Below are 72,089 nucleotides of genomic sequence, written 5' to 3'. Positions count from 1 at the left end.
ATTATCGTCATAAGCCAGCACTGTATATGACGCAGTCGTGTTTAAAATGCTGCCATTTCAAATGTTTCATGCAATCAGAACAGATCTTCCGACGATTGCATGACGCGTTGCCTGCAGTGTAATATTTCAGCCCTGGTACTTAGTGGTCTAGATATCGCATGCTGCATGGCGTTATTAGCACAGATTAATGAGGCTGACAATTTGTCAGAGCGAGTAGCCCTCCGCGCTACTTTTCTCGCATTTAAAATCGGTGAATGTTTAACAAATACCTACTGCGTTGGTGTGCTACATCTCGATGAAAAAAAAAAACTTCCAGCCCAGACATCAGCATACGTGTTCATCCATACACGTAGATTACACACGTAGGTTTGTCCTGCAGCCCTCATCTTCAGTATGTTAGTCAGCACCTATACTCACTGTCGTTTGTTTCAAATAATTCGCCGACAGGCGACAAGAATGTCCAAAACAAATTGCATACCTACATGTACCGTCGACTGTCGAGATCTCCCACGCCGTTCAAACTTTCTCCAGCAATATTTGGCCTGCGGCTGAAAGTATTTCATTCCCATTCCATATTTAAAATTCACCAGCCTCTTTGGTGTCAATCACTCTAACTTGTGCAATTAAACTACCTATTCTGACTCGGGGGGGGGGGGATTGCAGTTTCCAGAAGAAAAAAAAAACACAAACACAAAACATATGATGCAAAGACTGCCCAGGTTCCATGCGCAAAGCCCTTCACTGAATTCAATTACATTATTACTGTATGGGGTAGCGAGAAATGGTACAAATTATTGCCCAATGTGACGTCACTGTCACCAAGATTGAATACCGAAATATACTTTGTTGCCCTAAGCGTAGCCGAGGGCAATAATGCTTGTCGGGGGCTATACAGTATACAAGTGGCGTCACAAAGGACAATGCTTTTTCTTATTGCCCCTTAGCCATACAGTATGCATTTTATTGTTTAGCCCACCCCAATTCGCTATAAATGTCGCTAAACATGTTGCCGCTCTGACCGGCAAGATCACTGGCCTGACACTTGTGTCAAGCTATGTGTCACCCAGCGTGTCAACGTCTGACACCTGTTTGCCATGTATTACTGACACCTGTATCACTTCCTGTGCCACTGACATTTGTGTCACTCTGTGTCATTTTCAGTGTCACTGACACCTATATCGCCCTCTACCCCTCCAGGCAGACCAGCTGCGGAGACTGAACGGCGACAGCGACACCATGGAGTCGCTGGCCTACTCCAAGGTCAACGCCTGCGTCTGAGGCCACCTAAGAGGTCAACGCGTGCCTCTGAGGTCGCCTTCAAGGTCAACGCGTGCACCTGAGCCCTGAGGTCACCTTCAAGGTCAACGCGTGCCTCTGAGGTCACCTTCAAGGTCAACGCGTGCACCTGAGGTCACCTTCAAGGTCAACGCGTGCACCTAATATCGCGCTCAGGGACCAGACTCTAAACATGCCGGGGAGGGTGCCGGAAGAAACGACTGGGACACAGGCCGGGACACTGCTCTAGTTTGTTATATGTTAGACGTGATGACTGATAGGCTCTCACGCCTAAGTTGGAGCGAAATTGAGATCTGATCAGATCTAGATAAGATCAGAATGATCAGATCAGATGCGGCAATGGCACTCAGGCTAAGCACATGGTTGATTTGATGGCCCGTTCATGTCTGACTCATATCGCCTGGCATTATGTTGTCTGATTGACAGCATGCGGGCGAATGACCACACATTGACGCTCATATTTGTGTGTACCCCACCGACTGTGTGTATGTAAGTACTCGCAATGTGTGTGTAAGCCAAGATTTCGCTCTGACATTGACCATGTTGTATATGTATGTGTGTAGAGATGTTTTATTTGTGTTCCATGTTGCAATCGGGAGGTTGCAGACTCAATGTATCAATGTACAAATACCTACAGCTTTTCGTGATAGAGAAAAGAGAGAAGCAAAAAAAAAAAGACTTGGAGATGGTGAAGGGAGGGATAAGCGAGCAACGAACGGAAAGAGTAGGAGAGTTTTGGAGGATGAGGAAGAGCAGAGAAGGGGATGGAAGGAGAGAACAAGCGAACGACAGAGACAGGCGGAAGAGAGAAAGAGAGGGAGAGGAGAGGGAGAGAGGGAGGGAGGGAGGTGAGGGAAGAGAGAGACAGAGAGAGACGGAAGAGGGGGAGAGAGAGAGAGAGAGAGAGAGAGAGAGGAGAGAGAGAGAGAGAGAGAGAGAGAGAGAGATGAGAGAGAGAGAGAGAGAGAGAGAGGAGAGAGAGAGAGAGAGAGAGAGAGAGAGAGAGAGAGAGAGAGAGAGAGAGAGAGAGAGAGAGAGAGTGAAGACGAAAAAGCAGGAAGAGCAGCAACATCACCACTCGCTTCCACTCATGTCGAGGCGTCGCATTACTAAGCGACTAACGCATCGTTCCCTCGTCGTGTCGGCGGCGGACTCGCCGCGACCCGACGTTCAGCGATGGGGGCGCACAGGTGCGTTCGCTCGGCTGCCAGAGGTGCTGAACGGTGAGCTGATGGCCGTGGAGGGGAGGGGAGGACCACGCGCACAGTCAGCGCTGACTCAGCCCCTGAAGAGCCTGTCGACGGTCAGCGCTGACATGGTCAGAGCCCGGGTGGGGGGGGGGAGGATGGGCTGAGCTGAGTGGAATAGTTAGAGCAGAAATCGAAACAGGAAGTGAAGAAAAAGGAAGTGAAGAAAAACAGAACTTCATTTATTCACTTCCGGCTTCAAAGTTTTACATATAAGTATATAACTATTTAGTAAGAATGCAGCGCCACGACCTAAATTCAGTCAATATCAAACACCAGACGTTAAACTACATCATTCAGTTTGAAAGGTCACACGAAAGACCAGTCTAACAGTCAAACATTATTCCTGGGAAGGATTTTTTAACGGAACGAATTGCAAAGATACCTATGACATGCGCCAGTTGAATTGCGCCAGTTCCATGACGTGTTGACTGTTGATAAAGTCATGGGATGTCAAAGCTAAGTTTGGCTACGACTTTGTTAAATCATCCATAGTAGTTGCCTCTACAGTTTCGGCTATTTTTCACACATGTCTCACATGTCAAGTTTCTCTCGTTCTGTTGTTCGACCACATGAATCTGCTGATCTGTCCAACAATACAAGTGGCATTTAGTTTTCCTGACTTCGTCTGTATTGTTTGGCACTATGATCGCTCGGACTAGTGAAATCTTCTCTTCAAAGCCCAGCGAGTCATCCTCGCAGTTCATATAAGCGCCAAACCTCGTGCTATCCTCTGTGCGTCAGCCTCTCACCACACACTCGGCCCCACATCCGCAATTTGCCAGTCATTTTACCCTTTGCGTCGCCGCGCGCCGCCTCGCAGTCCGGTGCCAGTTCAAAGACCACAGGCTCATCAGCGGCTCCAGAATCTGGACCAGTGCCGGGTGCGGGGATAATTTTACCGGCCCGCTTGTCGGCAGAGATGGAGGACATTTGTGTGCCGTCTGGCGCGCACATTCAGCTGTCGGGCCCAGAGAGTGTTGTTCCCGGGACCGGCCAGCCGAGCGCCGGAACTGAATGAGCCAGCGCTGCCGGGAACGAAAATATAGCCACATAGCGTCAGGAAGTCACCGAACCACCCAGCTGGAATGCATATAGCATTTCTCGTGAGCTTCGCAGAGGACAGTGGACGAAAGAGTTGACTGTTCACTTCTTGGAAACCTGTTTATAGACATTCTTCGCGTGCTCAAAGACGACGGGTTAGTGACATCCAAAGCAATGTTGGCTGAAGCTACAGTGTCTAGAAGTCTGCAGATGCATTTATTCGTGGAAGACAACTTACATGTGTCCGTCCAGCTCAAAGATCCGTCACGAAGCCTACTCAGACTCCCGCTGTTACTAGCTTATGTGCTAATCAGCAGTTCCACAAATCTCACACAAAAATAACGTTTCATACCCTTGCCCTTTGACAAAGGAAACAGCTAGACCAGACGATGGGTAGGTATATCTCCGTATCTCTAAGCCTGTGATAAAGCAGCACTTTACGACACATGGCCTTTGCTTCCTGTGAAAGCAGTCACTTTGCCGGTTAATTTAATGGTTAAGTTAAATCACACGGGTCATTGCGTTTCAAGACGGCTGATGGCACCAACTTTATTGCTGGTGACCTTAGATTTAAGTCACCAACTCTCCGCTCTGAAAATTATATCGATCATCAACCATCTTACGGGGATTGGTGAAGGTCAGTGGAGTACGTACCTAGTTGTCTCTTAAACCTCGCAGCCGCTCTCATCGTTCAGAGTGTCACCATAAATGAGAATGTCAAGTTTTGTTTTTGGAGTTATTTCATTCAACTCAACACCTTCTTGATGAGAAAGAAGTTGAAACAGCTCAAACAATAGACCTCTGTACACGGTGCACATACATTGAAACAGACTCAGACATTGTGACAGAGATGCTTGATTCTATTGCAGCTGCAGCCCTCACTCATGAACACCAAACATTGCTACTGATCATTCGTTATTCAACGGATAGTGGATACCTCGCTGCAAATAACCCGATAGTCCCAAAAGAGACTCATTCATAACATGTCACCTGCGAAAAGGAGCTCACAACCCGCAATATCACGACGTGCAATGCCTCTCGTTTCCCACAAATAGGCACCCGCAAATGGCACCGTGCAAATTTTCCCCAGGAGACTCTCCATTTATACGAAATGTCTACCAGCCGCTATAACCACGCAGACCGGCGGTCGTTCCCTTATCTGGGCGCGGAGGTCGGCCCCGTCAGGTCATCTCAGCATCATTTCCGCCAGCCGGGCTGGCGCTGCCACCGCCGGGCGGTTCATTTTCTGACTGAACTACAGCGGCGGCTGAGCTACAGCAGCTGAGCTACAGCAGTACAGCCCGCGGCAGGGCCGTCCGTCCCGGCCCGTGTTCCCGTGACAGGCGGCAGCGCCCGCCCCCCGGCAGCCGTGCCAGCTGTGGACTGTGCCTAGGGTTCGGTCGTTGGGTGGTCCTTCCCCGGGCCGCCGGATGTGAAGGAATCCAAACTGACTCATTGGGTACGCTGAAGTCTGAAGTGAAATGACAGTTATAACGGAACAATAACATGAACGTCGATGTTATTTTATGTAAAGTATGTTTGTATTTAATGGAATGACCTTCTGTTCAAAATTCTAAAAATTGCCAAAAGTTACAAAAAAGTATGTTTATGAGTAAAGTATGTTTGTGCTTAATACCTTTTAAGGGAATCGGCATTCATATTCAAGGTATCTTTGTACGAGTATGCTCCTATAAATGGTTATGCACAACACTTCAATGAAATGACATCAATATGAATTGAAAGCTCGTCCCAACTTCCCCTCCACATATTGCCGGTATGGATTGGCTATTCATCATCAAAACATCGGCTCACAGGTCAACGCACCGCCTACCGAGCAGCGTACCGTGCGTGCATGGCTCGGTGGCAACTGAGCTCCATCTCGTGACTGGCACACATTCAGCACAGCTCTGACGCACAACACATTTGTGCTATCTCACAGCTGCGTGTGACATCGTAAAGCAGTGACATGGCCCAGTGTAACTAGACAGCCCATTCAATGTGATCGGGATGGCTTTTGCGGTCGGTGGTTCAGAAGCAACGACCCCTATTCATTCACATCGTCCTCTCGTCAACATATTCACGTCAACTGCGGCAAATTAAGGTTGGTATGACAGCGTCACTTTTATGTTTTGGCTCTCTCTCTCTCTCTCTCTCTCTCTCTCTCTCTCTCTCTCTCTCTCTCTCTCTCTCTCTCTCTCTCCTCTCACTCTTTCTCTCCAGGTACCGGTCTTCCGCTCTCCACCTGTTTCTTTCTCTTGCCAGCTCCTCAATCTCCGCCCACGCCACATTCCGCTCTCCACCTGCTTCTTTCTCTTGCCCCCCCCCCCTCCGTCTTCGCCCACGCTGCCGGCGTGACGCACCTCTCGCTCCCCCGTGGGCCATCCATTGGCGTCGGTCCGTTTTTAGCACAGCCACTCCCACCCGACACCGACCCTGTCGTGTTGTATGCGGTGATTATTGACCGAGAGTCAATTAGCCGTGTCCACGCACCGAGAGGCCGACACCGGTTCGCACTCCGAGCTCAACACGGCATAGTTTCTTGTCCAGAACAGTCTGAGGGGCTTGTGTAGTAAGTCGTGTATAAGTGGCATAGACGTTCCCAAGGTGAATGTGTTGTGGCTATTTTCGGGAGAATATACAGTAGGAATGGATGGCGCATGTTTTTGACACATATGCGTCACTATAAAAATGCTCAGTACTGCTCCGCACTCGCTAGTTTCTTGCCCAAAGCACCCTGAGAGCTTAGTCTCGTAAGTCGTGTATGTAAGCGGCATAGACGCTCCCAAAGTGAATGTAATGTGATTGTGAGTTAATTTCCGAGAGAAAATAGAGAACGAAACGGCTGGAGACGGGAGTGTGTTTTCGACTAAGATGCGTCAGCGTCACTGTAAAAATGTTCAAGACCCAGCCATCAGTCATTTAGTGACTAAGGCGCTTCATGGATTACAGCGTAAAGCACTCCGGCGCGTCTTAGTAAAACAAAGTCAAGTGCTGAGCCTGAGTTCAGCCGACATCCTTGGCAAGGCTAGGTATCTTTAAACAAAGCTGATGGAGAAATCGCATTATGAGTACACTGCACCAGGCGGCACTTTTCACATGAGCTTGACACCCTGACACCTGTGCACAACAGGGGCGCTGTATCAAACACAGATTTACTGTGTCATGCTCATGACAAGCTGCCGGCGATCACGACATCCTTCATCATAGACAGCCACCCTCAGGCGTGCCCGTGGTTATATGGCTTTAGACGTGCCGCACTATCGTCCCCATTCCATCAGCCCGCCGATCTGACGCACAGACACCTGTCTGTCGTCGCCACAGGTGTTCCGTCGAGCCCTGCCTTAGGCTGAGCGCTCAATGCCTGTGTGTCTGTCTGTCTGTCTGTCTGTGTGTATGTGTCTGTATGTATCTCTGTATCTCTCTCTCTCTCTCTCTCTCTCTCTCTCTCTCTCTCTCTCTCTCTCTCTCTCTCTCTCTCTCCTCTCTCCTCTTTCTAATCCTAATGTAATGTAGGTAATCCTATGTAACTTTCACATAAATTGCCTCATACGTATTTCAGTATCACCTATAATGCCTAATTCACTGATGGTCTGGTTCATACGTTTGCCTCACCAGTATTTCAAATCACCTTTAATAATTCACTGATGGTCTGGTTCATTATGCGTAAGTTTGTACACATATGCATACCCACGGAGGATGCTGGCTTTTCTGTCTTAAACCGCTTAGCCATGAACTACGCCGTGCATCTATAGCGCTGACACTGAGACTTTGGTGCTGTTCTGGGTCAGGCCTCTGGCTCTGACTCTGACTCACACGATAGCCAGAATAATCTCGTAGCCTATGTCAACATGGGGCTGGGCTGACATGGTTGATCACAGATCAGTGATACCGACCATTCAACAGATAACAATGGCACATTAAGGATATCACAGGAGTGATATGAAGGTGTGATATATGGAGTGATATGAAGGAATTGATAATTAAAGGTAACAAATGTAACATCAGTTCGAAACATCACTTCGATCAGCTGGCGCAGTTACCTATTTCCATTTTCCCATAACCCGGCAGTTGCTGGGGTATTCCGCCACCCGCCGTTTGCTGGGGGGGGGGGGGGGGGCGTTAAACGCCCCCAGCCGATAACTCGAGAACCAATAGGCGCAGCGAAACGCACGAGGCGGCAAACGAAAGAACGCGACGAGACGCTTCAGATGAGTACTTTAAAGTTGAATTTTGAGGTCACAGGTCGGGTCAAGGTCAGGTCAAACACCTGAAATCGGGCTTTCAGTAGCATTGACTTCAGGACTTCGCAATGGGCGCCTCTCGTCATTAACTCTGTCAAAACGGTGCACAATCCATCATATAAGGTCTACAAGAGTGTCAGCTCCATGTAGGGGTCAGTCAAGCATAGGTCAGGTCAAGGTCAGGTCAACCGGGTAGGCACATATCCCTGAAAATCAAAACTGATATTTGCAGCCTGTGACACATGTTTAATGGGTATTTTGGGGCGTAGAACACGATGGTGACATTCATTTTATCATATGTGTACGTGTTTGGCTCAAAAAGTTAAAATTTAAGAAATGCATGTATCATGGCCGTGAAGTAGTCACGAGAAATTGTCAAGATTCAGTTCAAGATGTTGGAAAATGCGGAACGCTAATCAATAATCGAAGATAGCCATTTGATTGTTCATGGTATTGGCAGTCTAATGGCGTTTACGGCATGTCTGTATGTCTATTCTGTGATTTTATATGATTTTTTGAACATATGCCGTTTTTGGTCGAAAACTCAGAAATCATGACGTCACTAAAACCTCGATATCTCAAAAATTTTCCGACCGATTTTTTTGAAACTTTGTCACAATAACCTTCAATTAATTCCCTACAGGTACCCAAAATTTGGCGCGCCGTTTTTATGCTATGGCCCGGCGAAAAAAGTGGGGGCGTTTAACGCCCCCCCCCCCAGCAACTCGCGGGATAACTTTTGATACGACGCAGAAGGAAAGCACAATTCATACACATCACAAGTTGAAAGTTCATGAGTAGTTAGTTTTCAACAAGGCGAATAAGCTCCAGTCGGCCTGACGCAATGAAGCGGCTCCGGTTCTAACAAGCTCATACTCTGTTAGCAAGACAAACATTTTGTTAGACGTAATAAACTGCAGAGTGAGGACCGTGGGATCTTGCCATGTGAGGCTAAACACCTGACCTGTCACGGGTAACTAACGATGTCCATTCAAGGAACAACGATCCAGCAGGTAGGCGCCCTCAGCATGGACCTCATGTTCAAGGGGTCATTTGAGACGGAAGCTGACTTTAGCAGCCTTAACGCGACAAAGCCAGCGCCAATTCGGCTTTTGATTCATGCGTTCATAATTCACATTTCCTGTTTTAACTGATCATGCTACCATATCTAATTGGGATTCGAACCAATTCAGCTGTCTGGCTACAATTCGGGAATTGAAAATCGAAGTAGGGCCTGAGGAGCCATGCTTTATTGAGCAATGAACCGCTCTGACTGAAAAAGCGTATGGTTTTCTGATAAGCAGCGCAGCGAAAATGAGATTCACAACTAACTTCTACGACTGAATAGGACCTAGATTTCCAAATTAGTCCTCGCCTGGAGCACTCGCTACCCATGGCTACTGTGAGCATGTCGAAGTTCGATGATGAATAGCTCACCCATACCGGCAACATGTTGAGGTGACTTGGGATGGACAAAGCTAAACGCGCGGTAGAAGATTATCTAGCATGAGGCATGACGGTGACGGTAAATGAACTATAGTGGGCGATCATGTGAGCGTGGATGAGTCACAGTCATATGGTGTGACTGCAGAGTGAATATCATCAGTGGATGACTGAAGGGGCTGCCCGAGGCATTGTGCGAGTACCGGGAAGAATGATGTGTGGGTAACCAGTACCTAACCAATGAGATGAATGATTGTTGACGTGATGCTCTTGTATAAATGTTCAGTGCGTCTGTGTGTCGGAGGATCGCCATGGACCGCTATTTGGTGAATAGTCTGCAAGTGCTGCCAGGATTTTTCTACTACGAGTAGCACCCAATCAAACACAATCATAACCTTACACAGCAATTTTGAAGAAGGCCCTACCGCTGTGTATTGACCTGATCCAGGGGAGGGGGAGGGGAGGGGGAGGCCAGTGTTTAACTATCACCCATGTATTTACCAGCGGTGCTATTACAAAGTATGTACAGCCCTCTGCAAACTGCGTGGCAGGTGTTCTTTTTTCGACAAAACTGAGAATAACGCGGATACTATGCTATTCATGATATTCATGACACGGTCACTCGGAAATCGTAACAGCAAGACTCGGGAGACTCCGCACCTTGGATTGGCATTACCATCGTACTCATTTTCCATCCAGTTTGGCAACAAAATCCAAGAGTTTATATTTCCCCCAAAAACAAACTTTTGCATTTTATTGCCACACAAGGCATCTACTCTGTTTAGTGATAGACCCAATCGAAGGAGTGGAGCATGGCGCCTCTACTTGCAGTGAGTTCCTACTGACTGATAACATAATATTTGAGTTATTACCGGTTTTGTCGAAAAAAAGAATACCTACCACGCAGTCTGCTGAGGGCTGTACAATCTGAGTTAAACACATGTGAAGCTAACATGAGCTAGCGCTGATGCGGTAGCTTCGTATTCATGGGCTGCAGCTGAAACTTATAACTTTCAGCAACACAGCGACCAATGAGTTCCCTAACTAGGCCAGTAAAACTGCGTCGTGAACCCTTTCATCCTAGACTCATCCATCCCCAATGGCGCCGTTGACCCTTCATGACCCACACCCTGTCGCCTGCTATGTTGGGACGGCCCAGGACACCTTACAACCCAGATCTCACGCGACGGCACGCGACTTGTCCGCCGGAAGTGGGTTTCTGGTGACGCGGCCGACACCAACTCTGGTGACCCCGGGGTCGGAAAACTGTTTGGGTTGGCCCCACGCCCCCAGATCCGGCCCGACGACGCCACTGATGGTCCCGCGGTCACCTGATCGACGATAACGACGACGTAGAACGCCACCAATCCCATGAAAGCTCTGGAATGGTGTTTGTGTTACCTCCCTTCTCGATAATGAAGACATATATCGGAACTGGGAAATTAAGCGTAATGGGTGGATAGATTTTTTTATAGTTATGAAAGCATCAATATACACCCAATGTCTGGTTATGCATTATGTAAGACGAAAATACGCCGTCGACGAGATCACGGACCAAAGGCTATATCGCACATTTATCATTTGCACGTCATGTAACTTTTACGAATATTTCCAGAGAAACGGTGTATGGCTAGGCGCACTGACCCATCTCCAGCATGTGCGGCTAATTTTGCCCACATTGACTCGTACCAAACTTTTCACATTGATGCTTTTGATTAGGATAGCCAAAGTAAAGCCATATTAGCAAAGTTTGACTTGAAGCTGCGGATCACGCATGCTAAAAATAGCTCTCTCCGAGGCTCTTGCTGGCTATCTTATACATCCAGAGCGACAGGGTATCTCAAGAATTTGTCGCCCGCTACTATTCTTGGCTGCTATGGAGTTACGGGAGCCTATTTATAATTTGATCGCGGACATAAAGCCAAGTAGTGCAGGCAGTTTTATGAGCGATTCCTATGACCCCCTCCCCTCCCGCATTTCACCTTCGTTGGGTGCTCCAAGTCTCATGTAAACTGTACAAAATCGTGCAATATTAATGGAATATGCAAGTGCCACGCTTCTCGTAATGACCACGATCACTCTTTCGCGTAACCTCCAACAAAGAACACAAGCGTAGCACATATGACACATTACAACACTCAACAATCAGCATAACTCTGCAAATAATCCATGCAGGTTATTCATTCACTACCATTTTGAGGTCAAGCTATGCAAGGCTCACAGTACACGCGTATGACGTGATTTAAACGCCGATTAACTGGCAAACGCCTCTACCATCCCTTTTCAACTCTGTAGTGGGAATACAACTACCAGGTGAGCCGCTAACCATAATAACAGCTTGGTCGATCATATAAATCAAAACAATCCTAGTTTCTACCTGTCATGGGGAGGGCTTAGCGTTGTGGAAGGCGCACTGCCACTCACAAAGGTAGACGCCAATAACAGAGCACTGATTACGTCAAAGTGTGAATAATTGACTTTCTTAGCGATTGCTGCCGGCCAAAGTCCAGTAAGGCACAAGTTGCAAAGTATGGCAGCCGAAAGCTTGTGTATCTTATTCATAACGTCCGCTGTTTCTGTAATAATTTAGTGGCTTTTCAAAGTACTCCCCACCTACTTTCCTCAAGCAGAATCGATTTTACCCAGGGACACTGGGAACATCACATATGCGTTTGGATAGTGTTCAGCAAATCATAAGATACACCAAGTTCGATGCATGTCGGGTGGCTCAGGGTTCAGTCCGTCCAAAATAAGATAATTCATTGTAACTTCTGTATAGGATATCAGCTGGAGGAGAAACATTACCACAATGTCTTCGCTCGTCGGGTTTTACTTTCGCGCTCATGCTGTATCAATATGTACACTGTACCAATGTCCATTGTCCAATAAAATTACCAATATCCGCATTAACTAAATCTTTATCGTAAAGATTAAACGAGACACTTTGAAGCTTATTTTACGGATTATTGCCGGATGTTACTCAAAGAGTAACATCCGCCTGGTTACTCGGAAATCAATTTCACTTCTTGCTACAGTGATGTTTTGCCGTACAAAACTACGAGCTGGTACGAGCGTGATTACGGACACTCGTACAAGTGATCTTATAAAATCACCGGAGGATACACCACTGAACCAAATCTCAAAAGCAGCATATGGTAATTATTGAAATAAATACATATTTCCATAACAATACTCCTGCTATCAAAGAGCTGACAATGCAAATGAATACGTGCAGTCACATACCAGAGGCGCGGTTGCCCTATTACACGCATACATACTCACATAGTGCATAAACGCCTTATTACAGAAACGATATGCGGTAATGGTATATGTCAACCTATCACGCAGAAAGCGGCACTGATAACAAAGTAATCACTTGTAAACGGTAACAATAACTAATGCCTTTCGCTATGAAACAAGGATGATTTTTCCTTACTGTACCAACATAAATGACATAGTTTACAAATGGAATACAGCCGTCATATACAGCGGTGCAGGAAGCAAAGCAGCTGACATTCTTTATAAAAACAGTCACTTCTAACCACAAACACCAGGGCAGCGCTGGTGGGTTAAAAGCTATCAGGGGCAGGACACCTTGCGAGAGGTCGAGGCAGCCATCAAGCTACCAAGGTACGAATCAAGGTTCATTGCAACAATCTCACATCACTTGGAACTTTGGAAGGGAATTCACATTTCTTCATACGAAGTCACATCAGCAGTCCCCAGAATCGCCGCCGGATGAAGCACAATGGAGGCACCGGTCAGCATAACAACGCTTGTCCCCTCAGCCCCGGGTGTAAAACGTATCACCAAACACGAGTTCTGGATCAAGTGGCGAGGAGGGTTGGGGAATGGGGAGGGGAGAGGGGGTTGGAGATTACTGCGCATTGGGCAACTGTCTCCTGAAGAGCCGCTGCCGGGTGCCCACGCGCTCCTCTTTCATCACGTGATCGCACAACAAGACGCAGAACAGACCCGCGCGGACACACACGAATCATTTCTCCCATCGGCAGCGCCAGACCTCCAGACGCAATCACCGTGGGTGCGTGCGGCGGAAAGGTCAAAGTGCAGCTGGAAGAGACACGGACCGGGAAGGACTGCGGAGTGTGGTTGCTGGAAAATAAAAAAATAAACGTAAAACGATGCATACGATTGAACCATACTATCGATACCAGTCGCCACGAGGTCAACACTTAATTATCACCGAAATGCAACATGGGTCCCTGCTCCTTTAACAAAGACGCCCTGTCCCATCTTCACAGAAGGGTGTTATTTCCACGAACGTCACTTCACATTTCTTGGAGCGCTCAGTTCCGTTCTAGAGAATAGTCTCGTCGGAACCGCACGGAACGAGCCGCTGTCCCGATAATCAATCATTCATCACACTGCTGGGACCCGGGAGCTCCAGCGCACATAATCAATCTCTCATATCGCCGGCATCCGCGAGAAACCGGTCACTCTGTAAAAAAGCAATCACCTATCACCTCTCGCAAAGTATTCTGCGAGACTCCATCGCAGTTTATAACTGGACTCGGAAAGACCATACCGACACTAAACAAATGGTCTTGAGTCACCAGCGGACGCGTGCCCACCTTTTTTACGCGAGCCCACCTTAATGTGAGCGTGCGATCTCGGAGAAGAATCGCAGCAGGTCATCGATGGTGAACTCGAGTGTGATCATGGCGCCTGGGTAGCAGCGCTGGATCATCTCCTCTATCGACTTGTACTGCATGATGAACTCCTCCTGCATCGCTCGCCACACCACCTGTAAAGAGAGGCGGGGTCAGAGGTCAGAGGTGGGGTCAGAGGCGGGGTCAGAGGAGGGCAGAGGTCAGAGGCGGGGTCAGAGGTCAAAGACAGGGGAGGGGTGAGAGGAAAAGGAGACTGAGCGCAGTGGAGAGGGAAAGGACGACAGACACGCTAGGGATTAGAGAGGAATGAAAAGTGTATATTTTGCACAGTTGCTTACCACTGCACTAATTAAATTGCAATTCCTCATTCTTTACCGTTTGTGAGTCTGAAACATTTGCGGCAGAAAATACCGAGTAAAGCTGCAAAACCAGACAGCCCACAGCGTTTCCAAATAAAAACGTCCTGTCCCATATGTGTCACACAAAGATCCCATCCAATACACTTCTGAAACCCGGGACAAAGAGCCAACTACTGTGGGCGTCACCCCATCCCTCCCCCCCCCGTCACCGTACTCTACAGGCGGCTCCGTCGGCACAACAGCCACGCGAAGCACGCGCAAAATAGCTCACTGACACGCTCGGAGCGGCGGGCAGGCGACGTCTGGTGTTACGTTAGGGCACCTCTCTTTCCGTCAAGAGCAGTCGCAGGAACGGCGTCAGAGATAGCCTAGAGCTGCGTTAAGTCATCTACTATATTGCTTCATCATCAGTGAGAAAATGGAGCTAAGTCAGGGTATCGAATGCTCCGTTAGGACATTGCTCCCTGCCCCAGGGCCAGTCAGGTCATCTGACTATGCGTCGCAGCACCTGACGCTGCATCTTGGAACCTATGTATGTCTTCGTAAAATGTCTAGTGCTGCGTCGGGATATCTGACGCTGCGTCAGGTTATATGGCGCTGCGTCAGGTTGCATGACGCTGCGTCAGGTTATATAGCGCTGCGTCAGATGCCGCCAGTGATCTCAGCTCCACGGCTCGAGTCTGTCCGTCCATCTGACAGGTCGCGCCGCGCCCCGACAGCAATCTGGCGGCGTCTGACAGGCAGACAGGAAGGACGGAGACGGTACGGCGACGGAACTGGAGCGCGACGTCCTCCCACAGAACAGCGCAGGACAGCTGGTCAACAGCTGTGGAACCGCATACACGGAAAAGTGAGCGGCTGTTCTGAGCCTGAAATACGTATAGGAGTTGGTAGGCTGCTTTTTATGTTGCGGACGCCGAGGACGATATTTTTGTAGGTATGGGGGTTGTAATTTGCGATGTGAGGTTTGGAATAAAAAGGTCTTTGCGACAATATATTAAAGGAATATTACTATCTCCACACCTTTGTCATTTATTTACTTAAAATGCCAATGTCATTTTTATAAAAATGTATTAATAAAGAAGCAATTTGTGTACATTCGTCAATGCGAACGCCATTTCACAGCCCCGCGAATCATAGCCATTTCACAGCCCCGCGAATCATACGACGAACGCGGGACATACTGACATCGACGATTTTCCCCGGTCCGGGCTCCATTCTCGCCCACAAACGTTTGTTATTCAATTTCAGCCGGCCGGTGTGTCCCAGGTGGTAAACAGCTCCGATCGCGCGACTGATAAACTTCCACCTGCCGCTTCGCTGCCAATGGCAACAAACGCGGCCCCAGCAGCGACCGCCATGAGACCTGGCCCACCGCAGGTGCCATCAGTGGTCCAGCCCCAGCTTTACATGGGTCAAGTGTCACCGCTACTACTGCTGTCGTAGAAACGAACCATGTTGCCATCAAATGCAATGTCGTCATTCGTCGCTTCAAAGCAAGAGGGCATCGGTCGATTTCATGGCGTGTTGGAGATTGTCTTTCTTATGCGCACTGCCTAGCTTCTCAAAGCTGAGCTTCAAAGCCTTTTGAAGATTCTCTGTCTCATGAGTCATGAGCAACACGAGCTTCTCAATCCCACTCATTCCTCAGCAAAGCTGGTTAGTATCACCCTCACCCAAACATCCCTACTGTTGACGGCGATGCTCGGATGGCCAGCGCGCAACACCGGGTCCGACTAGCTCCGCCGCGGTGGCCAGTCGGCCGGCCAAGTCGCGTGCCCGACACCCCCCCCCCCCTTTCCCCTGGGGGGGGGGGGGCAGCTCTGACGGAACGCCAGCGTTCAGAGGCGCTGATGACTGGGGCGGGCCGGTCGACTGACTTGGCACGGGCCGTGACAATATTTACCTCAAACGTCATTACGCATGGCATTGACAACAGTTGACGGAGGCTAGCTAATGGCAGTTTAGAAACGAGGCTAATGTGTATACATTCACGGCGTTTGCATGACATTTTTTACATTCACGAATGTTTAATGAATGCAACAAATATGCCACCAAACATCTAATGATGATACATCCTACTGCTGATTATGTGTTTTTTTTTCAACCACTGAACCAATCTAGCTCGAAGAGCCATATGCGAGCTTTAGTCACACTGCCTGAAAGGATATTAAGCGGGGAAAAGTCGGAAACAAATAACGTAAATCTAGAATCTACCGACACAAAGTTCATTTTCTCCCGCCAGTTATCATCAGCGTCACCGCCCACCGACCGCCTCTGATGTCCAATTCATCGCCAACTTGTTTGAAGTCATTTCCCTTCGACCTTTTCCGCGGGGAACCTATCCAAACTAGCCATCCCACGTCTGCCCAAATCACGAGTATCACGTCACGAGTGATCAGCGCCTCTCGGGCTCTTGAAAGCCTCCCCTGGAAGCCCCCTGACCTACGGCAAGACAGGGGACATTAGCAACGAGCGGAGGGGACCTCTACGTCAGCTGCGCCGACTGGTAGATGTATGTAACAAAAAAAAAAAAAAAAACAGCCAAGGCGCCGGGCAGGTCACCGCCATGAGACGGGGGGGGGGGGGGGGCAGATATTACTGGATGCACGACATGCCCCATTTCGATCAGAGTCGCATGGTCAGATATACGGACAACGAACGTAATTAGACAGATAATCAGCGCAAATCGATGTGCAACGGAAAAGGTATTGGTAGAACTTTGGTAGAACTTTGGTAGAACTTAACTGGTAGACGACATTGGTAGAACAATAATGGGAGGGGGTGAAGCGTGAATCATTTTGGAGGAAATTGTGATCTACACAGATAAGTGCACAAAATGGTCTTGTCGATGGTCATGTCAAATGTTTCGCGTAGTACAGCGGCAGCGGGACCAAACAGACAGACAGATGGCCAACCAATCACCAAGCCAGACGGCCAGCTGACCTGAGCGAAACAGACTGACATGCGCCGGGGCGAATCGAAGCGCACTGACACGGACTGGGGAGGAGCGAAGCGATTCAGGGCGGAGCGGACCTGTGACGAAGACGGTCTCGCCTGTCGTCGGCAGAGGCGGTGTCCGGTTGACATTGGCCGACGCGCGGTTGGCTAACGTTCAGAGTGTTTTCCCAGAACCGAGAGACTCGGAGCTCAGATGTGAACAGGATGTGACGGCGACCGAGCGACGGTACAAGAGTCCCAAGTCGGGGTAGGGAGCGGCATCATACTTTTTAAGAAAAAACGGATGAAGATTTCAAGATTTGTTACACTTACTACCGATGAAAATTTAACTTTATTATTTGATACACTGTCACATCATACCGAATATCACCGATGTCCATATAAGGATGGACTCAGTTTAAATATCAACATAATAAAATGGGACAAACCCGAGTCTTCCGAGTCCGAGACCAATCCGAGTGAGACGAAAGTTTTTTATTACGTAGGGGTCTGATCCCGCAAAACCCGCTTCTTTGTCGTCCCTTTGCTACCGTTCCAGAACCGCTTTGATTGAAAACACCGCACGAGCGCACGACCAATCATTCAGCTACATCGGACGCCGCTGTCTTATCGAGACCAGCAAAGCAGATTTTACATTTAGACCAGCAGTCATTGCACTATCAACAATGACATTCTAAACGGACTTCAATCAATGTTACTCGATGTACCGCGTAGAGAGCATCGTGAAAGCACTTCTAAGTGTCCACAAACAGGCAGGCGACTCAGCCTGCCTAGCGCGAGTGCACACAATCCTCAAGTGCCGCATACTTGAGAACAGATAGCTTGATGCGGCCGAAAAGTGGGATATCAGTCATTTGTGAGTGGTGCAATGAATCAAATTAGTACAAATCTGTGCAGGAGGGCAGATTATAACAATCGTGCTCGATAAACAAAAGTATGAGCCAAACTTATTAATGCGCTCCATTTGTCCTTTATAACAGTCGTCCTATAATCTTCAACCTACACTAAACGCGTAAATCATATTCGCAACAGCAGTTGCCTCGTTAAGAAAAGAGTCAGCAGAAAATATTCGAGCATTATGCCCTTAGGCGCCTTGTCATATGCATTATGCACACTATGGATTTCATTTATTCATCAAACTTTTCAAATCAATAACGCCCTTACATGTGCCATTACCTGGAACCCGGGACCCGCTGTGCCGCCCCTGTCTATCTAAAACAAGGACACGTTTATCACCCACCATTACCGGACTTTACCGGAGCCAGTGGCTCCGGGCACATTAATACGATATACGATGGTGTGGTCATGTAGCCATAAAGCGCGCTGCCCAGCCCTCAGGCCATTAGCGCTGCAGCTGACTAAGTCCATATACCGTACTTTGCCACCGGACTGGCATATTATAACGTTAGAGGAAACAGATCAGGCTTAACCCTATTCCTGGCGGGGGGGGGGGGGCCTCAGGAGCCCCCCCTGAGGTTTTTTGGCTATTTCTCCCAAACGCGTTGAGCTAGGAAGCTCAAATTTTCTGACTTTTCCTAAAAGGCTTCTACGCAACATGTCTGAAAATTTTGAGTTGATCTGACCTCAGGTCAGGTCACCAGAGGCGGTTTGGTGACCCTACCTCAGAAAAGTTTGCAATCACGCCAGAGCTAGAGTTTTTGACCGATCAATTTCTTCTCTTCAGGCTTTAGTTAGGGTACCAGTATGTGCAATTTTTTATATCTCGGAATTTTGATATCGGTGACCTAAGGTCAGGTCAGTTTCGCGACCTCCCCATTATAAGTCAATGGGGGAAAAATCAACTCCCTATTTTTACCACTAAAACGGGTCGGAATGGCCCCATATACCATACATGACTTCATATACGATCAACCTTCACTACCTTGAGGTCTGTTTTGCTGTTGGGCAGCTGTGAGGTCATGTGACGTCATCAAAGGTCACCAAAGGCTTTTGGCCAATAACTCCGTACAGGAACAAGATACAGACGCGTGGATGGTCTCATTGTGTTCAGCTCGTCAAGACGCATCGAATGATATACATGATGACCTCGAGGTCACGTGACCTGAGGTCAACCTTTGACCTTGACCTTTCGAGGTCAACATCGATGCGGATTGACGAGAGGATCACGATGATGCCCTTAGTTTGTTCCTATCTTGGCTAATTCCAAAGTTATTCGAGAAAAACTCTCCATATCTAGCGCCGCCATTTTGACTTTTTCGACCCCTGTGACGTCATCTTTGACCTGACCTGAAAATGACCTGATTAAAAATTGTAGATCTTGACCGTGCGTATCCGATGCCGTTTACCGTTTGTCGCTGCGATGTGTAGTTTTTGAGATCTGAAGGGGGGCCGAATCGGCCCCCCCCCCGCCAGTTTCTTGTCCCGGCGGAGCCCGCCAGGAATAGGGTTAAAGCCATTAGTGAACATTCAGTGATAGCGAAAATGGAGGCTTTTGCAAATCATGCCAAACGTCAAATAAAACACGGTACCACTCTCATACTTTGCTGTATCATCAACAGTAGAACCATTCAAGCTAAAAATAATAATACAAAACACAAACCACTAGCCTTTGTCAATCAGAAGTCACCATTGACTCTCACCTGAAGCAGGTTCTCCTCTTCACAGAGGTGTTTCTCCACCTTCTTGTACAGCGTGTCCAGCCCCTTCTTCACCTCCTTCCCCGGGTACTCCTTGATGACTTTCCGCAGCTCCTGCTTGCTGAAGGCGTGCTGGTAGCCCATCTCGGCCTCGCGCACCCCCTGCGCCACCTTGGACTGCACGCCGCCGAAAAATTGCTGTGGGAACAGAGGAAACACGGCACGGTGAGTAGAGGTGCACATTCGTAAACCGCAACGAAGCGATACCAGAGAGGAAATGTTGCAGATTCGGACACAAGACAAGAATATATCTGTGCGGGACAAGAATATCGCTATAGATACTCATTGTTCACTGCATATAGAACAAAGAAGTCGACGTGCTTTGTTAGAAATGCATGAGAAAGTTTCGTGAGTCCGTATTACGAATCAGCACCAAAGTTGTTATAAAATGATAAAAGACCGGACTAGGAACTAGGCAGCGGAGCATAAGAACACCAACAATGAAAGGAAACAACACCCTTAAATAAATAAGACCTCGCGATTCTGGCAGAGCAAGAAACATCCTGGCATCTGGCCTGTGGCCAAAGGGGCTGCGACGCCCGTGATCCATATCAACCACGTTGCCAGAATAATTGACACCATGTTCTGCGATATGTGGAACACCAGCTCTACTAACATTTTCCCTAAAGGAAAACAGCTCATGATCGGGTCCCCGAAGCGGCGACACTCGAGTCCCTCTGATCTCCAGCTGGGGAAGCTTGTTTGCACAACTTTCTCAGTTTCCATCAACACAAGTCAGCCTAAACGCACCCCGTATACAAGCTAGCCGTAAACACAAACACACAAACACAAGCGAACTCCCATACGCAGAAGCACACACCCATAGACATAGGCACGGGGATGAGTCTGCTACCGAAAATGTCACGGACACTACCGGAAACCAATCTCGGCCCGCACACGCTCTCCGGTGTGACGGCATCAAATGTGACAGGCTAATGACGTCATTTACCCGGCGGGTGTTTTCTGAGAACACACCGACGCGTCGGCCCGGGGAGAGGCGTCTGGCCCTCTCAATCATCACGGCTGGGGAGGTGGAAGGGCGGGGTGGAGGCTGAATAATACGGCCCACCTTACAACAATCAATGACTAATATGACCTTAGTCAATGACTAATGGGCATGACTAATAGTCACCCCGGCAGTCAGGAGCCCACACAGCGCTCGGGGGAGGCGTTTCAATGTCCAGCTCAGCTGTTTCCAAGAAATACGCGGTCATGGGGAACTGCAATGCATTGCTAGTTTGCGCATTTATTACGGTTGGGAAGATTTGACAGCTATCATGGATCAATCACAACTTGACATAGCGTGGTTACAACCACATCATTTTGTTTGACTTCGAATGATTTGATTCGGCCCGATGCCAGCGGCATGTGAGCATCTAACTAGTCAATGCCGATGACTGATGACTCGACGGCGCATTCATGACAGCGACATCAATCACTGCAAATCACACCAAATAAAAAATCTGGATCGGAAGCTATTGCGCCGCACCGTAGGATACCTCCCGATATAGAACCCAACTCATTGACCTAAATCGGGCTTCGTGGCAGCCTCCGAACAAATGAACCAATCGGAACCACGCACGTGTTCGAAACGAACCAATCAGAAGCCACGGTCGGCCTGCGGCATGGACAAATTAAATTGGCGGTGCAAACAACTCTTGTCACGAGTTATGCGGCTTCCCAATGGAGAAAATTAGCTTTGCAAAATGAGCAGAGCGGAGAACGGAGGCGGTATTGCGTCTCGTGAAATGACGCCATGTTGGCTGCGCAATGGGGATCGGCACAATACGCCACTGAAAAGATCGCCGAATTAGGTAATCTCTGGATGAAATACAGTCAGAGCAGAAAGGGTGAAAAGACTTTAGACGCGCAATACAATGAACGGGCCGGAAATTTCTAGAAGAGACTATTGTGACGAAATGATCAAATAATGAAACATGAAACGATGACGCGTAATTGACAAATTACTATTTAATCAGAAGTTTTGATGCAGGATGAAAAGCATCGTAACAAAAAAAAAAACTTGTTACCGGTACAATACATTGAGAAACAAACCTGAGACAACATGGGTTTGGTGGAATAAATAAAAGCCAATCAAATACGGTTTACAATAGTTTACAATAGAGTATACAGCCGTCAGACGAGCTGTTGTATGGAGAAGAAATGAAAGAAAAAACTTCTTTATTTCAAGAAATAATTGTTGCAGGACTGAACTTCAAACCACTATTTATATCAACTTCGGGATTCTCGGTTCGTTTCCGAGCCATTTTATTGTTTGCTCTGTCGGAAGGCTACCAGCCGCCAGATGTGTGTGCTGTGGCACAGACCCCTCCCCTCGGGGTGACCCGCTTGGGAGCCTCTCGGTCTCTGCGGGCTTTGTTTGCGTCGGTGTGGTGCCGGAGGGAGGGCGTCATTGTTGCTGCATCAGTAACTTTTCGGATATTTTTCAGGATTACAGCATTGCATCCCAGCGAGCGACAAACTAAAAGAGGATTGAGAGGCCAGAAGCTGATTAAGTTTCGGACTTGTGATGTTTTGGTTTTTATCCTTCCGACCTAATACCAAAGCAATGAGAAAACTAAAATTGAGGTGCAGCGACAACAAAATGCCGTTTTAATCGTTACTAGCGCCGAAAAGGAGACCAAAATATAGCCGAGCCTGAGCGCCTACACCATCTAACCAAAATTACACACAAGACACAAAACTCCGCTCCCCTACTCACATTAAGTTTGATGAGTGGCTGCCCGAAGTATCTCGTCACGTACGCCTTGAGCGCCTCATTATACTTCTGTTTCACCTCGCGCTTCTCACTCTCCAGTCCGGCCAGTTTGAGGCGCATCAGGAGCGCGTGCAGGTGGTGGAAGTTCTCCATCTGCACCACCTCCAGCGGCGTCTTCTGGTGCTGCTGACCGGTGACGGAGACCTGGTCGATGACGGCGCGGATCAGCCGGCCGTACCATCGGTCCAGGTCGGCCCGCCGGCTCGACTCACGGAACACAGACTCGGCGATGGCGGCCAGCTCCTGAGGAAGGAATGGGTGAGATTTTAGACGTCAGCTCCTGGGGGAGAGGGTCAGAGGTCAGCTCCTGGGAGAGCAAGGGTTACAGATCGGCTCCTGTTGAAGGCCGGTGCAAGCGACTTTAACGAGCGTCATTTGAGCGAACATCATTTGAGCGAGTTTTTTCAGTGACTGACAGTTCAGCGATTTTCGATTAGAGCGATTATCACTTCCTTGCAACATCACTGCTTTTCGCCAGGACCGTTCTTTTACTGCTCTGTGTGTCTGCATTAAATGTCTCATGTCTTCCTCTCTCTCCCCTCCCCTCTCACCTGAAAGTTGGAGACAAACGGCAGGACGCCGCACTTGGACCGCTTGGGCGGCGGACAGGCGTGTACCGAGTCGATCTGCGCCCGCATCAGCCTGTCCAGGTTCTGTTTACTGGCCACCAGCGCGGCGGCCAGGGTCTGGTGCAGGAACGAGCCCGAGTCCTGCGTGCTGCTCACGTGCTCCGACAGACGCACCAGGATGTGCATCACGCAGCTGAAAAAAAAACAGAGGGATGAGAGTCGTGGTAAGTACAATAACGAAGCACATCAGTTCACTTCTGCATCGCCGCCATTGAAAATCGAGTTAAACCACATAAAAGGCGTTATTTTGAACCTGGATCGCCTTCTAAACTAAACAAACGCGCAACAAATCTAATACGGTGCAAGCAATCTGTAGAGTTCAAGGCAATTACGCTAAACAATTACACAGGCTAAATATGTTTTGCAAGTAGTGTCGCACTCATTATGAAAGCTCATTTGGACATTTATGATGACCATAACTTGGAGATAAGCGGACACTCTAGCGAAGCACCCTCACTGTTATATTCACGTTAATTGCTACTAACACCACGCTCTTACGAGCCCACAAATAACATTCACAATGGTTCCCGCGGTTCATAAACTGCAGTTGAATGCCACGAATAATTTTCGAGGAAATTTAAAGAGGCATCAGACCTATGTGGAGTAGACCCATCCATACGAGCGTGGCCCTCAGCGCGACACATGGCCAGTACTTGTCACTAAGGTGCGCCGTTTATCTAAGTTTTGCTAAGACACGACTCTTTTGCTTGTTCAATGGTCAGTAGTCTCAACCAAACGACAAGTCGCATGCATTTATCCTGGCAAAGCAGTAACCAAGTTGAAACACCGGAAAATTCGGTTACCACAGCCCTGTCGAAGGATCAGAGTGCGTTGACTCAATAAGTCATTCCAGCGGGCAACGCCAAAGATGAGCATTAAGTTCAGCATCAGCATTGGAATCATGATTAATTGGCGTTTAACAGAGCTTCGAGCGCATGGTGATACGCAGCCATCCATATGCGCGTACCTATTTGAAAAATTATTAACAGCGTTCGGTCAACATTCATCTCGATTGATGGTCGAGCTTGCGTTATCAGTCCGGAACCAGCCAGCGCTCTATAGCCGTTTCTGGTGCTGATTTGAAATTTACAGCGCACTTAGTCAGCCACAAATAGCCAGCCGGGAGCCAGTCCAGAAGCTATCAGTCTTGGTTGGATCTCATTCTAGTTAGCTCCTTAGCTGTTGTCGCCTATGTGAACCACCATCAAACTAAGAACCAGGGAGGTCAGAGCACCAAGCTCTGTCCCCTTCGCGTGCCTGCTAAAACCGGCGCTTCTGCTGAATATGACAGTGACAGCCACGACTGAGCATTTCCTATTCGCGACAACCTGTCATATTTTGAGCCGCAATAAGATCCAAACGGACAGTTGACGGGTGGCCGCAGGAAATGACGCCCAATATGTTGCCTGGAAACAAGTCTCATTTACAGGCAGCAGAATGGAACACCGCCGCATCGCAACAGAACTCGGTAGGAGCTGTTACTGCACTGTCAACACCACTTCACTCAAACGGAACGACACTGTCGGTAATATATCAAAATGTCACCGCAAACGGGCATGAATAAAAGCTTTGGACACATGGAATGGGGGCTCAACTGACATGTAATGGTCTGTTACACGCTGAATGGCAGAGTAAAAGAGGGGAAGTATAGCTATCGACATGACCATAAAATGGCGCCGCTTAGTCAACATTGGAAGGAATACGTGCAACCCCATGGATGCCCGTGCTTCAGCTCTACGCGAAGTGGTTATCGACAAGTCTACGCCAAAATTCCATCTGAAGAATAGGTAGCCTAGATGCATTGATAACACTGATAAAATGTTACCCCTGGCGCTGAAAACCTAGAGCTCATCCCTTCCAAAAGAGCACAACAGTAACTTGCAATATCGCGCAGGACAGCTCAGAACAACATTAACGCTTGCACTGCGGCAGTCGGCGTCAGACTCCCTCGCCAAATGTCAGTTACAGCTGACGCACTACCGACATCCAGGCCGAAAACGGCCACCAGCGAGTCTGCACAGGAGGGGGGAGTTGAGTTGCCGAGCTAACTTCCAGAGAGAGTCCAGTTATAACTGCTTCGCTCCACAGTGTCTCATGGTCGCCGGAGCGGCCGGGACGTTTGTGGAAATACCTCAGTGTATTTGAAGATGGACCTACCATAGGATAAAACCTATGCTAGGTCCGGAGAGAAAAGTTGGTAGCAGAGAAGGAGGTTTGAAGACGCAAAGTGGGCTGTACATAATCCTGCAATTAATGCTATGTGAACGGTTTAGTGAGCACTTATTACGTCCAATTAATTGCAGGTCATTATCGCCTTCCATCGTCGCAGCCTTGTAATTTCTCGCATCCGAACATTAAGATCATATTAACAGACGCCAAGTAGCTGAAAAAGCACCTGTTACCCCTAGTCAGCAGAACATCCGAGCCAAGACGAGCTCGACATCAGCTCAGCAAGTGCTGACGCAAGGGTCAGCGCTGCCAACTGAGCAACAGCCGCATCGTAAAGCCGCCGAGAGCAAGATAAAAAGCGCCAAGGAGTGGCCATTTTCGCGACGGGGCGTATCCGTTGCATCCTGATGACATCTTCCAGGAAGAGAGGCAAAACGCTGCAGTGGCGCCCTGCATCGATGCGAAGAAAGCTGCTGGCGGCCGGATGAATTGATTGATTGATGGTAGTCTGATTATCGCCAGCGAACATCAAAACGTCGACGAGTCGTCTCCGACACCTCATCGGAGCGTTAATTGAGAGGCACTAGAGCTGCAACTTTAAACAGGCGCAGAACCGGCAGTCGGCAGTTGTTTGGATGAGTGCGCGATGGATGTAAACGGCCAAATGTGACGACCGTGCTACGTTGATAAGACATGGTTTCCGGGAAAGAAGACATGAGCTCATTGTTAAGGACCATTCGTAGGTTTAATAGTGTCGACAGTAGTATTAAAACTGCAACACTATTTAATTTTTATTTGATTTTAAGCGGTTCACCCCGGCCGCTGTCATTTTACCATCCCGGCAGCAGGGATATCGATAAAATACTGAAACCTTCGGCAGCAGAAACGGGTTGATATTCCAACGTCAAAACTTTTCGCCATTGATTAGGCAGCTTGATTGAATATTCGTAGACAATTTTCTGGTAGCACGGACAATATTAACGCTACAATGGCTGTTTTATATGATATTTTATGTTTAACTGAACCTCACTTATCCCAACCACTTATGTGAATAAGGTATAGAACAGCACAAAACGGCGGCAGCACCCATACAAACTTTTCTAGAATGATCCCATAACAAAACACTTAACAAGAGTCTGGCGATAACCTAGCCCTCATAACGACATTACGCGACAAAACGTAGTAATGTTGGATCAATGAAATAGTCTGAGACGGGGTGAGCGGTGGTTCTATCAAACTCCTACTTCTGTCGCTCAATAAACAGTCGAATCTCGGACCTGCAGGGCGCAATCTTTTTATGCCATTCATAATTCATGACACTTGGTAACATTTAGTAATACCAGTGTTAGCAAATGCGTAGAAGAGTCAACGAAACCATTCCCGAGACCGTCAATATACGATGAACTGAAATGTGTAAAACACAATTTTGCATTTAAGTCGTTTTCTGCAGCTGAACTTAAACCAGTGCTGCCACACCCATTCCAAGGACATTTATCAGATAGGACCCCAGCTCAGCATTGAAATCCATGCGTCTACAGGTCTGTTTGAGCCCAAAATAGCTCCGTAAATATACACCAACTAGTCGGCTGGCTTCATCCAAAGGCAGCGAGCACTTGTGCGGCAAAGGCTGAATCCATCGTCGTCTCGTAATTTGTCGCATGAATGCTCGGCCGGCGTCGCTGCGTCACAAAGATAGCTGCTCGCGGGGCCGGACCGGCTCCCAAGAAGATTTTCTATGTATTTTAAGCCGGCGATAAAAGCCGCCTGGCATTTCAGCGGCCAAAGGTTTTGTGCGTACGGTTCCGGAGCAAAACCTGACATTTGAATTTCACAATTTAAGATTGACGTGGGATATCCAACTATATCACAAACTACCTCCAGCTGACACACCAGTGCCAGACAGACTGAGTAACGCGAAATGATTACGGCCAATGACCCCATGGAGAGTCAAGCATGATTCATGAGTCAATTATGCTGTGAAGCTGAAACTCAAAATAGAACTCAAGAGACAGCTTTGACGAATTGGCGACATTTGGATCAGAAAAGTTTTCAGAAGTAGACAATAAAGTGATTCATTCAGCTTTACTGCAAGTTCCGAAATATAAACGAATGACGTTGCTTTTGCTCAATATTGAGTGAAGTTTTCTTCAACGATAAACAGGTGTAATATTATGAAATATGTAGGTACAAAAAAATAAAAATTCATAAGTGAAGAGATGCCCCCGCCCATCGTCACTCACAAGCTGTCGATCCGCTCGTGCTGGGCCAGGAACGAGTTGAGCTCGGTCTCCAGTGCGCCGAACAGTTCCTTCATCAGCGATCGCACCTCGTCCTGTCGGCCGATCCCCCCTTCAGACAGCGAGTCCAGCTGTGAGGAGTTCTGTGGGCAGCAGGTGGGTTGGGTCAGACTAATGTGTCTCAGTCTAGCTGGGAGGAGTTCTGTGAGTAGCCGACAGGTTGGGTCAGACTAATGTCCAGCTGCGAGGAGTTCTTTGGATGACCGGTGGGTTGGGTCAGACTTATATGTCTCTAGCGGCAGTTCTGTGAGTAGCCGGTGGGTTGTGTCAGACTAATGTGTCACAGTCCAGCTGTGAGGAGTTCTGTGGGTGGCCGGTGGGTTGGGTCAGACTAATGTGTCTCAGTCTAGCTGTGAGGAGTTCTGTGGGTAGCCGGCAGGTTGGATCAGACTAATGTGTCTCAGTCTTAGCTAGGAGGAGTTCTGTGGGTGGCCGACAGGTCGAGTCAGACTATTGTGTCACAGTCCAGCTGCGAGGAGTTCTGTGGGTAGCCGGCAGGTCGGGTCAAACTGTGTCTCAGTCTAGCTGGGAGGAGTTCTGTGGGTAGCCGGTGGGTTGGGTCAAATGAATGTGTCTCAGTCTAGCTGCAAGTAGCTCTGTGGGTAGTCGGCAGGTTGGGTCAGACTATTGTCCAGCTGCCTGGAGCTTTATGGATAGCCGGTGGGTTAGGTCAAACGAATGTGTCTCGGTCCAGCTGAGAGTTCTGTGGGTAGTCGGCAGGTCGGGTCACTGGAACATGTCACAGGTCAGCATGTCTCCACCCGAAGACAGATCAGGCCGGGTCGAGTTGGGTCAAGTCGGGCTCGGGTCAGCACGGTTCGGGTAAGGTCAGCTCAGGTCAAACCGGGCAGGTCGGGTCAAATCGGCTCTGTTCAGGGCACAATAGATTAAGAACAGAGATAACTAGAGTTGGGTCGGGTTGGCCATTTTGCATCACGAGGCATGAAATTCGCGCCATGGGTCTAATGACATATCGAGCATCGCATCAGGTCACACCCGGTCCGGGTACGCCAGGATTATTTGGAGAAGGAAGGCAGTATAATAGCACATTCTCAATATGAATGTCACGTGCTGACGTTTCCGCTGTGCTTGATAAGTCAGTCTCTCGAGTAAAATCTGGGAAAATAAGCTGAAAGGTCACGTGGTAAGGTCAAAAGTGACCTAGCCCCGACGGCTGAGTCAGTTTATATTAACTATTTTGTTTCTCATGAGACAGACAGGTCAGACGTTCCAGACTAGCTTCCGAGAAAAATCCCCGGCGTATTACGTTAATATCAACAGCCTCGGTAAAGGGTGAGCGCCAAGCATCCCGCGCGCTATGAATATCACTTGCTCTCGGTACTGGTCGGGTCAATTACCGACCGGGGAGGGAGGCATTGGCCATTATGTCCCAGTCCAGGGTATTCACCGGCCACCGCCAGAGCCATGGTCCCCGAGAGCCGTATCAGTTCCAGGCTGTAATGCCAGCCATTGATCCGAGGCTCGCCACTGGAATCGGTTCGGGGGTTCGACCAGCGGGTTCTTCGAGTTAGCAGGGTATAGGGGAAATATATAATATTTATGAAGTTAAATTTGTACACTAGTTAATCCCTGACTGGTTCCATATAAGCAAAGAATTAAAATAATTTGTATTTCGTTATTCGATTAAGTCATCGGTCGACATGAACAGTAGGTAACACCACGCAAATGGGGATATAAAAAGCTGTATTACGGATACTGTAACCTGCCCTTTCTTCTACGCATTTCGAGACCTTTCGAGGAAATGAAAAGTTGAATAACCAATTAAAGATCGCTTCAATCAAATTAACCGAATAGAAACTAAGCATCATTGCGACTTCAAGAAGCAGCATTATCAACTCCCCAGCTGACGGACTATTGCTGCAGAACGACCTCAATCAGCTGTCAGCCTGGTCCGTCAGATGGGGACTTACTCTAAATCCAAAAAAGTGCAAATCATTCACGATGACCCTCAAGCGTGCCCCCGTCCAGACCAAATATTTTATAGCCGATGCGGAACTAGAACATGTGAGCGAGATCAGGGACTTAGGGGTGACCCTCGACACCAAATTAACGTTCGCGCCGCATATATCAGACATTGTTCGCAAGGCCAATCGTGCGCTCGGCCTCCTCATTCGTTCTTTTCAAGTCGGCTTCGGCAAGGCAAAATTCAACCGCAGCGCAGTGTTAGCCGCATACTTCTCAAACGTGCGCTCCATTTTAGAATATTGCAGTACGGTCTGGGCGGGGGCGGCAAAGTCCCACGTGGTGCGGGTCGATCGAGTTCAGCACAAATTCCTCATCTGGCTGCTGGCGAACACATCCTCTGGTTCCTTTCCGTCTCTCTCCTACAGCAGCCTATTACTCCATTTTCAAATCCCTTCTCTGGCACAACGCAGGATCCAGCACGATATCCTTTTCCTGAGGAACATCTTTCATGGGAGAATCAGCTCCGCCATCCTTGTGAATGCATTTCCTCTCCATGTGCCACCTCGATCGACCCGCACCAACACTCTTTTTGCTGTGCCCCGCGCTCGTGTGATGGCAGTGCAGTCGGGCATGTATTGCAGGATCCCGAAGGCAATCAACACTTTTTGTCCACCAATCCAGAGGCGGACATATTTAATGACAGTTTACGCGCTTTTAAAACTCGTGTCACCGCATACGTTTTAAACGTGTAGTTTTTTGCTCACCGATCTCACTTTTGTTTTGTTTTACTTCACTTTTATTGTGTTTATTTACTTTTTATGTGTATTCTTAATTTCTCATCATTCTGCTGATGTTTATTATTACCCCCTCGTGCTTCATTTGCACTTTAATATGCATCTTTTGATGATTCTTTTATGCATCATGTATTTTAGCACACCTTTATCTTAATTTTCATTTTATAAAATAGTTGGGAACTGCGAGCTGTGATGCGACAGGTATGATGTTTACAATGTGTCTTATACTGTTTAACTGTTTTTATGTTGACTTCGCCTGTCAGTGGGGCTTGTCCCTGTTGGTGATTCTGGTAAATAAATAAAAATAAAAAATAAATAAATTATTTTCAACATTATTTGAACTGAACGCAGAAGAAACACTAATCCCACGACAAAATGGCAAAACATTTCCATCATTTTCCGTCCGTTTTACCACCAGTCTGCCAATCTGGAATGGAAATTCCGGCCCGACGCCGCCATATCTCAGAGCATTCCCAGTGGGCGCGAATTCAATGATTTCTTGTCAAGCAGCCGTCATCTCAGAGCACTGACGATGTCGGCGATGTCCAAATCGACATAGGAATGTCGCATCGCGACTACTAATTCAAATATGATATCTGACAAATATGAGCCGGCAATTCTGAAGGCGTTAACCCTCGCCGGACCTATTGGTTTTCTACATACGCGCCGGCCGAGGGGGGGGGGGGGGGCGGGTACGACCCCCCCCCCCCTCGCCGTTTCGCCCCTGGTGGAGCTAGCGCGTCGCGGAAAAAACGAGCGTGTGCGCCGTTACGAGACGCAGAGATTGGTACCCGATTTTAAGGTCCTAGGTCAACCGGTGACCTCTGAGGTCAGGTCAAGTGCCCCAGGGTACGGTTCAGTTTTTGGTGAATAACTTCGCGAAAAACGGCCGCAGAGCCGCGATTTTGGCAGCATCGTGTTCGCCTCGCTCAGGCGCGTCGAATGATATACTTTTTGTTCGGGTCAGGTCAACTTAGGGTGTTGACCTCAGGTCAAGGTCAGGTCAGCACCCCAAGGTCACGAAGTTGGTCGAAAGAGGTCATGTCGCATATCATTCGATCCGGCAGGTCTTCCTGAGTCCATTGGTGGCTTTCTCGACTCGCTAGCTCAATTTGATCGGGAGTTATTGACGAAAAACTAATATGACCTTGATGACGTCATAAATGACGTCACGGAAGGTCAACATTGCAAAAGTGACGCATCTAACCTTGCAAGGAGTGAATCAAATCACGATTCTGTGTGCTTGAGATAGTTGGAGATCGTTCCCGGCGCCAGAATAGCAGTTTGAATTTTTCCCCATTGACTTATAATGGTGAGGTCACGAAAATGACCTGACCTCATATGACCTTTAGGAAAAATCCGAGATATACAAATTGTGAGACTCATAATGGATACTAGATCCTGCAAGTTTCATTTCCCTGTGACATCTCCTCTGGCAGTGAGGGCGTTGCGAAGTTGCGACATCTGAAGACCGTGCAGAGGTTCACTTATGACGTCATAGGTCAGTGACCTGACCTGACCCAAAAATGCGGTTGGTGTCAAAAGATGCGGCTTGGATCAAAGGTCAGGTATGCCAAGTTTCAGCTCTCTATCGCCAGCGTGTTCGGAGCTATCGCGAAAAAACCCTATGGGGGGGGGCGGCACCCGCCCCCCCCCCCTCGGCCGGCGAGGGTTAATAAAAACAAGAACCAATGTGACGACAGAAAAAGTACTACATCAAGAAATGTTGTACAATTACATTCCTAGCCATGGTTATAACACGCGTTTGATTTGATCAAAATGCACAGGAACTTCCGGCATGCAGCTTTTTACCCATCCCGACTCAGCCACAATCACACACCACCAACCTGAGACTGTGACATGTCCACGCCGAGCCTGAAGAAGCTGACGCAGAAGTTCTGCTCCTCCAGGCAGGAGGGCTCCAGGCCCTTCAGCAGCTGCTCCAGCACGTCGTCAAACTTGAGTCGGTCGGAGCTGTCCAGCTAGAGAAGAGAGGATACGAGATGGTCAATGGCTAGCCGATGCCGAGCTGAGCCGGATGGGTGATACGGATGATACGTACGGTCAACACTTCTGGGACGGAGTCAGTCAGTATGACGCGATTTAGATCCAGAAACAGACATGGATGCCGCGTTTATAAGGACCGCGTTTGGTGTGAGACGCCGATGGAAGCGAATCCCGCTTACGACGGTGGTCTGGGTGAAAGCTTACCATGCAGACAATGCGGTATGAAAGGGTGTTTATTTCTCACAGTTTGTGTATAAATCTCACAATATCTATAGCTAGCATCGTAGCCCAAGCCAATCAGCACTGTGAGTAGGATCCTGGTGCTGTCTACTGGAAAATTGTTTCCCAGTAAGCCTCTGCGTTTTGTAACAGTCGGCAAAGGTCACCGGCTGATAAGATGGACGTTCGGGTTTTTAGGTGGGTCGCTCGCTCGGAATTCTAAGAAATGTGCGTCTGAAGAAAATAATGCGTTGTTACGAACAAAGAAAATAACACCTCAGTGGACAAATCCCTCATTATTTCCTCTGCTGGAGATGAAACAGCTTAGAGCATGGTAAAAGGCAATGACGCTAGCATCCAAGGATGCCTCATAAGATCGCTTCTGAAGGAATGACACGACAAAGGAGCCTGGTCAGCGTATCGCAAACTAGCCAGAAGGAGCAATGGAACAAAAATGTGATACGTACATTGTGCAAGGACATCCAATGGGGTTGGGAACTCGATTTTTTAAGAATGCATGAAAATGATCAAACTATTTTCACAGAATTTATGGTGCATACCATTGCCTCATAAAATCAATAAGCTGAGAGAAATGGGGGAAGAAAGATAGGAAACTTGTTTTGAAAAGTTCTTGAAAAAAGATGCTCTTGATGCTGTTACGTCACATGTCACCTTCTGCGGTTGACAAATAATGGCGCATCTGGAGCACCACAGATTACATGTTATATCAATGGGTGAAAGATGTTGTTTGCTTCACTCTGCCATTCGCGCTGTTTTTAACTTTAAATTATGCTAAAACATTTACGGATGAAATGTTCAGTGTCAAAAATTGATGTGTCTGCCGTGTACTATATTCCCACTTAACATGAGCGCGTGATAAACATTTTATGTACCTCGAATTTTCAAATGATAAAGATGATGAATCGGAGGATGCTGAAAAGCAAAAGCTCATTCCAATATTTGGACTACTTTACGATTAAAATGTTTACATTCCTGTCATCTTATTGATCATTTATTTGTTCTTTTTTATGAAAATAACTTAAGGCGTTGAGAACCGAGGTAATTTCTATCTCCCGTGCCTTAACCCGCGCCCTGCTGAGGGGGGGGGGTGTTTGAACACCCCCCTTGCGGTTTTTCGCAAATATCTCAAAAACGGCGGCGCGGAGCGCCGCCGTTTTTGGTACACCTTATCATACATCAATTCTACACATGTTGTGAAAATTTCAGACCAAGGTCATTCAAGGTCAGGTCACCAGGTCACTTGAAGTGACCTCACCTCATAAAAAGTTTCAATGTCTGTCATAGCTACACCGAGTGACCGATCGTTTTGAAACTTTCAGCGATTGCTAAGAGCAATAGCATGTACAAAATGTATATCTCAGAATTTTGATATCGATGACCTAAGGTCAGGTCAATTTTGCGACCTCCCCATTATAAGTCAATGGGAGAAAATTGAAATGCGCCTCTTTTGGATGAAAGACATTATAAACACTCCCAAACACCGAATTACAAGTGGTTTAGACACACTGAACATGAAAATGGTGTCCGTGACCCTTGTTTATGCCCTGAGGTCATCTTAGGTCACGAATGGTATCTAACAGTTTTTCGCAAATAACTTTTGATAGAGGCATACTAGACCGATGAAAACGCCTTAGATGTGTTCAGCTCGACGATACGGATCGACTGATGTGCAACATGACCCTTTCCGGTCAGGTCATGACCTTGACCTGAGGTCAAATTTTCAAGTTGACCTTTCAAGGTCAAGTTATAGTTCATTCGATGCGTCTTGACGAGAGGAACACGATGCCGGTAAAAGTAAGCTCGTACAAGGCTTGGGTCAAAAGTTATTGCAGAAAAACTCCGAAAAAATCGACTATTTTTGCAGTTTTTGCCCCCTGCAGGCAAAATAGTTGACGTTAGGTCAAATCTGAGAGAATTACTCAGAAAGGGTGTTATTAGGGCTATCGAATGCGCTTTTCCGCGGCGCTGTAGCTCTATTGGTTCCCGAGTTATGCGTTGGCTTCTTGGAAGTTTTCGACATTCGACCTGGAAATCGGCGAAATTTTGCCTTCAATGACCTCTGGTGACCTGACCTTTGACCTGACCAAAAAATTGACCGAAGTGAATTCGTCATTATTTTTGACGCTCTTTCGAACGCCGCCTTCTGCGTATCGCTACGTGGCCCAGGAGCCGAGTTACAAGGGGGAGTGTTCAAACACCCCCCCCCCCCCCAGCAGGGCGTGGAAATCCAGGACCCCCAGCCGGGCGCGGGTTAACTTACCAGCAACAGCAATCTATCTACGCCCTACGGTGGCAAGGGAGACTGTGAAAGAAGCGTAAGATGGATTCTAAACAATTCTTTTGTGATATACTGAAGGGCAAAGTGCAGAGAAGAGCGTACAAGTCCTGTTTTGTGCCAGGCTGTTGCAGTAGCACTTATGAAACTCCGAAAACGATCTTCGTTCATGTCCCGAACAACATTACCCTGAGGAGATGATCGTCTGCAATAGCAGGAAGAGCTGATGCAAGTGCTTTGAAATCCACTATCAAGTCGGTGCTATTGTTGTAATGATCACTGTGAGGTGAGATATTTTGTGCAAGGGCTGAGTGTAATGCCCAGGAAATGACCTCCATTCGCCCCTTGACCGGTCAGGGTTATAAAATTTGAGTGGATGGCGGTCCGTTTGGGGTTCAGATGTCAATTGTATTTTGTTACTGTCAAACAATACATGTTATGCTGGCAGCGAATGTGTGTAACGTCGTTTTTCGAAACAGAAGTTAGAACTGTAACGGCAGAGTGCTTGCTGGTCTCATCGTAAGTATTGTAAGTGTTGTAAGCAAAAGCATTGTCAATATTGTAAGTATTGTGAGCATTGATGTATGGTAGATATCACCTCACATGATCTCGGCTCAGATAACCCTCTCCGGTGTCCCTGTCAGTAAATGGCACCTGGATCATTACAGATAAGATAATTTGTCATAATTCTTAAAGAATTGGGTGGTTTTGACTCGTTAACTCGAGGTGCAGGTCGCATTTCAATACTTTTCCATAGGCTTGCAATGTAAAGGTCACGACTCTGACCTAACCTCAGGTCACAGATCAAAAATTCTGAGATATACAAACGACACATACTGCAGGTACTGTTTTGAAGACTTGATGAGAGGAAATAACTTCGTGAAAAACTCAAGCTCTGACGTGTTTGCAAACTTTTCTGAGGTGGGGTCAACAAACCCGCTCTGGTTACCTGACCTGACCTGACCCGGCATTTTTTTTTTTTTTTTTGCTGAGATGTGCGCAATGAGCATTTAGGAAAAGTCACCAAATATGAGCTGAATGTCTCGCGACGTTTGGCATTTGTACAAGAAAATCCTGAAAGGTATCCCCGTCCGAAATAGGGTTAATGTGTATATGAAGAGTTGCAGATGCCAAACATACCCAGATCTAAGACTGCAGTTCCCAGCGCCGCTGCAACGTTTTTAAAACAAACATACATAGGACATACAAACATGTTTATTTGCATCTGTTTTGGATAATAGCAACTCATGGCGCCATCACCCGCGATAACTGTTAGGATTTGAGATATATTTTTATTTAGGCCATTAGTTTGGCTGTAATGTTTATTAATTTTAGTTGGGCGGAGTTTGGTAGTTTTTTATTTAACTTGTGGTACCTATGTTGTGCTGATTGCGGGTTGTTCAAACCTTTCAAATGTAAGGACCTTATTGAACTCAACCCTACCCCTACACTACCCTACATACGACTGGACGCTTTCCAAGCCCACAAGCATCACGACGCCGAGATGGAATGTAGCCGAGAAATCACCCTCGCCATCTGCTCTAGAGCTAATCGCGTGGGGCGGCGTCAGGCGTGTGGGGCGCCGCTTAGCCTATGGGGGTGCACTTCTAGTGGATGGGGGACGGGGGTGCACCTGCACCCCTTTCATATGGAAAGTTACTTCCCTGATTACAGCTCCCCGTATTGCACCTAATCAGGGAACGGCCAGCAAACGAAGGAACTATTTCTGGATGACAGGCGAATAACCGCTCACGCAAGGAGCGGAGCTCCGCCCCGTCCAAAGAGGCCAACAAAGCAGAGACGAGGCAGCATCACATCTTCCATCAAAGAACTGGTTTCTGGCTTGGAAGATGAGCTCCATCTTTGCATCCGAGTCGGTGCTGTCAGGAATCAGCTGGTCTAATGGAGTGAGAGTAGTGAGACGACTAGCTATTGTATCAGAGATGCCTGGTCTTCGTAGCATTTGCACCGATTCTTCTCGATCGGACTCTGAATTCTGTCCCTCCTGCGTATTACTTGAGGCATTGCTATGTAGCTAAGTCTTTGGCAGAGTTTCATTATCCATGCTTTGCAAACAGTGCCATAACAACACAGTTAATTAATCACCAAGCTTCTTTGCAAGTTCCAATACAGTTGAATCGCACGCGATTTGAGTGCAAAAATCAAGAAAAGTGCCAACTTGTTCCCGTAAAATATTTTGAATATTGACCTAAAAGAAGAGTAATTTCCAGATAAAATAACAGCGAAATCAGTTTTCGCTTGCCAATAAAACTCACAGATATTGAAGCTCCATTATTAAAGGAACATTTTAGTATATGCCATTCTTGATAAAACTTCTTAGCCACGCAATACCAGCGCAAAATAAAGAGACACTGAAAACACGACCAATCACTCCGATTTACCATAGGAAAATACATAGAAAATGTATGTCTCAACTGCGCCAAATATACAGACAGTTATATACCTACATGTGACGTCATGATTAGCCCGACCAATCAGAAGCAAGTTGTTTTCAGCCACAAATAATTAATTTCTGAACTAACTAGGCTTTTTTTTTAACAAAGTGATTTTAAATTAAATCATTAAAAATTCTGAGCTTTTTTATTTTACCAAAACATACAGAGCATGCAGATAGGTCCCAACCCTATTATTCGAGGAGCAATACTCCAAACGCAAAATACAATTTTAAATTAATATTTAAAATATCTAAAATAAGCAGAATTAATGTGTTCATATTAAAACCAGAAACATAAAACCGCTTACTGACGTAGCAAAGTCAGGGTATGCATAATCATATCTGGACAAGAAATAAGGTGCGTCAACGAAAGTATCCGTTTTTTTTTTTTTGTATTCAGCTGCACTCATGAAAGGTGTGCATGAAAGTTATCTATTGTTTGTAATCACTCCACTTGATCCTTTAAACACAAACATAAAAACCACGGATAAGTGACCTCATCAATGACCCCAATTAACTAATCACCATCACGTTTCGCTTTAAAGGAGCTAAATCGTGACAGAACTTCGCCACTACCATCTGAGTAATAGCCAGGACTCCGACGGCGGTCTCCAAGCGACCGGGCACGGCCAAATTCCAGCGACATATCTCGCCGCGTATTGGAGCGTCAATCAGGGGGACAGCAGCTGGCGGCAGTTTAAGGTTTCCATAGCAACAAGTGTCGGCACGCCGCGGACTACTAACGGCCACTGTGTGCCGAAGCGCTCCCTCGAAGGAGCCAAGTTATAAAAGTTCTGGTGATTTGGATGAGTACAGGCTCCTAAAATCGGTTTGAGGAAAATTTAGAACTTCTTTGCTGCTGAGATCGGCACAGCATTTGGTTCTGCTCAGCCCTACATCTTTCAAAGGAAACCTTTTGCCAGCCAGCAGGCTAACAGCGAACAATGTCAGCCACAATCATTTTAGAAATGCCCTTGCGGTTTGATCAGAACCAAAGATGAAAAATGTTAGGCGAGTGGATTACCTCCATAATATTGGAAAATTATTAAACGTGAGAAATCAGCACTTATAATGCGACGAAACGATGCTTAGTTGAAATAGTTTTAACCCCGTCGATGGGCCTAAGCCAGTGCTGGAAATGAGGTCGCTTTCTGGTCTCGGCGTTTTATTCTCCGGGTGAGTTAGCCCCGTCTAGCGCTTAGCCTTTCGGGACCCTCTCAGAGCCGCGGTTGTTACTTGTTTTCGCCGCTCGGCCCATTCGAGATGCAAAGTTGATAGTCGCACGAAGTTTATTTGGGGCCTCTGAATATACGACTTCGAAAGTAATCGATTCTACAAAACCTTTTTCTTTCGTCTATATGCATACATTTAACAGTAACTCCAGACCAGACTGGTTTGGCTGGCCCTAAATAACCTTCGTGTGACTATAAACTTTGCATCTCGACTGGGGCGAGCGGCGAAAACAACCGCGACCCTGAGTGGGTCCCGAAAGGCTAAACGCCGGACGGGATTAACCCGCGAGGAGAATAAAACGCCGGGACCAGAAAGCGGCCTCATTTCCAGCACTGGCCTAAGCACATGACATACAATAGCAACGATGCTGCTGAGCATACTCTAGCTTACCTTCTTCGGTTAACATTTGATCCGAGTGATTTGGCGGAGGAAATGAGCTTCATGGCGTCATAATGGCATTCGTTCAAGAGTAAGATAACTATTTCAATAAAGTTCCCGGTACTCCACTAGCAGCAACTACGTTTTACCGTTTTCATCCTCATCAAGAGTTAATCTGCGGCAGTAGAGTGACTCACGTTAGTCCACGCGTCCCGATCCATCCCCAGCAGAACGGCGCCCTGCTGCGCAGCTGTCGGCTTCGCCTGCAGCTGCCGCAGCTGTCCAGACATCCGCGACAGCGTGGCCGTGCTGCCGCTGGGCGAGTCCATCGAGTCTGTGGACGGGGGAGGGAGGTGAAGTGACTGAAGGAGAGTGGGTGAGTCCATAGAGTCTGCCGAGAGGGGAGGGAGGTGAGATAAATGTAGTACATGGTAATGGACGAGCCCAAGCTTGACAGGAGGGAGGTCGGAAAATGCAGTTGTTTTCTTTCATAAAAAGCATGCAGCAGAGGACAACGACATAAACAATATAAGAGAAGAGAGACTGTAATAGACTGCAAGAGAACTTGAACATAGACCACATTAAATGCATTTCGAATTTGATGTAATACTCACAAACAGCGAAAAAAGCCTGACCATCCAGGTTTTGTGTCTCCAAAATGAATTGATTTTCCGAGCCATAAACGCAGCACCTATCCAGACATACCTTTGCGGAAGGCCCCGACGCGGCCGCGCGCCTCAGCGAACAGCGCCCGGATCTCCCGTTCGTACCGCTTGCTGAGCGACTGGCCATAGACCGTCTTCAGCGCCTCGTAGCCCCTGTAACACAGCAGGTGGGCGGGTTAGACGGCAGTTACAGAGGTTATGTTCGCAGCCAGATTAACCCGCGCATGACTGGGGTATTTTCCATAACGCGACTGGAGGGGGGGGGGGGGCTCTCCAGAGCCCCCTCCTATCTCCGAAACTACTGGGCCGATCGTCATAATTCAAACGGCGTCTGATAGCCCTGGAAAAACTGTTGAGCGAAGACTATTTTCATTGACCTCGAGGTCACCGATGACGTCAAAGTAAAAATTATCGACATTTTTGTTAGTTCACAATTTAGGCTCTGACCGCCGGACCGCCGGTCCGATCAGGCTCATTTTTGGTTTACGCACTCATTGACGGATGCTTTAAATACCCTGAGGGTACCGAACTTTTACTTCGAATTTTTAAAGTCAAGGCCAGGTCATCCTAGGTCACGAAAATTGTAGATCATGTATCGGTCACGTGACGCTTGTTTTATGGTCCATTTTACTCGTAGATTTCGAAAATAGTGTCGTCTGTGTCATTTGAGGTCATTGTCAGCTGAAATTACCGGAGGTCAGGTCACTTTCAGGTCAGAAAAGGTCAAATTTTGAAAATGAAATTTTTCAACGAAAAAGGTGCCTATCAGATGCAGTTTGAGCTCAGGAACACGATGGTGCCATTTATATTGCTGTACGACGTTAAAAACGTACTGAAAAAAATGGATTTGAAAAAAACATAAAATTGTAAAATTTTGACAATAATGCGAATAACTTGGCTATTTTTGAAGATATTGGGCTAAAACTTGCAAATGTAGCTCATCAGTGTGTGTTCTATCACATACATTCCGGTTTTTGCGAAAAGTCAAAAACTTTTTGAAAAAATCAAAAAATATATTTGTGTAATTGTAAATTAATATTTTTCAAAATCTTTAAAATTTCGAAAATTCGAGATAGCAGTTCGATAGCTACGTGTATTTGTAGTCAACTCAAGCAAAGAAAATGGATCTAGCTTTAAAACTGAGCTCTTGAGAGCGTTTGCCGTATTTCAGTATTTTGCATGAAAATCGGCCGACATGACGTCACTTTGACGTCATTTCCGGCTAAACTATGGTAGCTAGAAAGTTGAAATTTTAGCACAAGGTTTCAAATTGATGCCTCTGAGGGTACCGCAAGTTTCGTGTTGATCCGTCAAACGGTTTAGAAGATATTGCTGAAAAACATGATGGGGCTCTGTACAGCCCCCCCCCCCCCAGTCATGCGCGGGTTAAGGACTAGCGAGCGATCCTCGAACAGAACAGCAGGAGTTGAGCTGGATGGCGAAGAGCAGGCTCAGGACTAGTGATACGACACCTTTTACAATGTCGTGAAACGACGGCATAAGAACAGGGACTAAGCAACGTAACTATTTCTTATCTATACTATAGGATCGAACAGCCTAACTCGAGATAGTCTTGCGCTTGAGCAAATCCGACAAAACATGATCACCAAACCGCAGCACCAAATCATAACCATATCAAATAGCTTACCACCAACACTACCAAACACCATCAGAAAGTTCGATACCGGCAGCACGGGGTACGCGCCTCCTGACATTAAATCTCCCACCCCGGGGCCACTTGCCATTCGCTGCAGAACGCCCTGCTGCCCGCCCGGCGCCCAGTTGAGACCGATTCAATAAGACGCTCGGCGGTCAGAGCAGCGAAAACACGACCGCCGAGAAACACGCACCGGCCGGGCCAGCGTCCCGCAGCGCCAGGAAAGAATAACGGCAGAGACACGCGGACAGAATAAAGGATGAACTGCGCCGCGTCAGAGGTTAGCATAAAATCAGTCGCAGGTGCTGAAAAACACGACTTTATTTGTTTGTAATAGCGTACCTATTTTCCGCTATGTGGAATTTAGAAGAAAAAAGGAATATCAGAAATATGGTAACACAACCACAAAAAAAGAGCAGAAAAGACGGCCATCGCCAACGCCGGTGAAGAACGAGGTCTTCGCGAACGGAGACAAAACTGGTGGGCTGTGTCATTTCTTTGACGTGACACTTGATCAAAACAAGCTCACAAAAGAAAAATACGGGAGGCAAGATTGCTGTTTTTATCCGCCATATTACTCTGACGAGTAAACTAGCTCTCCGGCCTTACAATGGCATTTTCAACAAAAGCGGTTGCTCTAAAAAAAAAAAAACATCATCGCAAAGGCTAAGCTCTCAGCGAACAAGTCTCTTACGTACTCTTCAGATTCATACCTTTGAGTTTCAGTAAATGTAAACATAACAAGAAGGAGCATATGAGAAGTCGGTGGGTAAAGGGAAAAGATTTGGAGACTGCATGGGCTGATAACAACACACCAAGGCCCTTACTCACATCGCACAGAGTCCAACACAGATCACAAAACTTCCCTGCTATTGTGATGAGATATGTTGTGATAATATTGTGTGGGATACTGATATCAACCCATCCCTTGACTCCTCACTCCACGGAATCATCGGACCACTTGCCTGTTGTCGACCGCCTTGGTCCAGTGCATCAGCTCCGAGTAGGGCTGCAGCTTCAGGTGCTGTGAGCTGTGGCTGGGCAGCTGCAGAGAGTCCACCGGCGGCGCGCCGTCGTTGCCCTGACGGTGGGGACACAGGTCAGCACAGGGGGTCAGGGTCAGCGGGTCAGCGGGCGGAGCACCGTCGTTACCCTGGTGGTGGAGGTCAGAGGTCAGCACAGGGGTCAAGGTCAGTGGTCAGCACAGGGGTCACAGGTCAGGGTCCAGTGGTCGAAATCTGAGTAATGTCAATTACTAATTATGATCGCGAGCTGAATGCACCGCAACGGTCGTCACACAACCCTTAAAGGTGATATTAATGGCAAAGGCAGCAGAAGGTCAGGGGTCAGGTCAGAGAAGGAAAACAGACGGGATACCACACGTCAGGACAAGAAACATGTAAGTATTAGTAAAAGGTCATGAATCGGAAAATGGGCTACGTCACGGGTCAAATCATGGATCAAGAATGAAATATCATCAAGGGTAAATGCATATGCAGTATCATCAGTGGCCAATGTACAGTCAGTCTTGAAAGTACCACGCATCGGTTGGGTGGATCCATCAAGCCCGACCGTGGAAAGGCTGCTAAATTTGAGTCATCGAACCAACTAACATTCTCATCCATACCCCCAGGTCAGTTGGTTTGGTGACCCTCAAATTATAGCAGCACTTACTCGGTCAGGCTTGATGGATCCACCGCACCGATGCGCGGTGCTTTCAAGACTGACTGTTCTGGAAATGGCTAAGGTCGAGGAAGTGCGAAGATCAGGACGTTACAAAGGGCGGAGGTCAGGTGAGGTTCTACTATCGTACAGCACGTTCAGGACGCTGCGGTCGCCACCGCCGTCCGTCTCAGACGTCGGAACGTCGGCCGCCATTTCCGCGGTACGTGACCGTAGCCGCTGTGATGGCGATTGGCCTATGGGGCCGGAGACTATCAGACGCGCCGGCATCAGATGTTTTTTATGTCCGAAAAAAACCGCGGCCACGTAATGCGATCAGAAGGGAGGAGTAAAAAAAGGAATGGAGCTAATGTGTTTAGATTAGAGAATGTTAGCTGGCCATTGATCTTGGCACGATAGATAACATGTACTAATTCGTCTCAGGAAAACCGTTGCTTGAGGTTCATTGTATGAGTTCAATGCATGAGGTTCCTTGCATTTACTACCCGTTGTTCATAGTAGTTGAGCTTGTTGATTTGTATTGGCTGAGCATTTACCAAAACTGTCCTTGCAGCACCGACTCAGGGTTTTACGAACTCCTCCTACTCCTAACGCGACCTAAAATTCCAAACAGTGCATCTGAAATAACAAAACATTTGCGTACCACATCCAGCTACCATCCACGAGTATGCTATTCTTAATAACTCCTGAAACAGCCTCCGCCAAGAATTTGAAACTCCGGAACTTTTCGTCGTTTGAACTGGGAAATGAATTCCAGCCGTAGCATTCACACGTCATTTGTATGTTATCTACTACGTGCAAAGAGGCCCATTTCACTGGGGTGATTTACGTGCCCACACGAAATGTAATGCCCAGTACAAATGAGCGATCTGGATACTGTTTAAACGTACATCGAAAGCCTAAGTTTGTCCATCTATTTGAGTAAGCCCATGCGGGTACCGGCCCCATTTGACACGGGCGATACAATTACATATACGCACCACGCTCTTACACACCGCTACACACGGAACAACGACGGTATATCTGCGAGAAACACTGTTCCCAGTCAGCTCAATCCGACTTATCAGTCTCCACCTGAACGCTAATCGAGGAGATTAGCACTAATTAGGGACTCTTGAGAGTTGAGATGCACAATCTGTGGGCATGCGTCAGGCTGAGTGATCATGAATGATCGTGACTTAACTATCAGAAGCAACGAATAGGGTCTGTCTAGCCCTGTCCGTGAGTTGAGTGAGCGACTGTTACATATCTAGCCGTGACCGTGATTAAACCGTAACCAGCGTCTGTCTACTATCTATCCGTGACCGTGAACTGACCATGACCGGACCATGCCTTCCCCTGTCTAGCCGTGACCCTAACTGACCGTGACCATAGTCTGTCTTCCCGGTATCCTGACCGGGCTGAGCCCGGCCGTGACCGCGAGCTACCGTCCCGGGGGCCGTCCAGCGGTCCAGGAGCCGATCGACCGGCCGGGCCGGTCCCGGCGGGCCTACCCAGCGGTAGGATGCAGCTCGGACGGCTGGGTCAGGTTTCAGAGAGGTAGGGGTAGGATGAAGTCGTTCTCTGGGGATTTTCTGAGAGGATAGCGTGGGGTAAGGATGTTGGGGAGGATGTGAAGGGGAAGAGTGCTAGGGATACTTAAAAGGGTACAGGTATAACTGAATGAATTAACAATGGTAAAAACAATTGTCAGCGATAAGGATTTAACTGCAAGTTTTATAATCTCTCTACGACCACACCATTGCAATGCATTGCTAAGAATGCGTTAGTAGCACAAAGTACCGTCCAGGGCCGCGGACACTATCAAGTTTTCACACTGGTCCACCAGATCGGCGCCTCTGCTGCCGCAGCCAGGCAGTAACTTAGGCGTCGGTTGCCGTGGAAACGAATCCCCGTTCGGGGTCGTGGAATAAATGTGTTTGTATACTGCCGAACTGTCCCCATGACAAGCCTGCGCCCGACAGATGAGCCGACATCCAAAACAAATCAGAATCGACCGGTCGATGTAAACAGACTCTAAAAGCAAACCGTGATATCCGATAAGTGTGGCAGACACATGCAGTCTGGTCACGCCAATAACGGTCAGAATGGACTCTGGACGAATGCTAAACAAACGTACGTGACCCACAAGCTGTTGCAAGGCTTGCATAAACCAGTTCACGGATTTTTATCCCCCACCACATTAAAAAGGACTAGAAACTCATGGAAATGAGCCCAAGCATCAGGTACCGAACTAGCAAAGCTAGAATCCGGTTGGAACGGGTTAAAAGCCATCGTTCGAAAGCCCAGCTTCCTGAGCGCCAAGTGATTCCGATTCCGTGCAGCTGTGTGCAATGTGCATGCCATAGTTTGCCTTCGAGAAAGCCAGAGTACACAAACAGTTTTGTAAAAAGTTGGTGCAATTGTCATGCGCAGATGCTTGGGAGCGATGTAAGCCCAGTCCAATGTCACTGAAATAAATAACTCGCTCCTAGCTTTAAAGAAAAGTTTGACATTTAGGTCAGCAGTGTTCAGCAGTTGGGATAGTCGGCGAGCACACAAAACTAACTACAGTACAGTACAGTTGTAGTGCATGCGACATTTTAAATTGTACTACTCCTGAAAAAATATAAAAAGATGCGTCATCCACTGGTATCCCATTACCATCGCCTACTGGGGTCATGTGAAACACCAAAGTTATGAAAAGGTAACGGGAAGGTTTCATGCTAAAATCGTTAAAAGCCAATACATTCAATAGCTTATACCCGGCTATCCTCTCCAAACCCACCATGTGTACAAAGAAGTTATTCATCTGCCTGTAGACGGCCTGCGAGAAGCGAGCCTTGAGTTTCTCGAAGAGCTTCTTCTGCTCGGCCACTGCTGCCATCTGCTGTAGGTTTCCGTCAACTGAGGTTGACGACAGTCTCAGCAGAGACTGGGCCGCCTGGCAGGCCTCTCTCAGACCCACTGTGGTGGTGAGGTCAGGGTCGGAGAGAACCTGGCGGTCTCTGGTCGACAGGTCCGGCTGAGGACACAGAGACAGACACACGGCGGGTTAGGTACAGCGGCGAGGGAGAGACGCGCGTGAGAGGAGACACCGTGGTGATCAATGAGACAGGGACTGCTAGAGACGCTGAAAACTTAGGTAAAGAGTATTGTATGCAACATTTAATCCACGACTTGTAAACGTATCTCGATCGTTCCATCATTTTCCACCCTAAGGGTAGGCGAATCCTTTTCCTCCACGTCTCAAAATTCATGATCCGGTCTGGACGATCATCTTCATCCGACGTGAGTACTGAGTAGCTCCTCTAGAGCAAGTCCATCGTACGGTGCGGTGACCGTTAGCAGGGCTACCTAACTGGCCCGTCCATTGTGACGGACCCCACCCCGACGGTGCACCAGGGTGCCGCCAAGACCAATCTCTGGCCTAATTCCTATCATTCTTTCTGCTCTGAAAAGGTCTCGTCAGGCCGGAAGGACCTTACCATACAAAAAAATGCATCTTCTGGCTCCTGTAAAACTAAAAACGCAAGTTTCTGTTTGGATTTTAACTATCTTGCCACATCACAACGAAGCAGCCGCGGCCTGCGACTAGGGAACCACGCCAGAGGGAACCAAAAACCGCAGTCTATCACACATGGAACTACACCCTACGGCCTTATTTTAGGGCCTTGCCGACACCCACCCCGCTCTTCGTTCACCCATCTCACCAGCATGCTATCCAGCGTCTGCAGGAGCTCGTGATGATTCCTCTGGGTGACCTCCATCTTGCTCTTCTCCCGTCCCATCTCCTTGAGACTCTGTCGGACGGCCACCAGCGCGTGGTCGTACTGTTCGAGGCGCTCCTCGACGGCCGATATCTCGTCGACAGCCCGCTGGATGACGGACATCAGTGCTGCCACCTGCTGCTCAGACGCCATGATGGACTGGATGTTGGCCTGACGGCAGAGGGCAGCACGGGTCAGTGAGAAGGTGGGAGAGAGACCTCAGACGCGTGCCTAAGCGTATGGCGGTGAGAACTGAGAGAATAGCTGAGATACACATTTTGTTTGTTGGTTTGTTAGAGAGCAACGGTACAAGGTGACAAGGGCAAGGTTACAAATATGACGACGTTACAAGGACGGTAAGGTCGTTACATAGTGCCCCCGGTTATCATCGATACATTATACATAACACACGGTAATATAATTATCATTTACCATAAAACAACAAAACAATAGGTACCTATAAATTCGAAAGGGGCGTTTTCATAGCATCCATCAAACTGCAAAACAATAAAATGCCAGCACACTGATTGTTTTCGTAGACACGATGACTCAGCTGTATGTGAGTGGGGAGAAAAGTCAAGTGTTCTGCAGACGAACTCCTAAAACCGGGAATCTCGAACGCAATAACCTGAAGTGAAAACACGACAGATAGACGTCTTGACACACCTCCGTACCCGAGTGCCGAGTGCCGAATAAGTGCGCAGACTACCACTCCGCAAAAGATAGGGAATAAAAACAAACATCATATAAGTGCCTCACCAGTGGCGGTCGCAGGGGGGGGGGGGGCCATCAGGGCCATGGCCCCCCCCCAAAGGCAAATCAGGGGGGCCATCATATCATTTGGCCCCCCCCCAAACAACCGATGGGCCCCCATGGCCGTATGGGGCCCTGGCCCGTATTCGATTGTCACGAGGCTCGAGAAACCCACGCCAGCTATTAACAGCTCCCATACCAGTCTTTGAGGGTCCTACACTGACCTCTGAGGGCCCTTCAGTGGCGGTCAAGCGTCCACCTTGACCGCTGAGGACCCGTATTGACCTCTGAGGGCCCTCCACTGGCCTTTGAGGGCCCCTAAACCGGCCTCAGGGGCCCAACCGGCGTCTGAGAGCCTCACACCGGCCTCTGGTGGCCTCATTTCCGTCTCTCGAGTCCCAAGACTAGCCTTTAAGTGTCTCTGAGGGTCCCGCACTGGATTCTGAAGACCCGATGTCGAGCCAGCATCGGCCTCTGGGGGCCCATATTGGCCTTTGAGGGCCCTCCGCTGGTCTCTGGGGTCCAACGCCGGCCCATGCCGGCCTTTTAGGCCCCCACACTGACCTCTAAGGGCCCATGCTGGCCTGTAAGGACCCACATTAGCCTCTGAGGGCCCCCCGCACTGGATTCTGATGACCCAATGCCGGCCGCTCAGGGCCCGCATCGGCGTCTGAGGGCCCATCTTGGCCTTTGAGGACCCTCCGCTGGCCTCTGGGGTCCAACGCCGGCCCATGCCGGTCTTTTAGGGCCCCACACTGACCTCTGAGGGCCCATGCTGGCCTGTAAGGATACACATTAGCCTCTATGGGCCCCACACTGGATTCTGAAGACCCGATGCTGGCCTCTAAGGGTCCGCATCGGCCTCTGAAGGCCCATCTTGGCCTTTGAGGGCCCTCTGCTGGCCTCTGGGGTCCAACGCCGGCCCATGCCGGTCTTTTAGGGCCTCACACTGACCTCTGAGGGCCCGTGCTGGCCTGTAAGGACCCACCTTAGCCTCTGAGGGCCCCGCACGGGCTTCTGAAGACCTGATGCCGGCCTCTAAGGGCCCGCATCGGCCTAGTCTGAGGGCCCATCTTGGCCTTTGAGGGCCCTCTTCTGGCCTCTGGGGTCCAACGCCGGCCCATGTCGGTCTTTTAGGGCCCCACCCTAACCTCTGAGGGCTCCATGCTGGCCTGTAAGGACCCATATTAGCCTCTGAGTGCCCAATTCGGTCTCTGATGGTCTCAAACTGCCCTTTGCAGGCCCTGTACTGGTCTCTGAGGGCTCTAAACTGGCCCCTAAGAGCCCAAACCAGCCTCTAAAGGTCCCACGACCCACACCGGCCTCTGATGGTCCCATTTCTGTCTCTGGGACCGAAACTGCCCTTATGTGCCTCTGAGGGCCCCGTACTGGCTTCTGAAGGATCGATGCCGGCTTCTGAGGACCCATACCGGTCTTTAAGTGCCTCATAGCGACACCTGAGGCCCCACACTAGCCTCTGAGGGGCCCGCAAACTGGCCTATGAGGTCTCTACACCGGCCGCTGATGGCCCTATTATGTTCTCTGGGGGGGCTCAAGCCTTACCTTTTGGCGTCACGCACTTGTTTATGAAGGCCCACATCAGCCTCTGGGGCCCTACCTGGGGCCTTTGAGGCCCTTCGCTGACCCTTGGGTCCAACGCCGGCCTCTGGGGGTCTGACACCGTACACTAAGGGCCCCATTGCAGCCTCTAGGCGATAGGTATCGCCGAAGCGCTATCGATGGGCCCATAAGTGTAGGAACCATGGGTGCAGTGGGCGCAGTTGCACCAACAATAATTCTGCAGTGAGTGCAGACAATGTATTCTGCATCCACAATAATCTGGAACAAAACCACCTTTCCTCAGCAACACTACTTTCCATGCAGCACGACAAATTTAGGATATTTTGCCCACTATCCGTCTTTCGAAGCATTTGCTACTGTAATGGTCTTCAAAATTTGCATTTGTGGTCAATTAAAAAAAAAAATTAAACGGAAGTCGGAACACATGTGATAGAAAACGCTTGGTTACGATGGCCTCTCCGACCGATTGAACAGTGAATAGATACCGATGACCCACTGTTAAAAGTTTTAGCACGATGATCTTAAAAAATGGCAAAGCTTTTTTTTGCAAAGAAAATGGCAAAGTTAGCCGCTTTTACTTTTGCGGTAGTCCATTCACAGGTGCGTGAATTATTGACATAATCAATGCTTCAAAATGCACTTTTCGGTACCTTTTCGACACGGTGCACCCTCAAAGCTCTCAATGAGCCTCCCGCTCGGGTGCCGCTCCCTACCCCCCCCCCCCCGCTTAACCGGCCATGGCCTAGATTTCTGCACCCGTGCACTACGCCCGTGGGCCCCTTTAAGCTAGCACCGGGCCCCCCGGGTCAGCGCAGGGGCCCCTTTGCCAAGTTGGCCCCCCCCCAAACTCCAAGTCTGCGACCGCCCCTGTGCCTCACAGGAAGTTACAAGTTTGCGCGCAAGTGAATAATGAATTTCAAATAAATACCCAGGTCAGATATTGGTGGAATGCCAATGTGACTTCATTTGTGTCGAAAAAACGAATAGTCCATACATAGGCATACAAACAAAACAATGCCTACACTGTGTCGTCTGTATCTCATGCCATTTGTGTTTGCTTGGTGTAATATAACTGCATTAGAGCCTAACTTATCGGCTAAGTGACCAGCTCTGACATTGTCCCGATTTATCAATCGCCAACAAAGTGTGTGCTATTTTTCACCACAAGTACCCCAAACCACACTTCTCATTTCTCAAGGCAGAGAAGCTCAAGCCCTCACTGAATGCCGGTTCAGCGAAGAGAACGCCGCCATTGTGCGACCACAAGTGGTGTAAGCACATCTGTAGAGCTTGCGGCCGGCGGGGGGCGCAGCTGATGACCAGATGTGGTCCAATGTAAAACTCACCACCAGCGAACACCTGATGTGTGGTCAAGAGCGACAGACCCTTCCCTATAACCCCACTCGTACTGGGCCACTGATAGGACCTTTTCGTCAACGAGCCACTGTCAAGCTTTTAAGTGTGGTATTTGTCCTAGTTTTAAAAGTGCGTACCTTCTTATCACGGGTCAAGGGGTTGGTGACGTATGTTACTTTCGAGAGTACAAACTTAGTACAGTTCAAGAGGTTTTTGTTGCTGGGATTGGTCATCCATTAGGCAAGTTTGTTTCCTCGATTTTTATGTTTTAGTAACACGTTGACTCCTTTATTAACATGTCATTTAGTGTTGAACAAATGTTCCATTTTGATTATCGACTAATCGAGTTTTGGGATTTAACTCAATGGATGGAATATGAGTTACAACTTACAAAGGCATCTTCCAATTGTGTAACAGTTTATACAAAACAGTATTAGGTAACAGAAGCAGGCAACATTACCCCGGCCGGGCCCACGGGGGGTAATCCCAACCATCGCAGCCCAGGGGGGGGGGGCGTTTTCGCCCCCTAACTCCGTAAATAAGGGGGCTACGGAAGCAAAAGTGATATCAAACAAAAGGCCCTTACGAGACGATTCTAAAGCACCTAAAAATTTGACTTCATGTCAATTCTTAAGGTCAGAGGTCAAGGTCAAAGGAAAAAATCGGCAAGTGTGAAGTGATCTCAAAGTAAGGATTCTGGAGGACGGTAGGCGGCAAAAAAAACGGCAAAATTGGAGGACAAACGAAAGAAGAGAATCTGAGGATTCTGAAAATGTGCTCAAAATCAAGGTCAAGGTCATGCTGAAATGTTTTGAGGGTTATCAGGTCCCTATTTGTGGTTCATCTTACGACACAAGGATGCTCAAGGGTCAAGGTCACAGAAGAGTATCCTTGCTAGAGGTTATTTCACTTATTCAAGTTAGTAATAATAATAAAGACAATTTTGCCATCCAGAGGCTCTAAATGACGGCTTAAGGCCGCCCCACACTGGACCTCGCATGCGGGTTGCGAGTTTATTGGTTTTCGGGTTTTATCCAAATTAAAAAATGCACTCTATGTTGAGTGACCCGCACCCAAGATACCTATAAGAAACAGGTAGATCCGATGTTTGAAAGTAAAGCCCCAGTCACAAATTTGACGCACCTGTGACATTTCCTGACACCCACGTGACTATTGTATTAACTTTTGTGTTTTGCGATGTTTTGACCTTATTTAAAGTACTGAAAGCTCAAAATGTATGATTAATGATGTTTAAAGCAGCATATTAATAATTATGTTTGTAAATTATCGATAAGCTGCTTATAGCAGGTCACGTGATTGCTACCAGATTATGTGCTCAGAAAGCATCTTTTCAACTTCGATTTTGAACAATTTTTACCTCCTTTGAGGCCAAATGATGGACGGTTTGAGGTACACGATGAAATGCTGAATCTATTGATGCCAAAATTTGTTCGTTTTTTGCATTTTTAGACTAGTATATCCTGGCTCAAACTTTGACCAGTTTGTGTGTAAACCCTATGGTGAAGGGAAAACTTCACGCCCAGCAGACCTCATTACAGTGCTGCCAAATCGTGTTTGGTGGGGGTCGCCCGCACCACCATGTAACGAGCGAATCTGCACGTTTTAGCATTCGAGCCACCTTGCATCGCATTCCAAAAGTTGATTTGAGTCAACTTTCAATTTTCCTCGCTGCGAGGGCTGCGAGTTTTGGTGTGTTTTGTTGAAGTCGAATTTTGGCTCGTTGTACTGTTATTGCGTTAATATCGCAAATATTCGCCGGGGGGGGGGGCGAAAAATGCCCCCCGGGACCGCGAGGGTTAACCCGTGCCCCGCTGGGCTATTCAGCCATACGCGCCCTGCTGGGGGGGGGCAGATTCTGCCCCCCTCGTCTAACTTCCGAACCGATGGCCGTAGAAAGACGAGGAAAACGGCAATCGAAAGCTCTCAACAAGGCGGATCTAAAGAGCCCAAATTTTTTTGCTTAAGTAGGTCAGAGGTCAGGTCAAGGTCAGGTCAAGGGTACAAAATGCAAGTTTCTACAGTATCGGCCTTGCACCGTAGTTGCCGAAGAATAGACTGAGACTGATTGCCCAAAACGTGTTCTTAGACTACCAAGACAATATTCGTTGCATACAATGTCATTCAAAGGTCAAGGTCAAGGTCAGGTCAGGTCAGGTCAGGTCACCAAAAACAAAATATAGAAAAGAGCATGTGCGACCAGGCATCGGTAAAATCCTTTTTGAAAGGATTGCATTCCCAATCCACATTCCTAGTGCCGAAGTGGATTGCATTCCTACCCGCAATCCCCTTTTTCACTTGGATTGTGATCAAATCCGCAATCCTTTTTTGCAATCCTGTTGTATTATTATGTGCACTAGTGGATCTGGGGAAGGAAGGGGGCATAGGGCCGTGCCTCCGTCCCCAAATCACCCATTTCTAGTACATATCTAGTCTTGCGAGTAATTCCTATCTAAGGCACAGGTATTTTATGGGAAATATTTTTTTTGCCTCAAACACCCCCACATTTAAACCTCTACCCAACCAGTGTTTTATATTTTAAAGCTCGCCCTCAAATACGTAATTTTGCCCTTCCTATGTAGTTCATCAGCGTATATTATTTTGAGCGTTTAAATTAAAAGCGTTTAAATTATTTCAAGTTTCGATGCAAAGCCCTTGATAGCAAAGTACATTAAGCCAATGAAGCCGACCTCATAATTTTCAATCGCAACAAACCATTTCAAAGCACTAATCAAAGACAATCCGGATTGGATTGCAAAAATTGGAAGTATGATGCAATCCAATCCGCAATCAAATCCTGTTTTTTGGAATGGATTTCAAATCCAGGTGCAATCCACCAAAAAGGAATGCAATCAGGATTTTGCAATCCTGCAATCACAATCCTACCGATGCCTGTGTGCAACACATGTTTTATGGGTCATTTTACTCATAGAATTCAATAGGCACACTAAAAAATCATTTTTCAAAATTTTTGTGTGTCGTGACGTCATAAAATTTTGAATAACTCCCACATTTTTGAACCGATTCTTCTAAAAATTGGTATGTAGGTGCACATAGACCACTTCTCTGACATATATTCCGGTTTTTCGATACACTCAAAATTTTGGATTTTATAATTATTTTCCCCAAAAAGTCAGTTTTTTAAGAAGAAAAAAATTGGGCCAAAATTTAACATTTTCAAAAAACCGAGATAGCCATTTGATAGACAAAGTAGAATCACGTATAACATTTTTTTGTTACGTCTTGATTCCTTTAAAAATGAAGATGTTAGCGGCGTTTGAAAGTTTGCCGTTTTTTAGGCGAAAATGGCGAACATGACGTCACTAAAACGTCAATTTCTAAAAAAAAATCCGACGGATTTCGCTCAAATTATCAGGGAACGTGTCAAATTGATGTATGATAAGGTACCGAAAGTTTGACGTCGCTGGCGTAACGCGTTTAGAAGTTATTGGCGAAAAACGGGAGGGGGGGCAGATTCTGCTCCCCCCCCAGCGGGGCGCGGGTTAACGGACCGTCGACCTTTCAACCTTTTTCACGACGTGACCGACACAATGTGTGTCGGTCACGCGACTGTGCACCCATTCGCATCGTAGACCCCGAGGCGGTGCGTCAGTTGGCGGAGACGAGTGCCCCTCCCCGCCCCACCCAGGGTCGCGCTCCGGCCTCGGAGAGAGGTCGGCTGGACCCAGCCACGGAGAGAGAGGAGGAGAGGAGCGCCCTGGAGAGAGGACGCACACCGTCGGACCTCGGCGGTGTGATGGAGCTGGAGACCCGGCGTTCGGGCGGAGCCGTTGACTCTACTGCTCCCGTCTCCTGTTCGGTGCCTGCCGGCGCCGACGTCGTGGCGGGCCGTGGCGGCTCGACTTCATCATCGCTGCTGGACTGTGCCCGGGTGACGCCCACCAGTCTGGTGCGGCTTTCGCCGCCCCTGGAGCCGGTATCACCGGCTGACGCCGCCGCTGCGGCTGACCGGTCGGCGGACGGCGGCGATCGCGGGCTCGCCGGGGCTCGGGATGTTTCGGTGTCTCCTGGTGTCCGCCCCGCGGCCGCCCGCCCTGCCGGGACTGATGATCTGGAGACGCCCATGGACGTGACGTCAGGGGCTGCCCCGCCGCCGATGACAGCTCGGGCGTCCGGCGGGAGCGGTCAACAGGATGAGGCGGTGAGAGGGATGGGCGGGGCGTCGTCGCCCGGTGAGCTGCGGCCGGCGGTTGATGGCCCTGGTGGTGGGGTGAGCCTTTCTGAGGTGTCGCCGAACCGGGGCGGGGGCAGGGTGGGGGGCGTGGGAAGGGGTGGTGGGGAGGTACCCGGGGGGACCTCTTCTCGAGGGCGCGATGCCCGTGCCTCGGTGAGCTCCCGAAGCTCGGGTGGGACACGGAACCGCCCTAGCAGTAAGGATATAAGAGAGTATTTCTAAATGAAGGCAGGCTCTAGAGCTTTTTTTTTCTCGTATGGTGCCACCTTTGGCTACTTTGCTAGTAGTTCCGAGCCGTCGTTTGTTTGTCTGTAGTCTGTTTATGTCTTGTCTACGGTCACCTCGCTTTGTAATGCTTAAGAAGTTTACAACCCATTGGCGCCAAGCAGATACACTGAGAAATGGTCGTTGTCCCAATCATATGTTTGTGCATGCATGTTATATTGTGTTTCTGTTTTCTGTCTGTGCCTCTTTGTTGTTGGTAGGTGTTGTCGTGGAGCGCGAGTCGGGCTCAGGAAGTCCTTTCTGTACGCGGCAAGGCCGGATCGGCGCGGCGCGCGGCGGCGGCGCCTTCCTGGGCGCTCCTGCGGGCTCTGCGTCGGGGCCGGCGACTGCTGGGACGGCGGTGGAGACGGTGGTGCTCGTCTTGGGCGTCATCTCTCCTGCGGCCCGCGCTCGCCGCTGTAGTTCCTGCTGGCGGTCTCGGCGGCTGGGACGTCCGGCTCGCGCTCCTTCCATACCAATCCAGCATTCCTGCTCCTCTCAACCAGCGCTTCACTACCCTCTCCCGTGCGTAACAGCACCGTTTACACCGTTCACCCAAGTAAGTACACACTTCACTCTAAGTTTGTCGCTAAGCTATGGCAGACCTTAAGTTTATGACTTATAATTGTAGGGGCCTTGGGAGTCAGGAGAAAAGGAGAGACGTTATAAACTTTCTTAAAAATCTTGATTTTGACATATATTTTATTCAGGATACACACCTCACCAGAAAAACAGCACAATGTTTCAATACCGTTTGGGGTGGCAACTGTTATCATTCCTTTGGTACAAATAACAGCCGAGGAGTATCGATTATATTTAAGACAAAGGTACAGCACAGCATACTTCATGAAGAATATTGCACGGAAGGAAACTTTGTGATACTTGAGTGCACTATATTTCTCAACACCTATATACTCGTCGCGATATACGGACCCAACGATGATCGACCAGCTTTTTTTCATACATTATACAATAAGCTTGAAGAGTTGCCAACGAATAATTTGATTATCGCAGGAGATTTCAACTTTGTCGCAGATCTCCAGCGTGATTCGAACTATGTTCGTCAAAACAACCCGGCTGCAAAGTGTGCATTTTCAAATATCATTGAACGCTTTAGCTTGATTGATTCGTGGAGAGAGATGAACCCTTTGAGCAGCGGATATACTTGGGCTAAGAAGAATCCATTAAAGTACGGTAGATTAGATAGAATATATATTCAGAATCACCTTGTCAGTACAATTGCATCATCCAACATTCACGCTGGCTATAGGTCAGACCATAACATAGTATCATTAAACGTCAAAGAGCCGCTTATGAAAAGAGGCCCTGGTCTTTGGAAGTTTAATGCCGCACTCCTTGAAGATCAAGAATATAACGAACTTATCAGAAAAGTAACAATAAACACAGTTAAGCAATATGCATTACCAATTTATAACAATGAATATATATCAGACCCAAACAATTTTGACAATATTCAATTCACAGTGACCTGTGGCTTGTTCTATGAGACATTACTGATGATGATACGAGGGGAAACCGTACGATTTTCAAAACAAAAGGCGAGAAAAAACAGACGCGAGGAAAATATAATATTAAATGAAATAGACGAACTAAATGCTCGTTTCAATACTAACGAAACAGAAGAAAATTTAAAGCGATTAGAAGAGATGAAACTTAAATTAGAGCAGATGCGATTACCCAAAATACAAGGATTAATAACACGGTCCAGAGTTAACTGGTTCGAAGAAGGGGAAAAATGTTCGAAGTATTTCCTCTCCTTAGAAAAGAGGAACGCAATGAGAAATTCAATTCTTGCCATGCAAGACGGTGATAGGCAAATAACAAACAACAAAGATATTCTTGAACATCTTTCAAAACATTTGCAAACGAAATACCGAAAAAATATAAATAAGCACAATACAAAAGAATACCTTGAAAAACACATCGAGCGAGTGCTATCCGACGAACAAAGGATCGCTCTAGACACTCCAATATCGTTACAAGAACTACAAACAGCTTTAATGAGTATGAAAAAAGGCAGGTCACCGGGGTCAAATGGTTTTACATCAGATTTTTTCAAACATTTTTGGGAACTGTTAGGCATATTCCTCTTTCGAGCGTTTAAAGAAGGTCTGGTAAATAACAGTGCAATTATGTCTCACCAAGAAAGCGTAGTAACTCTTATTCCGAAACAGGGCAAGCCAAGGGATTCCGTAAAAGGATGGAGGCCCATATCTTTACTTAATGTTGACTTCAAAATTATATCTGGAGCCATCGCTAATAGACTTAAAAAGATAATGAATCACTTGATATCCCCAACTCAGACGGCATACATTAAGGGACGATATATCGGGGAAAACACGCGACTAGTGTACGATGTAATTGAACATGTGAATGCTTCATCCTCTTCCGGTATCATAATGGCAGTTGACTTCGAAGCCGCTTTCGACACGGTGTCGTGGGAGTTCCTAGCAGAAGCTCTCAATTATTATAATTTCGGGCCACATTTTGCTCATATGATCCAAACATTTTACCTAAACTCTCGCAACTTTTCTAGGATTCTTTTAAATGGATATTTAGGTCCCAAAATCAACATGGAGAGAGGTATACGACAAGGAGACCCCGTATCTGGATATTTATTTAATATGATAATGCAGCCCCTAACAAATCAACTAATGCAGTCGAGGGAGATGAAGGGGATACCCATAGGCGTAGGATTAGAAGTACGATTATCGCAATACGCTGACGATTTAATAGTATTTTCAAGCGCGGAACCGGAATCTATAAATGCGGTAATAAATGAACTAGACATATTTCATAAAGTATCTGGATTACGTGTTAATATAGATAAAACAAAATGTCTTCAAATCGGCAAAACAGTTGACTGTTCGTTTTTGAACATGTCAGGGTTGCAGAAAGTAAGCGAACTGAAAGTATTGGGAATAATCTTTTGCAATACAACCAACACCATCGTGGAAAAAAATATGTCTGAAGTATTACCTAAAGTAAGACAGGAAATAGCCCAATGGAGGCGACGAAATCTCACCTTGATAGGAAAGATAACAGTTGTAAAATCAATGGTTATTTCTAAACTAGTACATATTGTATCGTCATTGCCAACCCCAAACGAAAAGGACATTTCTTACATTAATAATATATTGTTCAAATATATCTGGAACGATGGTCCTGATAAAGTTAAAAGAAACAAGTTGGTACAAGATTACGATCACGGGGGTTTGAAAATGGTCGATATTAGGTCGTTTATAAAGAGCCTAAAAGTTAACTGGATAAAAAGACTATATTGGTCAACATCTGATGTTGTATGGGCTAACATAATCAAGAAAACTTTACCTCCTATTTGTGAACTAGTTTGCTACGGCACGGAGAAGTTGAGAAACATCTCGAATCATAGATTACGTAATACATTTTGGAAAGATGTGCTGAACGCCTGGGCGGATTTTTGTGCGGTCTTCCGAACAACACCAGAAAACGTTCTGACGGACAAGCTGTGGTATTCAGATCACAGCAAATTCCAAACGAGCATTGTAAAAGATTGGGATAGAAAGGGTTTGAGATTTGTTGCAGATTTGTATTCTAAGGATAGCGGATCATTTTTAGAACAACGAACTCTAAGTGAAACCTTTAACATCAAAATGTCGTTTCTATGCTATGAATCTTTAACCAGAAGTATACCGCATCATGTGGATAATACTGTTGTTGCCTGTAAAATCATTTACCCAATAATACCTTATAAAATAGCGCTACTCTCCCAGAAAACAAACACTTCACGCTTAGCATATAATGAATTCGTTTCTGCCCTGTTAAAACGAGAAACAAACCAGTCAACGCAAAATCATATTAAGCGTAAATGGAATAGAGATATAGGGTGTACGCATGAGGGCACGATGTATGATATTCGCCATGCGACTAGAAACACATACTTACAAACGTTCCATTATCGTATAATAAATAGAATAATATCTACAAACACTTTTTTGTATCGTATTGGAAAAGCAGAAAGTGCAGTTTGTACTTTTTGCAACGAGCGTGATGAAACGTTATGTCATATACTTTGGGAATGTAAAATAGTAAAAGACTTTATAAAAGATATAGTAGCATACTTTCGAAAAGAATACAATTTTATAGTAAATATCTCAGTGCAGTCGTGGATATTTCCAAGGCTAGCGGATGAAAGCGAAATAAATATATTAATATTCACATTAGCAAAACAAGTAATATTTAGGGCAAGACATAACACTCAGATTCCCAGCATACATCATTTTCATCACATACTTAAAAGAGAGGCTGAAAATGAAAGTAAATTCTTTTTAAGGCATAAGTCTACTGACAAGTTTTTGTCCAAGTGGGGCAACGTCTCGAATATTCTGTCACAGAATCTTCCCTCCGCACACAACCAACCTACATCCTAGATTTCTTTACCCATCCTTATTGGCCGGCCAATCTCTCCAGCACTCTCTGGTCGGCCTGCGCTCGCGGGACGTCTCGGTCGCTGCGGGTCGTCGGCGGGGGGCCGGTGGTTGGCGCTGGGTGGCAGCCGCTGCCTGGTGGTCCGTGTGCCCTGGCCGCCCTTCGCGGGGCGCCCGCTAGCGCGTCTGCCGCCGCCGCCGCCCGTGCTGGTTTGAGCTGTATCGGGCAATTTTCTTTTTACCGTTCTTGTTTTTCGTGTTTACTCCGCGTGTCATGAGAACTGGGACAGCGTTCCAGCGCTCAAGTGTCACCGGGACAGTTTTTTTTTTACCCGCCTCTGTCCTCCATTGTGCGTCGTGAGGACAGGGAACTGTTCGCTGATGTGTCAGCTGTGTGTTCCCTGTGGGACTCGTCTGATTGAACGAATATACGATTAAAAAAAAAAAAAAAAAAAACTTTTTCACGACGGGTACTCTAATTCAGAATTCCTCGGAGAGTAAAAACATAAACGTGTATTTGGCATAACACAAAACATCACATTCAGTATTGGCAATATAACAAGCAGTCTGGAGTAAACTCATAAAATGATCCAGCTACAATTATTCGAAATAATAATGAGCGCATACCTAGCGAAGATGTAGTGCAAACATTGATTGCTCAAGCCCTTGTTTACACTATACTTAAGGCGGCCGTTTTTACCATGTGCTATACGTGTTTGGCATTTATAGCTGAACTGGCTGAACTAAAATCAGTTGAATGCGTTTGATGGTGCGCCCACCACCAATGGCTTTGGTATGAGCATTGGCTACATTTGATTGAGGCGTAGGAAGTCTTGGACCAGGCCAAGCAGACCATGCACGACGTAGCGTGTCACAGTACTTGTCTGCTAACACCCGAGAAACAAATGTCATCAAAGCACCCCCCTCCCCCCCCCCCCCACACACACACAATCTGACAGACATCTCGTTCCCATCTCCCTTCCCTCCTTCCCGTTAGGATGGATCGAAGGTCTTATTTTCGAACCCCTGAGCCGAGCTGCTTCCCTCTCCGTCCCCAGTAAAGCTGTTTGCTGTGGCTCGTCGCGGAGCGTGGAGACCCCAGGGCATCGCAAAGAGCTGCTGAATCTCTTCAAGTCTGACTCCGCGTGTCTCCGGCACAGTGACGTAGAACACCGCCAGGCCCACAACAGTGCAGCCGCAGAACATGTAAAACGTCCCCTGTCGCGTGATGGCCGCGATCAGCGTCAGGAAGGTCAGCGACACGATCAAGTTGAAGAACCAGTTGACCGATGTGGTGATGGAGTTGCACGTGCTGCGGGCCCACAGCGGATAGATCTCGGCCGTGATGGTCCACGGCATGGCGCCCAGGCCCGGGGAGAACATGGTGATGTAGAGGAACATGCCCGTGATGGGAAGCCAGGCGTAGTCCGTGGGACACCAGTCAGGAGCCCAGGTCAGGCTGTTGACCCCTAGTTCTGCCGGGTCGGCGCACCGGCCCAGCGACGCCGACGAGTTATACGAGGAGACGTGTGGTATACATGAGCCGTTCACAGGTCCAGAGTCCAGGTCCTGGAAGCAGAACCCGTTCTCACCAGTCAGCTCACAGGCGTCACAGGTGGCCGCTAGGAGCGCACTCTGGCCCTCCTCCAGGACTGTCACTCCGACCGAGTGGCTGGCACTCAGCTGGAAACCCGCCCCGAGAATCACGAGCGAGACGGCCGAGCCCAGCGTGCTCCACAGGAGGATCGGCCGGCGCCCCGCGCGCTCCACCAGTCCCAAGCCGACCAGCTTGGCCATGAAGCTCAGGAAGCTGACGATCGCGGAGAGCCAGATGGCCGTGGACGGGTCGCGGACGCCGGCCAGTGTGATGATGCTGGCGCTGTAGTAGATGACCGTGTTGACGCCGGAGATCTGCTGGAACATCTGCAGGCAGCAGCCGGTGATGAGCGCGCGGCGTGTGCTGGGTTCGCGCACCACCTGTGACAGCACCGAGCCTCCGTGACCTGCCGCCGCTCGCTCACGAAACACGACCTCCTGTGCCGTGTGGTCGGTTTTGATGGCGTCGTACTCAGCGGCGACGTGGTCCCCCTCGCCTCGCACGCGTCGCAGCACATCTTTTGCCGCCTCTTCGCGGCCCTTCGCCACCAGGAAGCGGGGTGATTCTGGCATGAAGGCGAAGCCAAGCAGCTGAAGAGCGGCCGGTAGTGCGCCGAGTCCCAGCATCCAGCGCCATCCGCCGTCCACTGTGGAGAAGGCTCCGCAGACCAGCGCAGCCACCAGCTGACCCAGAGTGATGGTGGCCGTCATCACCATCACCAAGAGGCCGCGGATGCCGGCCGGCGCCGACTCAGAAATGTAGATCGGCACGCACATGCTGGAGATTCCGATGGCCAGTCCGACTATCAACCGGCCGACTAGCAGAGTCTCTTTGCCACCTGCCAGAGCCATGGCTAGTGATCCCACCACGAACAGCACTCCAGCTACCAGGATGACAGGCTTCCGGCCGAACCTGTCAGCCAGATATCCGCCAAGTAGCGAGGACAGCCACGCGGCGCCCACAGTCGCCGAGACGATCAACTCATGCCAGAAGTCGGAGAGGTGGAACTCGCTGCGCACCAGCAGCATGGCACCTGACACGACACCCGTGTCATAGCCGAACAGCAGACTGCTGATGGCGCTGAGTACGGTCAGAAGATACACCAGCCAGCCGTGCCCGCGCAGCGACGCCGCCGCCGGCGTCGGCCCTGGGCCCATCGCCGACACGTCCACCGTCATGTCTGCGGAGTCGGAGCACTGAGCAGAGCGCGCCCCCGGCCCCGCCTCCGACACCGGCGGGTCTGCCAATGCGTGCACGGCAGCCGCTACCGCCGCCACGGCCTCCGGCGTCGCCACTGCCATGCTGATAGCGCCGCGCCGCGCGGGACGTCCCACTATCTCCTGTTGAAGTGGCACCGCGACATTTTCACACGCCCGCGCACAGGATTATACCGGATCAACCGTGACACGGATTGACGGTGGCACAGGTTTCAGATCACGGCGGCACAGGTCTCTGATCACGGCGGCACAGCCGACACCCGAGTCAGACACCCGACCGTCACGGCGGGCGACAGAAACTACACCACAATAAACCCACAGCCCTCTCACGACCATCAGCAGCACAAAAAGTGCACGCAGCAAAAAAGTCCCGTAGCTGGTGTCTGGCGTTAGCGCGAGTCCGAACCCAACCGGCCAATCAGGCCCGACTCCACCGCCGCACCGCCTCGTCGTCATAACAGACGCGCTAGTTTCCACCATGGTCCTGAGGCAGAGGCGTTGCAAGAACGGCGGCCCGGGGCAGGGGCGGCGCCAGGCCCGGCAGTAGGGGAGGCAAAAGTCCTACTGCCAGCGCGGATCGGCGTCCGCTCGACCCAGCGTCCGCTGGGCAAGCAATACGGAGGGAGCGCTCATGTATGACGATTAGCGAGGGTTAAAAAGAATATCGTTCATTGAGTAGCTATGTATAGTTGCGTTCAAGGTGCAGGTGTCTAATCCCATAACGAGAGCTACAGCTCATAGCCAGTGACGTTATCGAGGTCGATTGGAGGAGTGTAATGTCGGCGAGCCTATTTAATTCCGACATTTCAAGAAGGAACAGCCAATGGCTCCTTTAATCAGGGCTGCAGAGTCGGAGTCGGAGTCGGAGTCGGAGTCGGTCGGAGTCGACAGTTGTGACCGGAGCCGGAGTCGGAGTCGGAGTCACCGAAAATCTGTCGACTCCGCAGCCCTGCTAGGTCTGCGGAGTCGGAGTCGGGAGTTGGAGTCGGTCGGAGTCGACAATTCTGCCCGGAGTCGGAGTCGGAGTCGGAGCTGGTTTTTGAAAGCCAGAGTCGGAGTCGGAGTCGCCGAAAATCCATCGACTCCGCAGCCCTGCCTTTAATCGCAGAAGTGCACTTACTTAGCACTGCACTTTACCGTGTCAAGTGTGAGCAGCGTTTAGATAACCGACTGATAAGTTCGTGTTCACTTGTTCGGTTGCTAGATGACTGATTATATATTCCCGACCGGGGCTGGGAAAATGCGTTTTATTCACCGAGGTTTTTGTGCGGAGGACCGAGTGCCGGTAGGCACGAGGTCCGTAGCCAAAAACCGAGGTGAATAAAACTGCATTTTCATAGCCCAAGGTTGGGAAGAGATTTACCACATGCCGTACCCGCGCAACAGTTTATATCATATTCATTTGATATTATATATTATATTCTTATTATTGTGTTAATATTATATTAATACTATGTTAATATTTATAGTCATCGTGATTATTTTTGGTGTTTTTTATTATTGGGCGGCGTTGAATATGAAAATGAAATATCCTACTTCCCCCTTATTTAGGGTTTGAAAAAAGCTGAGGATGAAGATGGTGAAGCGCCAGAAGTTAGGACAAACTATAAACATATGGAGTCCAGCAGGAGTGAGGAAACCGTGAGGAAAACTGAAAATTGGGTGAGACGCTGAATCAAACGCGTCTTAGATCCCAGCTGGAACAATACCAAATGTTTATTGTGGCTCGTTAAGATGCTTCGCGCATTTTAAATGTTCGTTTTTTGCGTGCATTATGTTGTAATAATGAGTACTCTGACCATGTTCTGCAGCAATAAATACATTGGCATTGGAACGATACCTAAAACCTATCCTTGTTTAATTGAATTACGTTGACAGCAAAAGTAAGTGAAAACGCCATCACTTAATTTTGCTCACTTCTGCTGTTGCTGTTAGTGAACACACAATCCGTAAATATCTTCTTTGGAATTGGTTCTTCCACTCAGAATATTCAGTAAAATTTTGTCTGGGAAAATCAAAAAGCCCTAGGGCCGAATCGTTTCCCAAATACCTTCAACATTAGCCGAGGCGGGCCGAAGTCATTTCCCAAATGCACGTGCTAATGTTAAAGGGATATCTCGGCATGTGGTAAAACATATAAGAACCTGCTGTCCAAATGCAACACAACATACCTATTGACACGGCAGAGATAACGCAAACAGAACTCTGAAGAAAAGGGCATCTGACGCGCCGAAGGCGTGACCCCAGCGATGAAATCAGAGTTTAACATAGCTAAAGAATCCACACATCGGATCCCATTCCCATCAGCCACATATGTTTGTGGCGTCAGTTTCGATTTTGCAATTCAAAATTGCTAGAATAACCGCTTCCGAACCAACTAGCGGGAACCAATTCAGACATGCAGACTGTTATTCAAGCGTTAATCAATCAATCAGGCAGACCGTTCAATGTGACGTTAAAGGTGCAGCGACATCCATGACCTGATATTGCTTGTTGAATGACGCTAGCAATTGAGCGTATATTTCCAAACAACGCATTACGTCAGTGCTCTGCAGTAGAGATACGTGTGAACTCTACCGCCTTTGTGTAGTAAATCGTATGGAGCTCGAAAGGACCAATGGGACACAGCTTACTATTGTCCGCGTGGTGGCGATATGCACACCACTCATGGGGTCTAATTTATCGCAACAGTGAGAAACTGCCGGTACAACAACAGCGTATTCACGGTGAACTGCATTTTCGAACGGAATATCCGCACTTCTATAGCCTGGTGGTGGTTAGATGAACTAATAGTTACCCGAACGGCCACGGGCTTGGAGCGAGATTAAATCGTCAAAAATAGTAACATGGATAGGGGAATAACGTACTTTGTGGCATAAAATGCAAGTTGAAGTTTCAACAGAGCACAAAAGATCCGCACAACTATCGGGCATTATCTATATAATGACAACCACACTAATGTCACCGTAGTCGTAAGGTACGCCTGATAATTTTGCCAGTACGGCGGATTCTGCAGAACTTTTGTCGGTGATTATCGCAGTGGCCCAAGCACCGGAGAGCTCAGACAATCAAGGTGATATTTATAGCCCCCTTCCTCCCCCCACGAGCGCACAAGTACCGCGGCTCCCGTGTGATGTACTCACCCCATCCAGGCCGGAGAGCTCCCTGTTGAGCTGTTCGGCGAAGGCCTCGGCGTTGCTGACGGCCGTCTCGTGCTCTGACATCATCTTCAGCAGGTCCTGCTCCTCCTGTGAGGTCAGCGCCTGGTAGCTGTCCGCCTCCACGGAGAGCTCGGACACTGCGGAGGTCAGGTCACGTTAGGTAAGGGCAGGGCAGCGCAGCGCAGGGCAGGGCAGGGCAGGGCAGGGCAGAGCAGGACAGGTCAGATCAGGTCGAGTCAAGTAAGGTCCGGTCATCTCACGTCCGATTCCGATAGGTTAAAAGCGTGGATAGTTTTTGAACTCAAACAATGAATGTCCAATAATGGCAGGGTATTAGCAGGACCGAATATTAAACATGTCGACGAGTGCAGACTTTGAACTGTCGTTTCTAAATAAAGTAATGACAGAATAATGAAGTCAAGAAACAATAAATCCAACCATTTCACTAACAGAAGAAATAAGCCAGCAAAAAAAAAAAACGACTGTAAATGCAGCATAATTTTGAAAACACCTTCTTTTTAGCAAACAAACACCCAACTTCTCCTTAAACTTTGTCAGCTCATTTCACATCATCCAGGTCATTTCAGACCCAGTCACAGACTACTGTGAGAGCACAGTACCTAGGCTACCACCCAGGCCAGCCCAGGGCATCCCTCCCTTTCCCCGGTCGCAGTGACCGCCTCACCTGGCGATAGGGCGGCGCGTGTGTCGGCCGTCTTGGTGCCTCCATCCAGAAACTCGGCCGGGATGTTGACAAACTGAGGTCGCTGGCGGTGCAGGTGCTGGCTGCACAGCTGGCGGACACATCGTGGGAGGGAGAAGTTAAGGTCAGAGCTGGTAGTGGGGAACAAATAGTGAAACAGAGTGTGGGGGATCAGTGGGGAACAGTGCCATTATATGGTGATAATAGATTATGAATTTTCCAATAGGGGATGATGACATGGATAAAAACAGGGCTTGAAAATAATAAACCATAACACCAAAAAGTTTACATGAGATCAATGGTAAAAAGCAAAACTCACCATCCATAGGTTGGCTATGAACATATTTCTTTCCATGGGAGTGCTGGCAACCCATTTGTAGACCTTTTCAAACTGTAAGTCCAAGTCAGCTGTATCCTGAAAAAGAAATGTGTCATGAATGCTGAAGGAGCAAAGAGTAAAAATCATTTTCTAAGTTTGAAATACTACACTTCCACAACACAACAAAACTGCTGTCATATAACTACATGCTGTGTAGCAGCATACCCTTTTTCCATCTTTTCCATCCACCATCTTGAGATCCTGCAGGCCCCATGTCCTCTTCTTCTTATAGTTGTCCTTGTCCAGTTTCTTTACAGTGCTGATAAAGCCACTCTTGTCTTTGCTCACAGACAAACACAGAAAATAGGTTTTCTTCTTCTTCTCTAGCTGTGATACATGAATGGCCTTAATGAGTCTCTCATCACCCGGCTCAAATATGCTTTTCTCCAGAGCAAATCGGATAGCAGTCATCCTGGTATCAGTGAGGTTGACTCAGCAGTCAGCACACAGTTTGATCCGACTTTAACCTGCAACGAAAACAAACCTAGATCAAACACTCATTTATAATAGTAATGATATGGCATATGGGTGATGTGAATGAGACATGAGATGATAAGGGAGAAGTTGGCCCAGACCCAATAATCTCTCACATGGATGGCGCATCTCACATGGATGGTCGACTTGCGTAGCTCAGTCAGTAGATAGATAGATAGATAGGCTTGTATTCCAGACTAAGAAGTCCATTGACACAAGATGGTGATAGATAGAGATGGATGAAACACACACACACATATGCACACACACACACACAAAGATTATGACACATTCATGAACAAAGCACAGTATCATCAGTAGAGCGTTGAACTCTGTGTGGTGTCAGCGACACTGCATGCATCCAGGTTACGACAAACTGGGTTGGAAGTGTAGAGGGAGCATGATGTTACTAAGCCTCCAGACAGGCATGGTTTCGATTGGTGGCAGGCTGCAGCCAGTCACTCAGACTGACAACTGGCCACATGCATATGTCACTGTATGCTGAAACAAAAGTAGGTACATTTGTGACTTAGATAACAATCTGGTGGTCATGTCGACTCTCAAGGCCCACAGCTCATCTCACTGCTTTCTTCAGCTGTTCACAAGGAAGTGAGATGCCTGCTTAACAACTATCTCGATCCAGACTTTCGGATCAGGATGCCAACTTTCAAGACAGAGGAACATTTACATTATATACCTGTAAGTTGAAGTGTAACAGAAATGTAAGTAGCTTCAATTACGATTGTTCCTATAACGTGCGCAGCATAAGTAATGCACAAGAAAGCAACATCCAAGCCAATGAAATTTGGAGGCAAACTCAATGAAGGCGCCAGTAATATACAATACTGAACGAGGCCAGTGTAAATAAATTTTCAAGACCGAGGTCCTTACTGAATTTTTTAACGAGGCCGAAGGCCGAGTTAAAAAATCAGTAAGGACTGAGGTCTTGAAAATTTATCACCGGCCGAGTTTGGTATGTATTTTACTGTATGCCAACGATAAAATAATTGTCTAGACCGAAGCTCTTAGCCATTTTTTTGAACGAGGCCATCCCAAAATGTTGACTTGGTAATTCGTTTTCGACCGTGGTCACTTTGCTTACACCAGTTATTACCACACCCCTCAGGCTAATGTATTTAAATAGGCCAGGCATACAGTAAAACCAAAGTAAATCCACAGTAAATCCATGCAGGGCACAGAACCTGAACCAAAACGACAGAATCTCATGACACCTTAGTTTCACCATCAAAATATGTGTATCTATTTCTTTTAATCAAAAGCATAAGGTACATCATACACCTTTGCTAATCACTATCAAGGCATGATGTGATACCGGGCTTGCTATCTGATTATGTCTAGCCTTCTTGCCCTGTGTATATTTCATATACGTTTGTAAAATATTTGGTGCTAATGTGACATGTGAAACGCAATTAGTGTGAAATTAGGGTATTAGCAAGAACAAAAGGTACTAACACTCGATACTCGATCATGTATTACGATAGGTTAAATGGCGACACACATTTCCAGTTCATGGCTCACACACTGCAATACTCAAACATGGCTGGTCTTAAAACGGAACTGGCGTGTCTTTCGATATGGGTTCCTTTCTTTTCCTTGCCACTCCTTCCTGTGACTGTTTACTTGGTGAAGGGAACCAACCAGGTAAGTAAACCAGGTAAGGCAACCAAGTACAAAAATTAACCCAACCTTTCCTGACCTGCCCGCGCGCGTCGTCCGCCGCGATAATACATAGAAGGCACAGAATGTAATGGGGCCTTGGGCCGTTCATTATACGTTCATTGCACATACCCTGCATTGCACAGCAACCAAGTTAGTGTTCAATCTGCTAGCTGGCAGCAGTAGGCTGACGAATCAGCGAGGGCATTTGTTTAGCATTTGCACTTATTTTATTTCTGATTTAGATTTGCTGCTTGACTGTAAGTGACATTGTATTCTTTGGAATATCTTATTAAATTCACAATTCAGATCCATCAACAAAATTGAAATTCGCCATTACTTAATACTTTGGGACGTACCGACTACTGTCCTTTGTAACAACTTGCATTCACAAGCGCTTGCAGTATTTGAATAGGTGTTTTGTAATAGTTGCGTTAGAAATGTATCTGCACAAGAAGTTAAGATTGATGAGAGTATCAAAAAGTCAAATATCTAAATTTATACGCTTTTGATTCGTTGTTTGTTTCTTTTTGTCGTTATAAATTAAGGAAAAATCGTTTCATTCAATTTAATAAGCAACCGTCCTACCACTTGCAAAGACGTCAAAACAAGTTTTCTCTTGTTCTTCACACTGGACGACAGATGTCGCTTATCATGAATAGATGTCGCAGCAATCGATAATGCACCGCTCCCAAGGCCGTATATTAGGATCGCTCCGTCATTTCTATTCCACAGGCTAAGGTGATCGTTAACTTGCTTCGGCAGTTGGCATTTCACGGGTTTGTTTTGAGAGCTCTCCTACGCGCGTCCCCACCCCTCACATCCAACCTTTTACCGCTTGTTCCAACTCAACCCCCCTCACTGCCCACAACCGCATCCAGTTGCCCCACGATGGGGAAGCGGCGCCGTCAGCGCCCGCTATCCGACTCCTATTCCGAATCCGACTCTGACTCCCCTCTAAATCCGACTCCTCCCCCTGCTATGGACACCGACTCCCGCCCGACCGTCAACCCTCCCTCCTCTACCCACCCTTCGACTGATCTACCCGGTACCGACCCTCGCTCGTCCACTGACCACGCCCTGACCGCTGACCTGACCTCTGACCCCGCCCGGCACTCTGACCCTCGCTCGTCTACCGACCTCGCCCGGAGCCATGACCCTCGCCCGTCCACCGACCACTCCCGGAGCTCTGACCCGCGCACGAACTTGGCCAACGCACCTGCCTGTGCTTCTGTCGATCGCTCTCCACTCGAACCGTACTTGGCTCTCGACGGCTCTTATCTGGTAGTGAAGGCTAGCGATAGTGACTTCTCTTTCCGGAAGATCAACGTTTTTTGGCCTCAGAAGCAGATCGCTGCTATCTGTGGTCAGCATGGCCCCGATATCGAAGCTCCAGCTAACGGCACTCTCGTGATCAAAACTCACAACCGAAGGGACACAAAAGCACTCCTGAAGACAACCATGTTCTGTGGCAAACAGGTGACAATCTCTCTCCACCAGAGTCGCAACTCTTGCAAAGGCACGATTTTTGCCCCCGAGATCCGCCACATGACCGAGGATGAGATCCAGTCAGACCTGAGAGGAGAGGGAGTAACACACGTCAGACGGCTGACTACCTTCCGCGATGGTCAGCGACGGGACACTAGTTTGCTCGTTCTGACTTTCGACTCCACCACCCTGCCCGAGAAGATCGCCATCGGCTGGCTCAAGAAAGACGTCCGAGTTTTCATTCCCAATCCGCTCCGCTGTTTCAAGTGTCAGCGATTCGGTCACGGCAGTGCCACTTGCCGTCAGGCTGCCCGCTGTCAGAAGTGTGGTGAAGCCCCTCATGCGGACTCTGCTTGCACCAAACCAGTTACTTGTCTCAGCTGTGGTAGCTCGGAACATTCAGTCTCTTCCTCTCAGTGCCCCACGTGGAAGAAGGAAAAGCGCATCTGCGAGATCAAAGCTCAGTCCGGCTGCTCCTACCCCGACGCTCGTCGCCGTGTGGAAGCCGAAACAGCCACTCCGGCTCCTGGTCGGTCTTATGCCAAGGCCGCCCGTACAGAGACCACCTCATGCAGTACTCAGACTGACCCGATCTCAGCACTCCCCCCTCTTCAGTGTCTGAAACCCCTGACTGCCTCTACGACCACATCTACGAACACCAACGCCGCAACCGAGACCATTTTTGGTGACCCAATGCCTTCCTCCCCTCCCGACTCACAGCCCGAGGTCTCACAGGAGATCGGTCAGCAGCCAAAGCCCTCCACCGGAGCTGGTCGCTCCACTGCAGGATGGATGAGGGTCCAGCGCACGAAAGGACCCCGCCCCCAACCTCCATCAGAGGATAGACAGTCCTCAGGCACACGCACGTCACGTCCACCTATCCGAGTAGCAATGGGCCACAACCGTGCGTCTAGTTGGGCTTCGCCCCGTCGTGGTGTAACAAACAGGTACTCTCTCTTAGAACAACAATAAACAGCATACTCCAGTGGAACTGCAGAGGCCTAGTTTCGAACTGGGCCGAAAGCAAAATGATCTTTCTTCTACTAGCACCCATAGTAATAGCGCTACAAGAAACATGGTTACTTCCAACCGATCCATATAACTTTTCGCTGTTCAACTATTCGTTATATCGATACGATGAGACTGAAGGAGAGCGGCGCCACGGCGGCTCCGCTTTATACATCAGCAATGACTACGTACATGATTTGATAACGCTCAACACTCCATTGCAAGCGGTGGCTTGCACTATCCGTTTGCACGGACGGAATTTAGACATTTGCTCCATCTACATTCCTCCGAACACAGATAACCACACACTTGAAAGAAATCTCAACCGTCTAATAGCACAGTTCCGACATCCATTTCTCTTACTCGGAGACTTTAATGCCCACAGTCCGATGTGGGGCCGTACCATTAGAGTACCCGATGATCGCGGTGAAATAGTTGAACGCTTTCTCGACACGAATCACCTGGTTCTCCTTAACACAGGAGAAAACACACATTTTTCTTTAGCACACAACAGTGAATCTGCAATCGATCTTTCGATATGTTCTCCACAAATCGCTGCCCTTTTTGATTGGATAGTGGATACAGATGTTCACCACAGTGATCACTATCTAATCAAGCTTTGTACAACTTTCCGATCTGATGACGATGCTACTTCCGCTTTTATTCCTCGGTGGAATTTGAAGAAGGCAGACTGGGCTAAGTTTCAAGAGTTTTGTGCGGTTGACCACGAACAGTTTCATTCTCCAGAACAAGGGATCACCTTCTTAACAAACACAATTTTGTCAGCCGCAAACAACTCGATTCCAACCACGACGCCACCAGGAAGGAAACGAGTTCCATGGTGGTCTTCGGAAGTAGCTAGGGCGTTGGCCCAAAAAACGGAAAAGGGCTTTTCGAAGATACCTGCGGCTCCGCGACGAGGAAAGTTTAATTTTACGTAACAGAGAAAGAGCAAAATGCAGAAGAATCATCAGAG

General features: G+C 48.0%; 2 protein-coding genes across 2 annotated transcripts; both read right to left on the bottom strand.

Moving 5' to 3' along the window:
* Window positions 1-12,424: 12,424 nt before the first annotated feature.
* Window positions 12,425-66,928, bottom strand: LOC122365262 (exocyst complex component 1-like). The gene is made up of 16 exons (XM_043336302.1): window positions 66,632-66,928; window positions 66,407-66,502; window positions 66,070-66,178; window positions 65,367-65,521; window positions 46,759-46,986; window positions 45,834-46,070; window positions 42,349-42,464; window positions 39,767-39,879; window positions 39,259-39,395; window positions 32,321-32,455; window positions 27,697-27,836; window positions 23,210-23,420; window positions 22,602-22,901; window positions 19,823-20,017; window positions 13,883-14,036; window positions 12,425-13,384 (listed from the first exon to the last, which is right to left on the bottom strand). The coding sequence occupies exons 1-15, from the start codon at window positions 66,875-66,877 to the stop codon at window positions 13,884-13,886; spliced, it is 2,571 nt and encodes an 856-aa protein (XP_043192237.1). The 5' UTR covers window positions 66,878-66,928; the 3' UTR covers window positions 12,425-13,384; window position 13,883.
* LOC122365263 (proton myo-inositol cotransporter-like) lies at window positions 59,905-62,625 on the bottom strand. The gene has a single exon (XM_043336303.1). It carries the CDS (start codon window positions 62,305-62,307, stop codon window positions 60,403-60,405), a length of 1,905 nt encoding a protein of 634 aa, XP_043192238.1. The 5' UTR covers window positions 62,308-62,625; the 3' UTR covers window positions 59,905-60,402.
* Window positions 66,929-72,089: the final 5,161 nt, after the last annotated feature.

This window comes from Amphibalanus amphitrite, unplaced genomic scaffold (genome assembly GCF_019059575.1).
Source record: "Amphibalanus amphitrite isolate SeventyFive unplaced genomic scaffold, NRLGWU_Aamphi_draft 000726F_arrow, whole genome shotgun sequence".
NCBI classification, from domain to species: Eukaryota; Metazoa; Arthropoda; class Thecostraca; order Balanomorpha; family Balanidae; genus Amphibalanus; species Amphibalanus amphitrite.
Note: the sequence above shows the minus strand (reverse complement) of the source record. Positions and strands in the feature narration are given on the sequence as shown.

Coding starts and splice junctions, on each gene's coding strand:
- LOC122365263 (XM_043336303.1), bottom strand. CDS start 62,307: ATGGCAGTGGCGACGCCGGAGGCCGTGGCGGCGGTAGCGGCTGCCGTG.
- LOC122365262 (XM_043336302.1), bottom strand. CDS start 66,877: ATGACTGCTATCCGATTTGCTCTGGAGAAAAGCATATTTGAGCCGGGT. Junction 46,987..65,366: donor AGCTCTCCGGCCTGGATGGG/GTGAGTACATCA, acceptor CTCTGCCGTCAG/GCCAACATCCAGTCCATCAT. Junction 32,456..39,258: donor ATCGGGACGCGTGGACTAAC/GTGAGTCACTCT, acceptor TCTCTTCTCTAG/CTGGACAGCTCCGACCGACT.